Below are 71,210 nucleotides of genomic sequence, written 5' to 3'. Positions count from 1 at the left end.
CATGAGGAAGGTAAACAGAGGGATGGCTGGGTTTGTAATGGAGCTCGGGGTGTAGTGGTGAAACTTGGATCTGGAAGGTGAGCATGCAGGCCTGTTAATAAGTGATGGGATCCATATGTGGTACATAGGTAAGGATATTTAACATAAACCTGCAGTTGGGTTTGGAGAAGGCTGTCCGTTTGGTGGGGGCTAGCTACACAGGCAATTTAAGTGAGTTAAATGGTTAAATGCCCGTCTTGGCGGTGGAAGGGCGTTAGAGGGGGAAGGTACCTTGCCAGAAAGTTGGTTCCTTGGGGGGAGGTCCAAGGTACCTCCAGTAGTCATTTGGGGGGGGGGGGCAGGGAGTAATACTTGTGTGATGGTCGGTATCGCTGTGATCTTCCAGTGGTGATGTTATTTGGGGCCAAGTGGTTTGGGCGGCTACTTGGCAAATGGTCAAATGGTTACAAGCTGGGGGTATCCTTTGGGCTTATGGATGGTTACGGAACAACTTAGTGGGGTACCCTAATTTTGGTTATAGTGTATAATGTTAATAAAGTTGCAACCTGTTTCTACCAACCGTGTGTGTGTTTAATTAAAAATGGGGTGATTGTGGGAGGGTTTAAGGATTCACCCCCCGCCCCCCCAAGGTCGATGTATAGGTAACTCATGATTTCTCCACAGGTGGTAAAATTATCTGTGGGAGGTGATGATTTTGCTGCTGCTCTTTGGCACAGATAGTCTCCAGTATGAGGATAACTTGCTCTTTTTCCTCCACATCGTCTTCTGGTCTGATGACCTCTGCATGCTGCGTCACCTCAATGTTGGAAGACTGAGACTCAGGCTGGGGTGGTGCCAGAATAGGCGTTGGCTCCTATGTACTTGGCTCCTATTTTTATTGTTTTAACAGTACAATCTATGCCTACCAAATGGGGCCACGCCAAAGGTATTAAAAAAAAATACTATACTCCATTATGATACAACTGATTTTATATATAAAGTGTGTGTGTATATATATATATATATATATATATATATATATATATATATATATATATATATATATATATATATATATATAAACAGTATGTATAAAATAAGTGGAAAAGGAAATTGTTATAATTTCTTAGTTTGTGACTAAAAAATGTTTGCTCGTGAATGTTAAGTCATGTCCTTGTTTAATGTTTGCAAACTTTTATATAACTATTTTTAATAATGTGAAGATTTATGCTTGTATATGTAACAGGGTATGTCCCATAGTACCTTTCTTTCCCGCTGTTATATCTGTTATGTAAGTCCTGTTAGCTGCACGCAGTAACAGGTTAAATCTATGGGCTCTTGACCCCTCCTTATGCCCCTCTTGTAAGTGATGGAAGTAAGTTGGTGACTCATGGCCTGTGTAAGGGATAGGTACATTCCATGAGCCCGCACCTTATTGAGTCTTCCAAGTGGGTGTAGCAAAACGTATTCAGTCTGCTTTTCTGCTCCAGTGAAGAGAGGAAGAAAGAGCTGTGAGTCTCTCCTATGGCAGGGATGAGCGTGCTCACTCTCAGTCATTGGACTGAGGGAACATCAGGCTCAGCCACCAAGGCATATAAGACCAAGGCCTGCACCATCTAGAGGAATGGAACCTCAAAGACTCTGCACCACTGTAGGGAGAACTTCAGTGGATGCCTACTATGCGTGATAATAAAGATCCTTGTTCTTCTATACACTCCTGTCTCAGTATCAGTCCTTGGGCAGGAGGGAAAAGAATGCAGTCGCGGGGCCTGATATCCGGATACCCTGGGACCCACTACGACTGGTGGCGCTGAACACCAGAGAAAGAACTACAGAAGAAAAAGCTAAGCCTGTCCAAGTCTCTACTCTACCGCAGACAGCTCAGTATCTCCTGCTCCAAACAGGTATCGCACCACATACAGGTAGCATAGACTGTGTAATCTCCCAGAGGGGGGGGGGTGGGGGGGAACAGTGCTACATATGCTATAATGTTAATGATGCTTCATTCGCTCTCATACTTGGTCACTGAAAGGTGGGCGGTATACCCAAGTCTATGGCACTGGTGATACCAGACAAACATTGGCGAGATGATTGTTCTCACGGTAGGCTCCCCAAGGTGTATTATGTTGTGCCTAGGCCGGTCCACCTCCAGTACCAGCTGCATGCTACTTTTCTTAAGCCATTTTTTAATTTAACAAAATCATTTACTGTCGCCAAATCAATTTTTCTATTCCTCAACATTTCTGAGGACTACTCTGATGCTGTTCACTGCATCAACCACTTCCCACTACAGCTGTCGCTTGGTGTAATTAAATGTTTTCACAAATAATTGGTCATGTTGATCCACGATTTTGAAGACCAGAAGCTCGTTCTCCTCCCGGTGACCTACTGTATACACTACGCATCCTCTCTGTTGCTGCTGTGCCAGTGCTACTTATTCCCTCTCCATGTCCTGACATAGACTCAGACTTCTGGAGGTGAAACTGCTGCCTCCCACGCTCAGCTGTTCTAACCTGTTGTAATGCATTCTCCGCTCCACCAATTCTGCCATCATCCTGCCTTACAATTAATGTACCTGAGCAATCTGAAGCCTCTCCACTCCTCGCTCCCTCCACTACTCCGCTCCTCAAGCACTTCAATCTTCTGCTCCTCAGCCATATAGCAAGCATGGGCAGGTACATGGGTTCGAAATCCGACCTTTGCAAACTTCGAAGTTCAAGTCGAACTTCCAAAAGAACATTCAAATCCAAATGAAGTTTGAATCAATACCTGAGTAATGCTTTGTCACGGTGAGATTATGGCAGGCTGTATAAGTCACACATAAATATATATAACAGATGATATATATTTATCACTGGGTCTGAACTGGGACGAGTCTTAGATATGATAAAGTATATTTATTCCTTTGGATAGGTGAACACACGAATAATACAGTAACAGACAAGAAGTACACTTACGTTGGGGTTGGGGAATGAGAAGTATATAGCATAGCAATTCTCTCGCAATCAGGTAGCCATCAGATAATAAATTGAAGACAAAGGATACAGGGTGAACATCAGTTTATAAACCTTTTGTGCCCTATCCTTAACCTTGAGTACCGTGGATTGGTTTTCAATTAACTCCAGCCAGTGGTTAACGTGGGAACACTTTTTGACCCATGCCCCCCGGCCAGTTGGGATATGCGCAGTAGAGCTCTGGGGTCCCATTTCTATAACCCCTCCTCTATATCAGGAATGCCAGCTAGTCTACCAAATGGAGTACCTGGCAGGAAATCCTTTGTTGTGAGGTGTGAAATGGAACACTTGAAGACTGCTCTGGTTTGAGGAGTCTCCACCCTCATGCAAACAGTGGAGGTGACAAAATCCTTTGAAACATACTCAGGTCCTAGACATGGGGTCGCCTTTCTGGCCATATGCTACTCTGGTATGCAAAGGAATTTCCTCTGAGTTTTACCCCTATCTTGAAATACAGTATGTTGGATAAAACATGAACATATTAAAATATCCGGTTCCTTTGGGTCCAGCAGGTCCAAACTTCCCAGTTCTCAATGCCAGAACTGGGACACCCTAAGGTCCAATTTGCGACCTGCTGCGACCTGGGAAACCGGAGATACACAAATACACTTAAAACCGTTTTACATTTTAATACACAAAACTCCGCTGTAAATCAAATCACGGTTTTTCACTAAATCCCCATTGAAAACAACGGGTTCCGCTGCCATAGACTCTCAATGGCAAACCGCCGCCATTGGCGGCTATGGGAATCCCCGCCACAGACTTTCAATGGGGCGATGCTGCCGTTGAAGTCAATGGGGGTTTTCCGCCGTAGCCGGTCAATGGGGTTTGGCCGCCATTGAAGTCTATGGGAAAAATCCCGAACTTTCAAGGGGGGTCCATACTCTGTCGGGTTGGTCCCAGAGGGTCAAGGATGGTTCTGCAGTGATGCCGGAGCAGTGGCTACAGATACCCCAAACCCGACTCTCTGGACCCTCCAGAACCGGAGCTATGGAATACCAAAGTTCTGCATTTGACACTTAGCCGTTTTCCTGAGCTGTTTCTGCCGCCGCCATTGGAACCTATGGCGCGGCCCGCTCTCCTCGGTTCGACCCTTATCGGGGTCCAGGATACGGGGACCCGGTTGTGGTCGAGTGGGGGGAGGTCTAGGAACTAGGGACAGAAAGAATTTTATTCCTAGGGGCCCTAGAACTGTTTATTCCCACGCCACTTGTCGTTGAACTTGACTTGTAAGTGATCAAAGCTCTCCTATTGAAAATGTATCCGCTTTGCGGTTAAGCGGTTTGGACGGCAGCCAACTTGTTCCTGGAAAGCTCTCTCGAGGGTTTCTCCATTGAAGTCAATGAGCCCATTGACTTTCAATGGGAAACCGCCGCTCTCCCTCTCGGACGCCATCTGCTGGTCTTCTCAGGAACCGGACTCCACAGCAAGATTCACCATTGAGAAGCATTGAGCCCTAATGGCAGCCTATGGGAACCTGCAAAATGGTGCCTGAAAAGGCGTGAAAATTACACAAAGGGCTATAATCACTATACAACTATTAACCCTTGTGCTCCCGGATGGATCCCAGTGTGTGTGGGCTGCAGACCAGATATTAGAATAAAACAGGAAAAAAAAGGGGAATACACATGTACATGTCATTACAGGGGTTAAATCACCGTTCTGGGTCTTAGCTGTAAGGAATCCACTACTGGCTTTGACTATTGCCGTGCAGACCTGTGCAGTTGCAAGCTTCCTCTGGCAATCTATGGCACAGGTGCTGCCTCTCATTGCAGCTTCTGCCCTGTGTTCTTTCATTGGAGGAATTCTCATACACCCTCCTCCTGTGATTGGATCTCCGCCCTTTATATTCTAGGCGTTGGCTCTGAACCAGCGCCGAGCATAACTATTCCTACCTCTATGTTACTGTCTCTGCCACAAACCACCCCAGGCCTCTCTCCTAGCGTTCTTACCTTCCAAGTTCCTGAGTATCCAGAGGCCTGGTCCTGGACGTCTGTGCTGAAGCGTTGTTGCCAGCACTGGCCTGCTGCTATCTCCTTGCAGTGGCCTACCCTGGACGTCTGTGCTGAAGCGTTGATGCCAGCACTGGTAACTGCTGCATTCCCTCCTAGCAGTAGCTACCCTTCCTGTCCTGTGGCCTGCCGCTATTCTCCTGTAGTGGCCTATCCTGGACGTCTGTGCTGAAGCGTTGATGCCAGCACTGGTACTGCTGCATTCCCTACTAGCAGTGGCTACCCTTCCTTTCCTGCGGCCTGCTGCTATCTCCTTGCAGTGGCCTGCCCTGGACGTCTGTGCTGAAGCGTTGATGCCAGCACTGGCCTGCTGCTATTCTCCTGCAGTGGCCTACCCGGGACGTCTGTGCTGAAGCGTGTTGCCAGCACCGGTACCTGCTGCATTCCCTCCTAGCAGTGGCTACCCTTCCTTTCCTGCGGCTTGCTGCGATCCTCTTGCAGTGACCTGCCTTGGACTTCTGCGCTGAAGCGTTGGTTCTTCCCGACGCTGCCCTGCGGTGAACTTCGGCCAGCCTGCTGTCTCCTCCTGCTGAGATCGGCGTCATGGGCCGAGGCCGCTCCTCGCGCAGAAGCCACCCCCGCGCTCACGCTCCTAAGCTGAAGCGGGGCACTCCTGATTTCCTGTTGCCGAACTCCTGCTTCATTAACGACGATGCTGCCTTCTCCAATCCTGACCCTGCGATGTACGACTATGAACTGCGCACTCCGGATCAGTCTGCGTGGACTCAGGTCGGTGATTATATAACCCCACCTCAGCCCCGCGGTCCGGTCCCGGTTTGTGGCGAGCATCGGCGTAACAGTATGCTCGGCCCATTAAAACCGGACCGCGCCGTGGCGGGGGATGGCAATTTACCAACTGAAGTTATGTCCCGGCCTGCGTATCAGTCCCACTATGAAGGCCAGTATTTGTGTGAAGTAATACCCCTGATGGATGAAATGTTTACCTATGAAGGTTTAACCCCTTTGCAAAGACAATGCCGTTGTGATCTCTTTATTAAGGCTTACTGTATCCTGAACTTTAAACAGTCTCTAGCCGAATGTATTCGCTCCCCTGATTCCCCTTTAACCTGGGATAATGTGAACCCTATGGAACTGGCCGACGCCCAAGAGGCAATCTATGCCCTGGCCTCATCACTGGACATTCATCTAGTAGAACAGAGCGCCCTCCTCATGTTGGCCCAGTCTCAAGATACACTCCATGTACTTTCCTCAACACTAGACACTCACATAATAGAACAGGATCCCCTCCTTGCCAGCTATGCTGCTGCTTGGCAGATTCTCTGTGCTGCCAGTCCTGTTACTAAACCTGTGGGGTTACCTCTCTCTCCTAAGAATGGTCAAACCATTTCTCTGTCGCTGCCCGCTAAGGAAGAAGCTGCCACGCTCCCTAATCCTGAGTTAACCTCCCTAAGTTCTGTCCCTGAGGTTATTTCGGTCTTAACCCCTGCTAGTCAGGCTTATGCGTTCCCTACTGTAAATCCCTGCAGTACCCAGGTCAGTGTGTCTTCCCTAGCACCAGAGAATGAATCCTGTTTGCCCTCTTTTCCTAAACCAAAAATTCTAAGCTCTGTTTCCGAGGTTTTTTCTGTATTAACCCCTGCTAGTCTGCTCTGTGAGGTTCCTACTGCTAACCCTAGTATTCCGCAGTCTAATGATAGGTCCCTAGGGCAAGAGGCAGAACCCCCTATGACCCCACTCTCGGAGACTAGCTTCTATTTCTCTGATTCTCAGGTACAGAGTAATTTAACCCTTGGGGTTTTTCCTATGTTAACCCCTGCAGGTCAGCCCTGTGAACCTTCCTTGGTAGATCCCTTTAGTTCGTCAGTCAGGGACACCTCCTTAGCCTCAGAGGATCAACCCCTTTTGTCCTCTGACTCGGCTAAAATTCTCGGGGTTATGCCCCCTGAACTCTCGGCAAATATACTGGCTCCAGTAAAAAGTATTCTGGAGCCGTTTGTTTCTCTAAACCTGTTCGCAGAATCCCTACTCCTAGGTATTTCACTCACCCCGTCTGCCACTCAGAGAGCTGAGACCCCTGCTTCTGAGCATAGACCCCTTTTCGTGGAATCTGTTGTCGTTTCTGATGTCCCAGACACTCTTTCCCAAATACCCACTTCAGAGGCCAGCACAGTCGTGGTTGCCCCACTTGCACTGTCTGAGTTCTCCTTTTCTCAAATCCTAGGGTTTAAAGCGAACAGTACATATTATGCTCCTTTCCAAGTGACCCCTACTGAGATCAGCGTATCTGCTGTTGCTCTCTCAGTACCATTAAAGTTAGGGCCCTTCTTTTTGAAGGATCAGGCTTTCAAGTTTGAGACTCCCTTTATCCCTGACTTTGTAAATCTGCAGTCCCTTCTCACTGTAGTTAAAAGTTCTCCAGCAGCCGCTGAGTTAAGCTTTGCCGCTGTCAAATCTTCTGTTATAGAAGCAACCTTGCCTAGCTTACTTCTGTCTGTCCTATCTGTGATGCCTATCATCTTTACTAAAATTTCTGTTTTGCAAGGTATTTCTCCTATTAAATCTGTGATACCTGCAATTCCTTTAATCAGTTCCAAAACCCCTGTCACTAAGTCTCCCATGGAGTCTGATGCCCTCACTAGGGATTCTCAGGGACCCAATTCTGTAACAAGCAAGATGTCCCTTGTGTCTGTTGGAGAGTTTACCCCAGTTTCTCTCACGGATCATGCCACAGCCTCCGGGATGATTAAAAATGACTTTAAGTCTGGGATGCCCATTCCTGTAATAATACTGTTTCACGCTGATTCGCCCACAGTATTCGGGGTATCCACTACTGACTGTATGTCTACTACCACGAACTCAGGGGTATCGCATTTGGAACGTTCCCTTTTTTCAGAAGATCCCGTCTTTAAAATGGACTTATTTTTCTCTGTGTCTTCCACAATACTTGGGGTACTTGCTATTGACTGTCCTGTCCCAAAACTAGGGTTACCTCTCAAAAAGGTGCCTGGAGCTACCGATGTTAAAGACCCTATGTTTAAAACAGTAACAATTTGCATTGCTTCTCCCACAGTATCATGTGAAACCTGGGTACCTGGGACCTCCACTCCGAAGCCAAGCTCTAGTTCTCTGTCTTCTTTCTCTGTGTTGGAGGCACCCAGCTTTAACCCCAAGACTTTTTTCCCTAAGGTTGATGCACCGCGTAACCGCCTGCCTTGTTTTTTGGATAAAATCTGTTTTCTCACCTTTCAAACAGACTCCTTACTCGCAGGTCTCTGTGCGGTGCCCAAAGTGCCCGTTCTGTATGGCAATTGGCCTCTCCCTAAGACGAAGACACCCTTACTGGACCTCGTCGCTTTACCTGAAGCGTCCGTTCCTGTTCTCTATGGGTCCACTATGGGTATAGACATGCTTATTATGTCCTTCGCCAAGGCCACAATTTCGGATTTGATTCTCTCTAAAGATCACAAACCAAAGGAAGCGGATCCTTCTTCAACTGCCAGTACCATGAGTTGCATACACACTGCTACAGACTCTCGCAAATTGCTTGGGATAGCAACCCTGCTTGGTATCAAAAGTACCGCTGCAATAGTGTGTAGTGAACCCTCCCGCCCCATTCCCTTGCTAACCACCACCCGGAATTCCTTGGAAGCTAAAGACTCTCGCAACTTCCTCCGTGCTGATTTCACCAAAGACATTGCCTTCCCTGAAGGTCCCTCTGCCATTTTTGTCCGACAATCTGTGTTCTGTGTCCCGTACTCTTGGACTATTACTACGCACCGGACACCTGGCTACTGTCCTTCCGATGTTCCCATTCCGGAGCCCTCAGGTCCCATTGTCCATGTACCAAGAACTGCAGTAGCACCGCTGTCTTTCATGGCACTCGCCAATGTACATCTGGATTGTGGACCTAATTCTCGCCGGAGACACTTCAGGAACAACTCAATGTCTCCCAGACCTATGAATGGTCCTGTTCACCCAGGCTTCTCACCCAGTGGTGGGGGTACTGTAAGGAATCCCAACAAACCATGGGCTTTCAACGCCACCTCTCGCCTAAGGAGGTTTAGGAACAATTCCATGTCCCCCAAATCTGTGATGGATCTTGTTCGTCCGGAGGTCTCACCTGAAGGGGGGGGGGTACTGTAAGGAATCCACTACTGGCTTTGACTATTGCCGTGCAGACCTGTGCAGTTGCAAGCTTCCTCTGGCAATCTATGGCACAGGTGCTGCCTCTCATTGCAGCTTCTGCCCTGTGTTCTTTCATTGGAGGAATTCTCACACACCCTCCTCCTGTGATTGGATCTCCGCCCTTTATATTCTAGGCGTTGGCTCTGAACCAGCGCCGAGCATAACTATTCCTACCTCTATGTTACTGTCTCTGCCACAAACCACCCCAGGCCTCTCTCCTAGCGTTCTTACCTTCCAAGTTCCTGAGTATCCAGAGGCCTGGTCCTGGACGTCTGTGCTGAAGCGTTGTTGCCAGCACTGGCCTGCTGCTATCTCCTTGCAGTGGCCTACCCTGGACGTCTGTGCTGAAGCGTTGATGCCAGCACTGGTAACTGCTGCATTCCCTCCTAGCAGTAGCTACCCTTCCTGTCCTGTGGCCTGCCGCTATTCTCCTGTAGTGGCCTATCCTGGACGTCTGTGCTGAAGCGTTGATGCCAGCACTGGTACTGCTGCATTCCCTACTAGCAGTGGCTACCCTTCCTTTCCTGCGGCCTGCTGCTATCTCCTTGCAGTGGCCTGCCCTGGACGTCTGTGCTGAAGCGTTGATGCCAGCACTGGCCTGCTGCTATTCTCCTGCAGTGGCCTACCCGGGACGTCTGTGCTGAAGCGTGTTGCCAGCACCGGTACCTGCTGCATTCCCTCCTAGCAGTGGCTACCCTTCCTTTCCTGCGGCTTGCTGCGATCCTCTTGCAGTGACCTGCCTTGGACTTCTGCGCTGAAGCGTTGGTTCTTCCCGACGCTGCCCTGCGGTGAACTTCGGCCAGCCTGCTGTCTCCTCCTGCTGAGATCGGCGTCATGGGCCGAGGCCGCTCCTCGCGCAGAAGCCACCCCCGCGCTCACGCTCCTAAGCTGAAGCGGGGCACTCCTGATTTCCTGTTGCCGAACTCCTGCTTCATTAACGACGATGCTGCCTTCTCCAATCCTGACCCTGCGATGTACGACTATGAACTGCGCACTCCGGATCAGTCTGCGTGGACTCAGGTCGGTGATTATATAACCCCACCTCAGCCCCGCGGTCCGGTCCCGGTTTGTGGCGAGCATCGGCGTAACATTAGCCCAGTTAACCCTTTGACTCCCGGGGGAGGTCAGGGGATGGCCAAATGGGGTGTAACCCCTTTAATCCCGGGCCACCCCCTTTCTCCCTCTACATGCTTATCCACTGATTTTTTTTAGTTTTTTTTTTAATAAAACTGGGCAAGCTTTTGAATTTGTGAATGGAAAAACTCGCAAACGTTTACCAAAAGTGAGAAGTTTGAAAAAGATTGACCAATTTTTTAATTTATTTGAATTTATTTCAGACTTTTTTTGTACAAATCCAATCAAGTTCCGGATAAAACCAAAACACGGAAAAAATTTTAGAACCAAAACACCAGCAAAGTGCCCTCCCTTAGTTTTATTGGCAGTGGTGCTACTTACAATGGAGTACTGTATGTATCCTGGAGTGGACAATATAACCAAGAGGAGATATTACTGGTAAATCCAGAATCCCCTCTCCGTTTAAATAGAATGCTATATATGTGTAGTCCACGCTCTTGGACAAGATGCAGACTCTGAAAATGGCCATCCTTTTGGAAGCTATTTGAAGGTGGACTGCTTTAGATAATAAACCGAGCAATGAGCATGGAGAGGAGAGTGAGACAGGGGAGAAGGGTCTCCCCTGAGTCATTGCTGTATTGGCTGTCTGTGCAGTGATCCTTGTTCTGACCGATGCAAGCTGCATACGCCATGACATAAGGGATATAGTTCTGCTCATGCACTCCATGCAGAAGATGGGCCATCGGACCCTTGGCAAAGATTGCAACATCTTCTCCACCGTGTGTCTCCTGATCAAGGGGAACTGCTGACTGCGCATGGTAATTGGCATCAGCTGTAGAAAGGAAAAAATAAAAAATGGGAAGGAACGAAGCAAATTGCATGTAAAATAGAATAAACACATTGAGAGGAAAAAAGAGTGAGAAATAAAATATAGAATAGACTATACAGTAGTTACATAGAGAGAAATGCATATTTATATTTATCTGTATGTAAATATATCTATATACTGTTTTAAATATATATATATCACACAACACACGCGTGTGTGTGTGTGTGTGTGTGTGTGTGTGTATATAAACACACACACACACACAGATAGAAAAAAAACTATAGCATAATACCATGCAACACTCATTTCAAAAAGTATCAAATTATTTAAAGTATAAAAATTCCAAACAAAAAACCTAAACCCAGAAATACAACCCACACATGAGTCTTCCGACATTAGAGCAGAACCATAGGACATATACATACTGTACTGTATGTTATACTTAACTTTGTAGGATGCTGTGTTTGCATGGACAAGGGGTGAGATTCTATATGATCAGTTTGGAATCCCTGTTCTATGACCGTAATTAAATCAGAAGAGATATGTGTGCAATGTAGAGATAGCAGCTATCTCATCCTTATCATTTTATTCCACCCTGATGACGGTGGCAGCTCCTAATGAAAACACACAGAGTGGCAGGTGTTCCAACATGCTGATGCTGTAAAAACTCATTCCATTTGCACCAATAATCCTTCTAGCTCTGGGGAATCTATTTCTGCTATGAGACAATATTGTGGTTTCACATTTCTAGCAATTCCAATGCAAACGTAGGGTATATTATTTGACAATTGTTTTACACAGCAATGGATGTTCCACGTATCCACAGAGCTGATTTGGCCTAATTGAACTTACCAGTGTCCACACCTGAAATGTTTTCTCTCCCACCTTGTACTATCTTGTAACCCGGTCCATTTCCATACAGGATGGAGGTGAAGGGCTTACCGTCAATGTCACTGGTGTACGGAGCCAACCCTGAGGGGATGAAGGCAGAGATGTTGAAAAAGATTTAGCACCAGTCACACAAAACATTTAACCTCAAGACATCTTTACACTTAACTTGTCTGTTTGAATTCTCTTTCGGAAACAAATATGTCAATTTTTACCCCCAGAAGGGACAGTCCTTCCTAGAGCAAAAGTAAAGAGGTAGCGATAACATGTTTAATGGGTTAAACTAAGACACCTTTAAAAAAAACTATAACTATTTTAAAATGTTTTTTTTTTTTAAGCTTTCAATCCCATATTAATTAAATGCTTTGGATGGTTTTTACAATCTTGATCTAATCTCTGTAGATGATCAGCCCAGAGGAAGGTACACATGGACCAAAACATTGGTAATTTGAGACATTTCTTCAGATTACTTTAATAAACATGTAATTCCTTGCTTTGAACTGGTGGTGTGTGCCCCTTATCTGGACTGTACTATATACAGTATCTTAATTTTTCAATTTGTTTGTGGGGTCACAGAGAAAAGTGATGCATAGTAATTTTGCACCTGATACAAACAAGGAAAATAATTAATTTAAGGGTATTGAATCTTTTTTGAAATAAGCCAGTTACACTGATTCGTTGTTTACATTTTTCCTTCCCCATTATGTTGGACAGCACCTTTTAAGAGGCAATTCAAGTGGGCAACTTTTTTTAAACATAGGGTTGAAGCAGCTCTCTGGAGCTGTACCCCATTCATTTCAGATCCGGGAACCCCCTGTTTCTGGAGATACTTACCTCCATAGGGGGTGCCGGTAACGGGCCAATAGGAGGCCATAACGTCGTCAGGTTCATCTTCCTACTGGTCCGCGTAACGCGGGAGCTTTACATTTTTCCCGAGATACCGGCACCCCCTTTGAAGGTGTGTCTCTCGGGAAGCAGTGTCCCTGGAGCTGAAATTAATGGGGATCAGCTCTGGAGACCCCCTCATTCAAACCATGTACAAAAATAATAATACAAAAAAAAGGGCGGTTCAATTGCTCTTTTAAGCATTTGAATCAAGCATAAAGAAGCAATCCAAGCGACACTTAAAAAAAAAATTGATTACCTTTATTTGAAACTAGTTACCTAAGATGTCGATCGAATTGTTCTCGCTTAATCGATCAGCACAGATTCTGCTTCCCAGGGTTCACTAAATGGCTGCCTTTCAGTTTCAATCAATCCTTCAGTCAGTGTAACTCAGCAGCTACAATGTATTCTTATATTACTAAGATAACATTATCTATTGTTACAGTTTGCAGCTCAGACTGCTGGGGATATTGGCAACACATTATCAGAAACAGGAAAGTGTTACAAATATGTTGCACTGCTGGGGAGGTGGCCTAATGCCTGCTATAGAAATCAAAGGATTCTCATTATATTAAAACTTATTAAAAATGGCATTAAGAGTTGAACACAAAAATAAATAAATTAGTAAGTATTATCTAATACTACAGAGCTGATTTATTTAAATAAAAAAAAAACACGTGCAGGATATTGCATGGATTACTCCTTTAATATGGTGAGCTTAATACATCACCCATACGTGTTTAAGAGGAATATTCCAGGAAGTCTTTGAAAATAATTACAATAGAACAGTACAATGGACAGGGAAAGGGACAAGAAAAACCAGCCTTAGTTCTTAGAGAGATTGTTATGGCAACTCTTTTAATAATTGATTGCGAGTAAAAACTGGGGCCAAATGTCCCTTCAAAGGACTGTGTATGGTTCTCACTAGCTTCTGTGATATACAAAGATATTTCACTCAATGATACCTACCAAATATAGAGTTGCCCCTGGGAGGGTGGCCTCCATGGGTGAAGACATGGGAGTGGTCAGCAGTGACCACCGTCAGAGTGTCATTCTCTGAAGTTAGATCTCCAGCAAGCCCAATAGCTCTGTCGAACTCCACCGTCTCGTGCAATGCAAGGCTTGCCTTCCCAGCATGATGTCCATGATCTATTCTTCCACCTGGAGTGGGGATACAAAGGGAAACAAGTTTGTGGAGAATGATGAATGGGGTCGGGAGGAGAATTATATTACAGCTCTCTCAGAGAGATATTGCGTATGACGTTGCTCTGTGATGTATAGAGGCGAAGACGTTCCCACCTTCCACCAGCAGGAAAAATCCTTGTGGATTTTTGTTGAGGATCTGAATCGCCACGTGTACCATCTCAGACAGTGAAGGGTCTGTGGAGTTCGTTCTCTGTTGTTCATACAGTAGATGCCCAGGCTCAAAGAGACCTGTGAAAGCAAAACCTCAAACATTGAGCAACAATAATGATTGCCCTTGCATTAGAAATGCATGCTTTGCATTTAGTCATACATTTGTATTGTTGCTATATGTCCATCTTATATCTGTAGGAGAAGGCGGAAGATTTGTATCCCTGAAATCTCAGAAGGTGCAGATATTTATTTACTATACAATTACCCCCGCTACAGCAGATGTAAACACACTATACAATTACCCCCGCTACAGCCAAGTGAAATGCTCCCGATAGAACTGACGGTCCAAAGGAGCTCTCTCACAGGAAGTTTATTTGATTACACTGGCAATGTACTATTACAATACTAGGGACAGCATACCCCAGCTACTTACCTATATCGCACTACTCAGTAGTATACCTAGGGATATTATAACATATATTTGGTAGCTGTCAGGGGTCCCACTCAGAAACCTAATTGACACCTATAAGTTTCTGAAGTGCCAGTATACTACCTTAAGTAGAGAGGTAAAACACATATTAGGTTCAGGTTCTAGTCACTGGACAACCTACCATTGATCCTATATAGTGTTCTACCTAGCTGACATCTCCTATTTTGACCATTTAGGAGTCTCAGCAGTGTCTTATTTTCCAACCGTATATTAACCCTTTAAGTACTAGTGTCAGCTATAGATCTGCATACTTCAGATCTTCAGCTCACACGACAATGTTTGTGTTATATACACTCACGTACACAATATTACAATCACGTTCGTGGTCAGGAGTGGTGCACAACCTATTAGGATTGACTTAAACAATCACAATCTGAGCACCTGGCTGGATCACATATCAGCCCTGTGCAAGGTATTCTGGTATCAGTGCATCTACCAGTACTTATTATACCGTGGCACTATGGTTAAGGCTCTTACTATTCTTCCCTCACACTATCATTCCCTAGGAGATGACTTTATACAAGTGTCACTAGGGCCAGTGAATCTACATAACACTGGACGTTAACACTGACCATATACTATTCTCACTAGGGTTTACTATACCTTTAGATAGAGTCACTTAAGCGCTTGCAATTTATTTAATTCTTGTTTTAAACCCCATTGTTTTAACTAGTTCCTAATAAATCCTGTTTTAAAATTGTCATCATCTCACTAAGTGACAGAGTGCTATATAGGGGTTCTTTTCATCTCTGGTCTTATAGCAAATATTTATTGATAACATATTTTACCAGGACAAAATCAATTGTTACCTCTCGTTTCAAAGTATGTCCTGGGAACAAACGAATATGTAGACAACATTATAAGTTATATTTACAAATATATTGAAAGTATGAAACAGTCAAATGGGCCTATTGACTAACTTCGCCTGGCTGCAATTTTGAGAGACCTAGGTCAATTGTTCTAGAAGTGAAGTGCCTGGTATTACATCTTGCAACCACAAGCAGGCTTCTGGCGACAAATCTAAGGCAATAAGTGCTATGTACTGTAGGGTGCATATGTCCATGAAGCCACTATGTTAAAAACAAAGGTGTGCCCCAAATTAGAGAAAATGCACCCAATTTCTGTGAGAGACCATGTGTCCCTAATATATAATTTAGCATTGATGAAGGGTAAGTGAAGCTCATATTACAGGCCGGCGAGACTTACAGTATGCTCCCTAATGTTACTGGGATTCCTCTCGTACCCATTGTAGGAATCGGTGAGATTTGTATTTCTCTCTGCAGAATGGGTTTACCTATATATCAGGTGTGCCTGATATTCACTCACCCATCAAATAGTCAACATTCTCTGGGTCCAAGTCAATCAACTGATCGCGATTCCAAACATACTGAGAGATCTATAAATAGAGGTGCATATAACATGGTGAGGAACAATGATTCGCAGAAATCCAGAGAAGGGGAGAAATTAAGGAGCGTACAACAATGTTCTGCAAACAATTCAAGCAATAGTGAGATCAAGGAACAATGCTTTGTTTAGCATTACCATTAATTAGATTGATGAAGAAGTAATGTTTTATTGTCTTCTCTAAGAAAGAGAGCACACTGGTCTGTAGAACCGAAAGTGATACAATGATCACTTCATGTTTAAAGGCGGACTGTCTGATGGGGCTCCCCAAGAGCTGCTCCCCTCTGCACAGGACCAGCGTGCTAAGGGTTAACATTTGCTTGTACTTTGTGCAACGTCAACCCCACCCCCTGGAATGTTAATGAGCCAAGAGGACACAAATAACTTTTTGTTCACAGCTGCATTGAAAATCAACCACTCCAACGTTGCCACAAAGGTGGACAGCCTTTGGCGCAGCCAAAGGGTGTGAGCCGTTTGCTGCCATTCACTGATCTTTGGTGATGTTAAAGCTGCTCTATTTCAATCAGAAAATCACAAGCCCTTTATCTCCGTACCCAATTTTCCAACTTTATCTGTCCATGAAATGCCTGTGAATTAACCGTATAACCTCTGTTCTTTTAATGTAACCATGTATTTTTATAACTGTGTGCCCAGGACATACTTGAAAACGAGAGGTAACTCTCAATGTATTACTTCCTGGTAAAACATTTTTTATAAATAAATAAATAAATAAATAAAATATGCAAGTGTTTTACAGCAGGCTCCAGATACTGTACACTGGCGACACAGTTTATTACACTGCGGCCAGATCCGCAAGCCGGGAGATTTCCCGGCTTGCTAGTGGCCGCCCCTCGGCGTGCCGCGCGTCATAGACGCGCGGTCACGCGTCTTCGGGAGCGTGCGCCCCCTGCACGCGCGTCCAGGGGCTCCCCGAGGGAGCCCTGGTGTCCCGCGATCGCGGGACAGCGGCAGGGGGTTCCGGGGGACCCGGCGGACCCGGCAGCGGTAGGGAGAGCGCCCCGATCGGAGGGCGCTCTTCCGCTGCTTCGGCGTGCGCCCGTCACTCTCGGGCGCGCGCCAGGCTGCTGCTGCGGCACAGAACGGGCAAATGCTCGAATAAACTGTGCCGCAGCAGTAACTCTCAATTTCTCAATCATGCAAATGGATCCCTAACATTGCAATGTGATCTTATACCTTTCCAGGAGGTTTTTTCTCTTCCCATATACTGGTCAGGTTCTGTCCATCTTGTCTCGTGCCATTGGACATGGGATCATCAGGGTACTCAACGTCTGGGGTGTCCCATGGATACATGTATTTTCTCCCCCCTCCCAGGATTACCTGAGCCAAGAAGCAGACCAAGCTCAGAAAATACACAGCAAGAACTGCGCTTCAGGGGTTAAACAACACACTACCCAGTTGTGCAACTGTAAATGGTACAACTTGGGGGTATCAAATAGGTTCCACAATTCCAGGGATGTAGCGCCTATGGAAGTGAAAAAGCTCAGGTTTACAATTGTAGCTGTATATAAGATATAAGCATGGGTGGGACTCTGTGTGAGCGCATGCACAAATGTGTGTATGACTATATATGTGTATATCTGTGTTTAGACTTTGTGCATCAGTGTCTTTACATGTGTATTAATGTCCATGGGCGTTATTCATTAAACTGCGATAGTGCTGATTGGGGCACTATCGCACAGAAACTCCTGTTGACCTCACTGGGAGTTTTCCTGCACTAATGCTCCGATCTGCACCATAACAGTTTAATGAATAACCCCCTGTGTGTGTCACCGTCTCATTGGTCTCTATGTATCAAAGCCAAAATGTATATGTATTAATTTAGTTGCCCATTTTCTGGCATGTCTGTGCTGTTCTGTGATATAATAATTTAATGGAGCATGTAGGAGGAACTGAGGGAGGCGTTACATTTTAATATTAGCGCAGGTCTAAGTGTCAGGCTCTGTAGTTAAATCCATAGGGAGAGTCTGGAGTAGTATCTGGGATCAGTGTGCAAGCCGAAAACTTCGTTAAACAGACCGAGGTCGAGGCATGCGGAGAGCAAATTTAGTCAAGCAGGCAGGGGTCAGGGCTGGCGGCAGTAATGGGACGAACTGGAATAAGGGTCAACAACAGGCAGGATAGTAGTATGACAAGCCGGAGACAGTACCAGGTTTTGCATAAAGAAGGAAATAGAACCAGAGAGATTCAGTAGCAGGGGAGCGACACAACCTGCCTCCACAGTAGCAAGTTTGTTATGAAGCAACAGTCTTAGTCCAGGGTGCCTTCTTATAGGCCATGGGGCCTACATGGAATGAAGCAGCCACTGCTCGTGTCCTTACATTACCTCCCTCTCTACACGGAAAGGTGCAGGCTTGTTTCTTTGGGTACAAGACATGCTTAACGCAATCGAATTTCTACTCTCTGGTGAATCTTTAGTTGCGTAGCTACCAAGGAGGAAAGGGCCGGGACTGGAGACCATTCCAGTGCAGAAGGAAGCATTTTTGTGTGGTATGAGAAGTTGGCAAAGAATAGAGTATGGTCAGTGGATGCATTGTAGAATTATTATGAGATTTCCGCGGTTGCTAGAGAAGTAGTCCAGTCAATATGTTGCCGTTCAGATAAAAATATTCAAATTGTTTTAAATGCAAATAGACCCCTTTGTGTACTCTGTGCACATCAGTGTGTATGTATGTTTATCAGTGTGTCTGTATGTTTATCAGTGTGTCTGTATGTTTATCAGTGTGTCTGTATGTTTATCAGTGTGTCTGTATGTTTATCAGTGTGTCTGTATGTTTATCAGTGTGTCTGTATGTTTATCAGTGTGTCTGTATGTTTATCAGTGTGTCTGTATGTTTATCAGTGTGTCTGTATGTTTATCAGTGTGTCTGTATGTTTATCAGTGTGCCTGTATGTTTATCAGTGTGCCTGTATGTTTATCAGTGTGCCTGTATGTTTATCAGTGTGCCTGTATGTTTATCAGTGTGCCTGTATGCTTATCAGTGTGTCTGTATGTTTATCAGTGTGCCTGTATGTTTATCAGTGTGTCTGTATGTTTATCAGTGTGTATGTATGTTTATCAGTGTGTCTGTATGTTTATCAGTGTGTCTGTATGTTTATCAGTGTGTCTGTATGTTTATCAGTGTGCCTGTATGTTTATCAGTGTGTCTGTACGTTTATCAGTGTGCCTGTATGCTTATCAGTGTGCTTGTATGTTTATCAGTGTGCTTGTATGTTTATCAGTGTACAAAAAACAAAAGAACAAGGTGCACAACGCACATAGTGATGTATAGTTTAAAAAGTGACTTTATGATTAAAAGTAAATAGTTCTGCGTACATCAAAGTAAAATAAACAAGCAGTTTACCTATTAAACAACTGCTTGTTTATTTTACTTTGATGTACGCAGAACTATTTACTTTTAATCATAAAGTCACTTTTTAAACTATACATCACTATGTGCGTTGTGCGCCTTGTTCTTTTGTTTTTTGTCTAGTTCCAGGGGTGTCGAGCCACCCCCAAGAAAGGCTGCAGACCCACATCTAGTGTCTTCCTAACTTCCAAGGTCAACAATATTGTTTTTTGTTCACTGTGCACTGTTCACAGGTTGTGTTTTACTAGGTATTAGCTGCGCACTATCACCTATTCTTTTAATGTTTATCAGTCTGCCTGTATGTTTATCAGTCTGCCTGTATGTTTATCAGTGTGTCTGCATGTTTATCAGTGTGCCTGTATGTTTATCAGTCTGCCTGTATGTTTATCAGTGTGCCTGTACATTTATCAGTCTGTCTGTATGTTTATCAGTGTGCCTGTATGTTTATCAGTGTGCCTGTATGTTTATCAGTGTGCCTATATGTTTATCAGTGTGCCTATATGTTTCAGTGTGTATGTATGTTTATCAGTGTGCCTGTATGTTTATCAGTGTGCCTGTATGTTTATCAGTGTGCCTGTATGTTTATCAGTGTGTCTGTGTGTTTATCATTGTGTTTGTATGTTTATCAGTGTGCCTGTATGTTTATCAGTGTGTTTATATTTTTATCAGTGTGCCTGTATGTTTATCAGTGTGCCTGTATGTTTATCAGTGTGCCTTTATGTTTATCAGTGTGTTTGTATTTTTATCAGTGTGCCTGTATGTTTATCAGTGAGCCTGTATGTTTATCAGTGTGTCTATATGTTTATCAGTGTGCCTATATGTTTCAGTGTGTCTGTATGTTTATCAGTGTGCCTGTATGTTTATCAGTGTGTCTGTATGTTTATCAGTGTGCCTGTAAGTTTATCAGTGAGCCTGTATGTTTATCAGTGTGTCTGTATGTTTATCAGTGTGCCTGTATGTTTATCAGTGTGCCTGTATGTTTATCAGTGAGCCTGTATGTTTATCAGTGTGCCTGTATGTTTATCAGTGTGCCTATATGTTTATCAGTGTGCCTATATGTTTCAGTGTGCCTGTGTGTTTATCAGTGTGCCTGTTTGTTTATCAGTGTGTCTGTGTGTTCATCAGTGTGTCTGTGTGTTCATCAGTGTGTCTGTGTGTTTATCAATGTGTCTGTATGTTTATCAGTGTGCCTGTATGTTTATCAGTGTGTTTGTATTTTTATCAGTGTGCCTGTATGTTTATCAGTGTGCCTGTATGTTTATCAGTGTGCCTTTATGTTTATCAGTGTGTTTGTATTTTTATCAGTGTGCCTGTATGTTTATCAGTGAGCCTGTATATTTATCAGTGTGTCTATATGTTTATCAGTGTGCCTATATGTTTCAGTGTGTCTGTATGTTTATCAGTGTGCCTGTATGTTTATCAGTGTGTCTGTATGTTTATCAGTGTGTCTGTGTGTTTTTCAGTGTGTCTGTGTGTTTATCAGTGTGTCTGCGTGTTTATCAGTGTGCCTGTATGTTGTTTATCAGTGTGTCTGTATGTTTATCAGTGTGTGTGTATGTTTATTAGTGTACCTGTATGTTTATCAGTGTGCCTGTGTGTTTATCAGTGTGCCTGTATGTTTATCAGTGTGCCTGTATGTTTATCAGTGTGCCTGTATGTTTATCAGTGTGTCTGTGTGTTTATCAGTGTGTCTGCGTGTTTATCAGTGTGTCTGCGTGTTTATCAGTGTGTCTGCGTGTTTATCAGTGTGCCTGTATGTTGTTTATCAGTGTGTCTGTATGTTTATCAGTGTGTGTGTATGTTTATTAGTGTACCTGTATGTTTATCAGTGTGCCTGTATGTTTATCCGTGTGCCTGTATGTTTATCAGTGTGTCTGTGTGTTTATCAGTGTGTCTGTGTGTTTATCAGTGTGTCTGCGTGTTTATCAGTGTGCCTGTATGTTGTTTATCAGTGTGTCTGTATGTTTATCAGTGTGTGTGTATGTTTATTAGTGTACCTGTATGTTTATCAGTGTGCCTGTGTGTTTATCAGTGTGCCTGTATGTTTATCAGTGTGCCTGTATGTTTATCAGTGTGCCTGTATGTTTATCAGTGTGTCTGTGTGTTTATCAGTGTGTCTGCGTGTTTATCAGTGTGTCTGCGTGTTTATCAGTGTGTCTGCGTGTTTATCAGTGTGCCTGTATGTTTTTTATCAGTGTGTCTGTATGTTTATCAGTGTGTGTGTATGTTTATTAGTGTATGTTTATTAGTGTGTATGTGTATTAGTGTATGTTTATTAGTGTTTATCAGTGTGCCGGTATGTTTATCAGTGTGCCTGTATGTTTATTTTTGTGCCTGTATGTTTATCAGTGTGCCTGTATGTTTATCAGTGTGTCTGTATGTTTATCAGTGTGTCTGTATGTTTATCAGTGTGTCTGTATGTTTATCAGTGTATGTTTATCAGTGTGTCTGTGTGTTTATCAGTGTGTCTGTGTGTTTATCCGTGTGCCTGTATGTTTATCAGTGTGCCTGTATGTTTATCAGTGTGTCTGTATGTTTATCCGTGTGCCTGTGTGTTTATAAGTGTGTCTGTGTGTTTATCAGTGTGTCTGTGTGTTTATCAGTGTGTCTGTATGTTTATCAGTGTGCCTGTATGTTTATCAGTGTGTCTGTGTGTTTATCAGTGTGCCTGTATGTTTATCAGTGTGTCTGCGTGTTTATCAGTGTGTCTGCATGTTTAGCAGTGTGCCTGTATGTTTATCAGTGTGCATGTATGTTTATCAGTGTGTATGTATGTTTATCAGTGTGTCTGTATGTTTATCAGTGTGCCTGTATGTTTATCAGTGTGTCTGTATGTTTATCAGTGTATGTTTATCAGTGTGCCTGTATGTTTATCAGTGTGCCTGTATGTTTATCAGTGTGCCTGTATGTTTATCAGTGTGCCTGTATGTTTATCAGTGTGCCTGTATGTTTATCAGTGTGCCTGTATGTTTATCAGTGTGCCTGTATGTTTATCAGTATGCCTGTATGTTTATCAGTGTGTCTGTATGTTTATCAGTGTGTCTGTATGTTTAGCAGTGTGCCTGTATGTTTATCAGTGTGTCTGTATGTTTATCAGTGTGTCTGTGTGTTTATCAGTGTGTCTGTATGTTTATCAGTGTGCCTGTATGTTTATCAGTATGCCTGTATGTTTATCAGTGTGTCTGTATGTTTAGCAGTGTGCCTGTATGTTTATCAGTGTGCCTGTATGTTTATCAGTGTGTCTGTATGTTTATCAGTGTGTCTGTGTGTTTATCAGTGTGTGTTAGTGATTAGGTAGATATTCTGTAGTAGTGTTAAATAGTATCAGTTGCTGGCTGAATTTACATTAAATTGTGTGGATAACAATATTTGCCCTGCCTGTCTCCCCTTAATTCTATTGGCCATCCAATATGACAGCGAGGTGATTGGCTGTACATAACACACTTACCTCCATATCAGGTATGTTCTCCACCAATTGCCTTGCAATGTCCTTGCATCCCTGGGTGATGGCCTCTGGGGGCATATCTCGGTCTGAGTACCAGTTCCGGTCTGCACTGTGAGCATAGGCAGCAGCAGGAGTAGCGTGGGTAACATGGGTTGTAGTTACAACCCCAACTGACTTCCCTGAAAAGCAAAACAAGTTCCTGCAGTTTAAATCTGCAATGTCTATATTTCCCAGTGTATGACGTAAGCTCTGCAACTGGCTGGTTCTAGCAAATAATCTCATACTGACTAAGCGGAGCAGAACCACAGGACACCTACTGGTGCCAGAAGACACTTTAACATAAATAGGCTGCAAGGTGTGTTCGGGTTTTGAAAGGTGTCCTATTGCCTAGCACCGCGTATGGCCCATTGTAAGAAGCTTCACTGGTACCTCCTCGAAGCAAAGGGGCCGAGAGATAGGGGAAATGTTTCAGATCTAAACTAGTTTGTCCTGTAGCCTTTTGATAAATAATGAACACTGTTTTCATGTCAAACGTCCTAGGCCGCTCAATCAGTGGCTCAGTCGAAGATTGAGTGAGCCACCTGTGCTGAATCAGTGATATCCTACAAACCTGACCTGTTGGTGGCCGTTGAGGACTGGAGTTGCTTACCCCTGACTTAGAGACTGAAGAACAGAAAACCCATACTGTACAAATCATGTTGGGCTCTCCAAAGTGTATGACTCCTGGTCCTTACTGCTCAGAAATCATACACTCTAGTTTGTTGAATCACTGATTAAAAAAAAGGTGATCAGACTCGATTGGTTATTTCTATAGATGAGGGAGCAATTGAAGTGACCATGAAACAAATCAAAAATTCAGGCATGGCAGTGTTCTGCAGATTGTGGCTAATTAAATGTATTTTAAATTAAATAATACGGAGCACAGGGGATCTGGTAATGATCCAAGAAAATTAGTATGATTACCAAATGCAGCATGCTCATTTTCAAGAGGCGTCAAAAACAGAGTTATTATTTTTGTTCCTGGTTTGTTTCTTTGCTCCGGTCATTGTTAGATCGCTGCTGGTTAACCGTTTTTCCTGGCGGTATTCTGACCTGGCTTTGTATTTTTCACTGTTAGAGAAAATTGCAGAGTGAGGCCGCCAAAAATAAAATGAGTTAACTCGTTCTGTTCCTGAGAGGCCTGGATTGACTTGTTTTCTTACGCATTTCCTTTTATTACAGTAATATTACCTGTTATTTACAGCAATGTTTCCTCCAAAGTTATAGAATATATACTTAAGTGAATGCCCAAGCAGTTAAACTTAACCACTTCTCTGCTACAGCTTTGCAACGCATTGCAGACACCCCTGGCAGCAAATAGCATACAATCTATCATGGTATACCACTAATTTACAATCCTATGCAGAAAACATTAATATATTCCCTTTGTTTGCACAGATACATGTGCCCTCCAACAACACTGGCACGGGTGAAGCTCCTCTGGAAATGGTTTACTTCCTGAACCTTTGCTATTTTCCCCTTGCCGAGGGCATTTTATTTAACTAGGACTTGTGCATTCACCCTTCAATTCACCTGCCATGTGCAACATGTATATGGCAAGGTATGTGCTACTCCACTCACCTGCTTCCTTAGCCCACTTGAGGATAGAATCCAGTTCATTGCCCCTGGTTGTATTACAATGGCCTGGCACCGTGGCTGCGCTCACACCCAATGTGCCCATGTTGGTCTTCACCCCACACAGGAAGGCTGTGGCTGTGCCAGCACTGTCAGGTACCTGGGTATCTGTGTTGTATGTCTGTCATGAGTCAAACAGATGAGTTTTACATATGAAATGGAGGGATTTAGCGAGCCCAATATGTGCGTGCTTTGCTGCTGTCAGCAATGTACCTATTATGCATAGCAATTTCTGAGCATGGCCCAAATGGGCTGAGAGGCTTTCAATGCTGGTATCCCCAATGCATACATTGTGTGTGTGTATATATGTGTGTGTGTGTGTGTGTGTGTGTGTGTGTGTGTGTGTGTGTGTGTGTGCGTGTGTGTGTGTGTGTGTATATATATATATATATATATATATATATATATATATATATATATTGACAGATAAAAGACTGTGCCTAAATATCTGGTGTTGAATAGTAATTAATTATAAATAATATATATGAATATAACACCCTTAGTGTGTAAGTGATATTATTGTAAGTGAAAATATATAACAAAGAGATAGATTGAGTGTAACCTAATATTAAATGATTAAATATATATTATATAAACGAAGTCTAACTAGTGATATATAAATATATAATTTGTGACCAAGTGATAAATATATAAGCCTACATTAAGGACTATATAATTAAATTAGAGGGAAAACCTACTAACTATGAGGTGGAACAAATACATATAAATGTACACAAATATAATAAGTGCAAATCAAACCAATATCAAGTCCAAACACCAAAAGGGATGAATGTCCACTGTAAAATGTTCCCAAAACCAATATATAAAATGTTTGTAAATGATTCTTAATGCTGGATCCAGGCAGCCGTCTGTATGGAGCCAACGACTTTCCAATGAATCTGTAGAAAAAAAGAGGAAAGCGCCCGATCCTAGTGCAATAAGTTAAAAAAAAACATTTAATATTCCCAAAAAGCCAACAAATAAAAACTCACAAACAACAGATAATAGAGAGCGTGTTATGAGATAATACTCATGCACCAGTGACTGGATACTCAGCTCCTCTGATCGTATGCCTCGTGATAGTGTCAGTTCCAAACTCCCCTGAGCTTCCGTCCAGCTGGAACTCAGGGAGCCATGCAACCACTGTTGTCGTCCCTCATGAACAATACGCGAGGATGAATGGTGTTGTTTGTGAGTTTTTATTTGTTAGATTTTTGGGAATATTAAATGTTTTTTTTTTAACTTATTGTACTAGGATCGGACGCTTTCTTCTTTTTATATATATACGGATTTATTTGTGCCTGCTTTTTGTTTTCAATACACTTTTTGCATTATATCTTGAGTGCTGTTTTTTGTCTCCTTGTGGGACACCTGATTCACTGTTGATTTTTGTTGAACAAGCACCTGTTACCTTGGAGCCTTTGAAGTGCCTGCTGTTGTATATATATATATATAGCCCAATACAGGGAATATATTAATACAGATGGGATAAGTGCACCGAGACATAAATGCAACATTGGGAGAAAGGAGTCACAAAGGTAAGGAGCATGCTGTAGTTAAGTGATCAGTGGCCATTCTGGGCTGTTTCTGGGATGCTTCAAGCACAGGTGAGTTCTCTGATTTCGAAGTTAGAGAGAGAAGGTGCTTGGCGAATATTGAAAGGGAGGGTGTTCGAGACGTAGGGTTCGGCATATGAGAAGGGTTGTATGTGTGAGAGCTGTAGTGACTTGAGGAGTAGAGAGAAAACAGGTCTGACCATTTCATAGAGGGCAAGTAAGGGTGTAGCTAGAGATTAAAACTGAGATATAAGGAAGGGCAAAAGAGGGGACAGCCTTGAAAGAGAAAATAATTCTGCATTGAATGCATAGTTTAATGAGAGCTAACAGGAGGAGAGAAGCAGAGGCTGAATGAGAGGAGAGTGAGGTTAACCTCAGCAGCGTTTCAAATAGATTGAAGGCCTCAAAGCTGCAAGGCAGTGAGGCCACTAAGGAGGAGGCTGCAGTAGTTCAGACGGGAGAGAATGGGGGCAAGTATTGGCATTTTTGTAGTTGAGAAAACAAGAAAAAGCTGTATATTAGTATACACGATTTTGCCAATAGCATTAAGGTGAAGGGAGAACGAAAGAGAAGAGTCAAATATGACATTTAAGAAACTGGCTTGGGAAACGGAACGGATTTTTGTGTAACTGTGACATAAAATGGCACCATTGGGTTTGATTTAGGTGTGATTATGAGTAGCTCAGTCTTTGACATTGAGTTTAAGGTATCCTGCCATCCATGATGAGAGACAGTAGGAGACTTGGGAGTGTACTCTAGATCTGAGGTTCAGTGTGGATAGATATAGTAGTATGTCACCTGCATACATGTAATACTTGAAGCAAAATGAACTAAGAGGGTCAACAAGGAAGAGTATATACAGAGAAAAGAGGAGAAGTCCCATAACCATGCTTTGAGATTCACCAACAGATATTTCAATAGTGGAAGAAAAGGAGTTACTGTAGCAATAGATACACTAAAGGAACAATTAGAAGTAGGAAGAAAGCCAGGAGAGGGCTTTTGTCCCAAACACCAAGGGAGTGGAATGTGTGACAGAGAAGTGGGTGGTCAACAGTATCAAGAGTTTCAGAAAATAGAATGAAAAGGGAGTATTGTACTTTGTATTCATCAATGTGGAGGTAATTTGCCTCTTAGGTGAGTGCTGTTTTAGTTGCGTGAGCAGATCAGAAACCTGATTGAAAAGGGTCTAGGAGAGCATAGGAGCTGATGAAAGAAAGCATTCAGTAGACCAGAAGAAATGGAAAACATTAATTGTTCACAGGATGTAAATACCGTAAGTAAAACATTACTTTGAGTTTTGGAATCCTTATAAGGAAGGAAATAAAACAGATTAAAAAAAATATTATATATATATAGTTATATATATATATGTGTGTGTGATAAAAAATCACTGGCACTCCAATAGAAATTCAATAATGAATAGGTGCATGGCCCATATATATATAAAAGTATACATTACCGCATAGCAGCAAAAAGGGAGACAGCACTCAGGTGAATCAAAATAAATGTATTAAATACAGCACATAACTCCAACGTTTCGATCCCACAGGGGGATCTTCCTCAGGGTGGTTCCTCAGGGCACCACCCTGAGGAAGATCCCCCTGTGGGATCGAAACGTTGGAGTTATGTGCTGTATTTAATACATTTATTTTCATTCCCCTGAGTGCTGTCTCCCTTTTTGCTGCTATACGGTAATGTATACCTATATATATATATATATATATATATATATATATATATATTTATATATTTATATATTTATATTTGACCTGCTATGTGGGACTGTCTGTTTAAATGGCCACATTAGGCATAGGAGATCATTACACAGGGAGTATGTAGAAAAACAAAGGATTTAAATATAAATCATCATGCTACAGCTTGAGAAAAGCCCTCCTGAGGATCAAAACTATAGACAAGCTATATGTATGATGATTTAGAATAAAATCCTTTGTTGTCCTACATGCTTATTGTGTGGTCTCCTATGACTATTATAGGCAGTGGAGTGTTTAAAACATTTAAGAGTTGCAGCCCAAGGTATAAGTAGCGCTTGCAATGCAGAGACTACAAGCACTTGGCTGCTAATAGTCAGCTCATTACTAACAGGTCTGCAGATACAAAAGAGACCAGCAATAGCTCACACTGTGGAAAACAAAAGAACAGATCCTGCATTCCTACCAATTTGGGCTAAAATATACTAGTGTCATGTTTAGATTTAGAACCCAAGTCTGTGTAACAAAGGAGTCATTTGGTTGCATTTGGTTCCTATCCTATCACTGCCTGATTTGTCACCCTGTGACAGCAATGAACTCAAAATAAAAGGATTAAGGCACGTGGGCTCCTGGACAATACAAAACAGACTCAGGAGTGAAGGTGACGCCCCGAGACTTGGCATCGTCAGGTACCACAACATCAAGGTGGTGATTGTTAACAGCCTAATCCTCAGGCAGTTGGCTGGTGGCCAAGGATGAGGAATTAGCACTCTTCTGCACTAATGCACCTAGCTCATTTTCATCTGAGATTAGCAAAGAGCCCATCAGATGTAAATTTGAAAAGCATCTCTTTACTGGAGGGGTGCACATGCCTATGTGTGCTTATCTGGACATGCACATATAAACCATGTGTACAGCAAAACAGCAAAGGAATGGAGCAAGGAACATTCAACAACAAAATTAATTAATTCTAATGAATTGAAGTAATGGGTGCAAGTGTGGAAAAACCTAGACCAACTAACAAAGATATAAAAGAAGTCACTGGTGTGCGGTGCGTTCTTTGCTTTCTTTCATATAAAACATGTGGCCTTGACTCACACATGTACAGTATTGGTACAAACACACACAAGCATCAGTACACATAAGCAATGCTGCCCCGAGTATCTCTAAACCTGCCAAATACATACATATGCAAACTTTATATATGCACAGAGCATGGCGGCAGGGATGGTCGAAGGGTCTTACTTTGGATAGGGCCACATAGGGGAATTTATCCATCTCCAGCTGTGTTTCTTCTCCAAGCTGTCCAGCCATCTGCCCCTTAAGGATACGGGCAGCAGTAACAGTGGAGATTCCCATACCTGCAGACATCGCAGAGGGTTAGCATATAATAAGTCCTCACTACATCTGAAGTCCTCGCAACTACTTCTCGTAAGGGATAAAGCCAATTTAACAATATTATAGAGTGTGCAAATTATGACAATAACCTGCAGTTCATCCTGGGTTATTCTATATGGTTTGGAGGTATTTGGTTATTGTTAGGCCAGCTCCTGATATTTGTAAAGATAAATTGATCATTAGACAAAAGAGGAGAGCCAATAAGGAACTGGTGATGAATGGGTTTCCAGGCCAGTCCTGTCCTAAACTCTTTAAGCCAATCAATAATGGAGGAGCCAGCAACCTTCTGAAACACAAAGAATTGCTGCTTTATCTGTTACTGAAGGGGTTAATCTAGATCTACTTGCAACATTTCAAAAGCTGCATATAGAATGTATTGAGCGACAGACCAAGACAATATATGTACCGTAGAGTGATTATATCATTATATCAAAGCGCAAGGGTGTGGCCAACTCCAGTCCTCAATGGCCACCAACAGGTCAGGTTGTAAGGATATCTCTGCTTCAGCACAGGTGGCACAATCAGTGGCTCAGCCATTCCGACTGAGCCACTGATTGAGCCACCTGTGCTGAAGCAGGGATATCCCTAATACCTGGCCTGTTGGTGGCTCTTGAGGATTGGAGTTGGCCACCCCTGTCATTGTGTTGAAATACTTTCTCAGAAAGGCTGACATTTAGTGGACACTTCAATAAAAATGGTCAGACTTAATGTTAAATTGTTCAATTGAAATTAGCTGACTTTTACTATGAAGTTGTTCTACCTCCGGCATCATATAATTTGGGGGAGTTGCTATGCAGAGTAGCTGGAGGAGTTTCTTAAATGCTTGCAAACATATACCTATTATTTTCATTGAGATTTGGTTGGGAAATGCAGGATATCTCCAGATATCTTCAAGGAGAACTAGAACAATTCAACATTTTACAATGAATTGTGAGGTAATCCTCCTCATCCATGGGGACAGTTTGCTAGTACGGTTACTTGACATAGATATGATGATGGGAAGCAGCATGTTTTGTGCGTCTTGTATTACACTTTCTCCATTGTTGCACATCAGGAAAACCATCCAGTTGTGAACCAGCATAAACGTGACTATGATCCTTGAGTCAAATGTTAGCAACTTTATCAACAAGGAATATCCATGAACGCCAACCTCCTGACTGACAGCACTGTGGCATTGTAGCAGGAAATTCCTGTAACAAGGGCCCTACACTTGTTTACTGCTTTGGCAGAGTTCTAATTGCTGATCCCCTACCCTGTCTCTTTGGAAGAAAGCCAGGGAGGAGAAAGTATCTCCCAAAGTTGCTCCACTCCTCCCTTGATGTCAGACATGCCTTAAGGACAGGGAGGTGAAACAACACACATTTTTTACGTGATGCAGTTTATGCAGAGCAATATGCTAAAGTGCAGAATAATCTAGATAAGCCGGATGCGTCAGTCACCCAGATGGACATGTTTAGTAGGAATTTTAAGTAACGATGTCCTCTCGATCTTACGCAACCAAACAGATGCAAACTGGATTTCTCAAGATAAATCGGTGGTAACCCAAAAGTGGTCCTGTCACATGAATGCAAATATTCCACTGCAGGTTTGTATAACACAGAGGCCTTTCAAGAGTGGTCTTGAAGACCAGTTACACTTACTCCTGAGTAACAAAGCTGAGGGATATTTATGGCATGCTCTTTGCTAGTCCGCATGTATTCTCTTTAGGACCAATAGGAACTTTATAATCATCATCATCCGTTATCCTAATTCATCATCATCTTCATTTATTTTTTAATTGTATTGTATTGTAAGTAAAAAAACGCCTCTAAAGGTGGAACCGTAATACTTTACAGTCAGTTTAAGAACAAACTTACATTATAACCTATTTCATGTTATATATAAATCATGAAAAATGGGTGTAGGCTTAAGGGAACAATTGGAATAAGGGGAAGTTTAGGTTTTGTTCTAATCTTAATCTGCTAATATTTATATTAATGCGAGGGACCTTTTAATACATAGATAATATCGCCCTTGCATTCAACTGCTTGTTTGGAAGGTGACGAAAGATCCAATCACTTACCGTCTCCAAGGAATATGATGAGGTTTGTTGCTGTTTTGGTGTTTAGTTCCTGCAGCGCCAGAGCGCGTCTCAGGGTCTGCATTGCCTGGTCCCTCCAGTACTGAGGGTTCTTCTCTTTATCTATAATACACAAAAGCCGTGACATGGCAAGAGGGACAAGGTGACATAGGCAAAGGTAGGTAGAAGAGAGAAGGAGCACAGCTCAAAGCATCCAAAATGCGAAAATAAGGGCAACTCCAAACATGGGAAAAAATATATATTAACCTTTAATGATCAGCTCGGCAATAGTATAGGAACACGCACCAACGCGTTTCATCCCGGAGGACTTTCTCAAGGTATCACTTCATTACAATGACACACGGCCAAGAGGATCCTACAGTACGTAGCACTGAATCTATCCTTCCTACCACAAGGTGACAAAGATATGAGGGAGAAATTATCTTACCTTTCCCATGACAAGATGACATCATTTAGTGGTGCAGTGGATAGTGGAACTAATGTGCTAGTCTGACTTTATTTCTCCTTACAATGTGACATAGTGACACTGAGATATCAAGGGATCTATGTGGCAATAATTGTCTTTGCTATCCTCAGAGCCAGATTTCCCAATAGGCCCACCAGGCCCTGAATTTTAGGGGCCCCGGCCTCTCCTTGTATTTCTTGCATTGCTGAAAACATGAATATGAAATCCCTCTGTTGCTCTTGCCTTCCCCACATTCGGGCGCTAGACACGTGCGCCGCCAGAAAATTAGCAGCGGCGGCTTGTTGAACTAAAATGATCATTTTGTATTTTTGTTAAAAAAAAATTTTTAAAGAGAGAATTCCGTTGCCAGATTGTTAAAAATCCAAAGGGATTACATGGTATCTACGCTACAAAAGATTCACCAGAGTTTAACAATTTAATTGCGTCAAGCAAAAAACAGATACAAGAAGTTTGCGGATGCCCGCTCCTGTGTGGCAACTGGATGATCGGGTGTGGCTGACCACACGGGACGTACTTTTAAACAAAAAAACCAGCAAAGAAGTTTGCTCCTAAATTTATACGGCCATTCCCTGTCATTCAGATAATGAACCCTGTGGCCTTTTATCTCCAGTTACCGGCTACCTGGAAGATACACCCAGTATTTCATCTATCCTTGTTAAAACCCCCCATTGTAAAGACCTTTCCTAATAGAGTCCAAGCCCCCCGACCTCCATTCTCACTCTCTCCCCCGGATTTTTAACAATTTGGCAACAGAGTTCTCTCTCTCTATAAAAAAATACAAATCCAAATGGCAGGTTGTCTTTTTTCAAACTGATCTGTGGGTCTAAGGCTGGGGCCATAGAGGGGTGAGGAGTTCCGAGCCGCGCTGACGCTGAGCCTCGCCTGCTGAAATCTGCGCGATTTCATGCCCATGCAGGCGAGCCAGCGGGCGTGATCAGAGGTGGGGGGAGACTGAGGGAGGCGGGTCAGTGACGTAGCTGGGCCAATCGCCCGCGACGCACCGACGTCTACGTCACAGCGCCGACGTCACGGCACCGTGACGTTGACGCAGCTCCACGCTGATTGGATGTTTTCAGCCGACAGCGCGCTGAAAACAGCTTGGCTGTCGGCTGAAAACTCCAGCGCCTCCGCACGCCTGCGGACGCTCGCGTGATCCCCCTCTCAAGGCATCCTCATTGAGGATGAAGGGGCTCAGCGCGGAGCGTCCGCACGGCTCAGCGCGGCCTGTCCTTATATGGACTCGGCCTAAGGCGTGAGATTTTCCATGGGGGGTGGTGGGCACGGCAGTTACAGAGTCCCTGCATTCTTCAATTAAATTCCCGGGGACCGCGCAAGGCCTCTGCAACTTCCCTTACCTTGGCTTCCAGCAACACATGGCAATGTGATGTCACATGAGCCTGCGGCGTCATTTGACGCCAGAGTCAAGGTAAGGGGTGCGAGTAGGGGGGAAGGGGCAGCATGTAGGGGGGCAGAGGGGGAAAAGTTTGCGCACCCCTGGTCTAAGGCAGTAATGCACAAAGTGGGAGGGCTCGCTTCGTGGGGCACGGGGGTTTACAGAGGCCCCGCGTGCTTCCCGAAGTCATTTAAATTAATGCCAGGGGAGCTGAAGAGCTTCTGTAAACCTTACGTACCTTGATTCAGATACTCCTGGTGATGCGTCGCCATGGCAACATGACGTCAGGACATCTGAGTCAAGGTTAGAGGGGGGGGGGGGAAGGAGAGGGAGAAAGCCAGCAAGGGGGCGCAGGGGGAAAAGATTGCGCCCCCCAGGTCTAATGAACCGGCTAATCCGAGGCAGATCCAAATAAAAAAATGTCAGCCACCTCTACTTGTTGACATAATACAGTGACATCAATTTAGCTAACATCAGTTGATTGTCTACATTGTGCTTCTTATAAAGTGTTAATCTACATAACAGTCGTACAAGTGTGCACATTATCATGGGGATTGAGTGGGAAATATACAAGGTATGATGAAAAATTCTCACTCTCTCACTCACATTTAGCGTAAATTACTTTGGCAGAGGAACAGAGTGATGTATTGCAGAATATTGCAGAGGGAGAAGCGTAGAGTTAGAAATAGCTGTGCATTAAATAGTGACACAGGAGCTTAGTGGAATATATTGTTGCACCTACTGTAACAAGCAAGAGAGATTAGTACATAGCCGCAAGTCCACTGGTGAAGTTGCAAATAGATAGAAACTGAGTTTGGGATTATTGGACATTATAATGGGAGAGATGCAGAGTGATAGTTATGCACATTGTAATAAAAAAAGGGGAATAGAATAAGAGATAGTCGTGCACCTGATAACGAGCCAAGAGGGCAAAGAACGTTGAATTTGCAGCAGCATTCAATCGGAACCCCTTCAGTGTACATCTGCGTCGCCCCAAAGGCGGGCAGCCTTTGGCGCAGCTAAAAGGTGTGAGCCATTTGCTGATGTTAAAGCTGCTCTCTTTCAATATGAAACTCACCCGCCGTTTTATCCCCTGTACCCAAGTTTCCAACTCTATCTGTCCATGAAATATCTGTGAATTGACTGTATAACCTCTGTTCTTTGAATGTAACCATGTATTGTTATAACTCTGTGCCCAGGACATACTTGAAAACGAGAGGTAACTCGCAATGTATTATTTCCTGGTAACACATTTTTATAAATAAATAAATAATCCAGTAATGTAACCATGTATTTGTCATTATAATTCTGTGCCCAGGACATACTTGAAAACGAGAGGTAACTTTCAACGTATTACTTCTTCGTTAAACATTTTTATAAATAAATAAATAATGAGACAGGAGCCAGGTCACATAACTGCATAGGTGCTTAGTTTAGGAAGAGATGAGCAGAGTAAGAGGTAACTGTGTTAACTCTTAGAAATGTAAGCATTAATCAGATAGTAATCTATTCTTTGTACACAGACCTGTAAATATTCACAGTGCTGTACTGTATATCAAATAGGAAAAGCACAGTGTGTTTATACACAGAAAAGTTTACAAATATATTTCTGTTTCTGCGCCCATTAGGAGAGACACTCATTTTCTTAACATTATACTGATCTGATACTCCAGCCACGCACGCCTGCAATGCTTCGCAATGCTTCGCAATGTGTCACAGGAACTCTAGCAGTGAAAAGGTTCATTGTCGCCATTCAAAAATCCCATGTTAACCCCTTCTCTAAACACCAGTACTTAAATAAATCAGCCGTGTACCTGGGAATGTGACAGACTGTGACAACTCAACCATTACCAGAAGTATTAACCAGTGCAGCATCATCCTCTCCAAGGTTTCTGCACACAGGATATTCTTGGTTGTTTGTGCGGTGGAGGTACAGCAGGAAATAGCAGCCACAGGACAGGGGAAGAGTCAGGTGTGAGCGATTCTGTGCCTCTGATCTCTCTGCCAGTGTCACAGTAGTTGCTTTTAGCCAGCCTCTGCCCTCAAACCTGGCACACTGTGGATTCAAGATACAGGGCACATGGACTTTGTATGTGGCTGGCACCTTCATGTTTATTCTACTTTTCCTAAAATTGCAACACAGCATACCTGGGTGACACCTACAGTAGAGAGCAACGAGACAAGATCCCTGCTCTGTCACCCTACCTGTTTCCTAAACCCCCCCTGAAAATAAAACCTGTATTATTATGCAATGTGCATTGTCTTTTCTAGTTTCAGTTTCTGCATACTGCTTGATGGGGTGGGAATGTTGGGGTTGAAACAATATACCACAAAATGTGGAATAGAGAAAAAAAATTCTACATCAAAAATGTATCTGTTTTGGAGACATTTTTAACTTTCGCTCCAACAAATATTTTCTCATTCCAATGTGTCAATTGAAAATGAAGAGACGTTTCTAATTTTCCTCGCACATTATGATACAAACGTTTGTGAATCCCTTACAATTTTCCCATTTCACATATTTCAAATCTAAAATGTTATTAGATCTTAATCTAAGTCGTCATAATAGACCAATATAACCTGATCAAACAAATTACACAAAAACATGAAACTTTTCAACATTTATTTATCCACAAATGATTCAATATTTAATATCCATGTGTGAAAAAGTATGTGATAATTTAGATTCAGTACCTAGTTGCACCCCCTTGAGCAGCAATGACTTCCACTAAGCGTTTCCTGTAATTGCTGGTCAGTCTTTCACATCGGTTTTGAGGAATTTGTTCCATTCCTCCTTACAGAACTTCACCTCAGTGACATTTGAGGACTTCCTTGCATGGACAGCTCACTTCAGGTCCTACAACAACATTTCGATGGGGTTTAGGTCCAGAATTTAAGTAGGCCATTCTAAAATGAGGAATTTCTTCTTCTGCAGCCATTCTTTTGTAGATGTGCCTGTATATTTAGGCTCATGGTCTTGCTGCATGACCCACTTTCACTTAAGCTCACGAATGGATGGCCTGACATTCTCCTCTAAAATCTTCTGATACAATGCAGAATTCATAGTTGTGTTAATGATGGAAGCCATCCAGGACCTGAAGCAGCTAAGCAGCCCCAAACCATCACACTCCCACCCCCATGCTTGACGGTTGGGATGAGGTTCTTCTGTTCGAACACAGTGTTTGGTTTTCGCCAAACAACATTTCTCCTTGATGCCAAAAAGTTCCACCTTTGACTCGTCTGTCTAGGGAATATTGTTCCAGAAGTCTTGTGGATCATCTATGTGCTCTTTGGCGAACTTCAGACGGGCAGCTTTTTAGAAAGCAGTGGTTTACTCCAGGCTATCCTTCCATGATTACTATTCTTGTTCAGTCTTTTACTGATAGTTGAGTCATGAATACTCACATTAGAAAAGGTGACAGTGGCCTGCAGATCCTTGAATGTTACTCTGGGGTTCTTTGTGAAAACTTGGATGACTTGCCGGTTTGTTCTTGGAGAGCTTTTGGTAGGACGACCGCTCCTGGGTAGAGTGACTGTGGTCTTGAAATTTCTCTATTTGTAGACTGTCTCAGTGAATTGGTGGAGCCCCAAATCCTTAGAAATTGTTTTGTAACCCTTTCTTGACTGATGACTATCAATAACTGCTTTTCTTAGGTTTTCATAGATTTATTTTGATCGTGCCATGACGTGTTTCCACCATCCTCACAAAGTTCCTGATCTTAATATAGGATGGAACCTCCCAACACTCACATCTGAAGATTTACCTAATTATTTAAACACCTGATTCTAATGATCACATTTAATTTGTGAAGTGAAATTAGTGTAAAGCGCTAGGTATAGCATAAACAGTGCTGAAAAACCGTGCTGAAGAACATTCAAAGTGCACTTGAATTAACAAATCAAAGTCCATTGACCATAATGAAATCCATGAGCTGCATAAAAAGTCGACTGATTTTCTTGGGAAATCAGAAATTGAACTAAGCTGGAAAAATGACTCTTACGGTGCTTGACTAATTTGGATAATGTCACAGAATTAAGTGTGTGAATTCAAACTCAACGTCAGCTGGCAATCAGGGAAATCCGCTCTGCTGTGGGATTCTTCTCTGTGGGCGTTGCACATGATAGGGAATAGACAAAAGTGCAGACATATGTGTATTACTACAAAATACACTGTATAGGTTGAAATTGTACTGCAAGTGCTGTACGATTAATATGGGAAAGGGACTATACATAGGAACTTCCTTCGGAGGATTGCCAAAAATAAGGGACTCCCTGACAGGACCAAACAATGTAGTAATTTTTCCATCTTAATCCCATTTAATTTAGCTAATAAAACCAGGGTTACACTTCCTTTTACACATACCCTGACTCTTAGTTACTCATTGTTTGTCTAATTCATACATCATTTTGTTAATATAAACCTTATTGGCTATTTAAAAAAGACTGGGTTTGATTCAAGAAGGTAATCATGGAAAAACTATGGAATTTCCATCATTATCATTGAGGTTCACAAACTTTTTCTCGCCACTGTAGTTTTCAAATGTAGGCATGTCTGCTCTACAAAGTTCTCCTATTCCTAAGTGTTCCTATGTAATGTGATGGGAGGCACAACCCTAAATCTGCCTTCTTTCCTCCCTCTTTGCTGCCACTTCAACACCAACGACCACAATGGGGTCACATCAAGCTGAGAAAGTTCCAAAAAGAAATAATATATCAGAGGAAGTAAGAATCAATTTATATTCAATAATACCCAAATACATTAACAACTCACAATAATCTGTAATGTGTCGAATTATTTCCCATCCGTTCTCATTGAGAGACATTTAATTCTAGAACTGGACCTCCACGGTCTGTTACACGCACGTCGCCATTTCTCTCTCAACCCTTTCCATGCAGGGTCCTTTATGGATTGTTTTTGGCTGTGATCTGCTCTGCACTCGTCTCTACACGTGGTTGTCCAAACACAATGGATGATACAGGTGCCCAAACGGGAAGAAACCACTGCTAGACCTCAATGCATTTTGCTTGCCGCTTCATCAATGTGTATAAATGACTGTGGCTCTAAACCGCTCTCACAGAGGACTGATAGAAAATAATCTGACACATTACTGATAAATGGGAGTCTCACAGACTGCTGGGTTGAGTTGGGCGAATCTGCCCAAATCCATTTCCCAGATTTTCGCTGATGTTACCCCCATAATCTGTTTCGAGGTGTAAAATCCGCAAACAGATTTGGATGATTTAATCCGCGCGGAGTCGTCAAAATATGCCATTGGATACAACCCGTGGACGGATTTGTAGAATCCAACAATCTGTTGGAGATTTCTTAAAAATCCGCCAACGGGTTGCTGGATCCGCGGATTGGATTCTACCAATCCGTTTGTGGAATTTGCGGAGTGTAAAAATAATAATAAAATCCGCAAAACACGAATCGCCCTTTTTGACGTTGATCCGCTGAAATCCACGGACCAGAGGAACAGGCTGATTCAACTATCCCCCCCCCCCAAAAAAAAATATGCCCATCTCTACTGCTGAGCTGGAGCCCAGTTACTAAATAGGCTAACAAGAGTCGATAGACAGGAAAGGTCAGCGGCAGGCAGATAGCAGTGGTCAGTGGACAGGCAATGGTCAGATGCAGACAGGTAGTGTAATAGGTCCGGGAAAGGGTCGAGCAACGGAGAAACAGCAGAACACAATGTGTCAGCGAGAGTGATCACAGAGAAACAACCTCAATAATCAGGCAACCCTGAACAGGAGAGGGAGGTCTTATAAAAGCCTGGCTGGTGATGGGGAACATGTGCCGGTCAAGAGGCAATAAGCAGTGTCAGAAGGATCCCTATAGAACAGCCCAAATAATCCACAATCCTGGAGGCAGACAGTCCGTAACCCAGCTGCAGAGTGCAGAGACCAGGGTTCAGGACCCACCAAGGGCAACCCTGATAGTGATATTGTATTTGGGTACTTTTTAAAAGAAATTGATTCTTATACTTCCTCTTCTGTGAACTTTCTTTTTGGAGCAATGTCTGCACTAAAGATGGGCCAATTTGGTGAAATTCAGTTCAAAATGGAAAAAATTGAAAGAAATGCGGACATGGTGCAAATTTGTTCTTCTGGCAAACTCTTGCCTATGAGCAAAAGTTCTCCATGCAAACTAGGACATTTTCATGTGCAAGCAAGTGTTCGCTGTGCGAATGTGTGAACGTTTGTCATTTTTCACATAACCGTTGCACATTGAAGCAACACTCCTAGCTGCTCATTCTTTTTAAAGTCTGTGAGGATCCCTAGAGATCCAATATACCGGCACAGCACAAGAGATAATCACATAAACGTGGTTTATTGGGTCCAAAATGCACACATATGCCCGACGTTTCGGTCCCCGATGGGATTAACTTTTGTGCTGTGCCGGTATATTGGATCTCTAGGGATCCTCACAGACTTTAACTATTTACCCTTTACCGTGCACCACACTTGACTCTGCTGAGACTTTTCTTTCAGTGTGTGCTGCCATTCTCTCAATATACCTACACACTATTTTTAATATATATATATATATATATATATATATATATATTACAGTGTTTGAACCAGAGGCCCTACTGATTACCTACCCAGCGCTTTCCAGCTCTAGGGACCACCCGGCTTTCCACATACAGTTTTCAGCGCCGGGGTGGGTGTCTCCTCTCCATTGCGGGGAAACAGTTTCCTACTGGATGGACCGCCAGTGCCATCTTTACAAAAACCAAGAAGTGGGCCGGTGTGGAAAACTGCAACTCCCGGGTGTCATGGGTCCAGCATAGTAATAAACATTATTTAAAATCTGCACGGAATTGCCCTGTAATGTTCACATGTCCTTTTTCACTCAGTGTTCTTCGTTTAAGCACTATTATATGTAATAATACTACAACTTCTGTAAGTTTTCCCAACTTACCCACTTAGATTGTAAGCTCTTTGGGGCAGGGACTCCTTTTCCTAATGTTACTTTTATGTCCGAAGCGCTTAGTCCCATTATGTGTTCTATTATTATATGTTATATTATTATGCCACGTGTATTACTGCTGTGAACGCTGCTAACATAGATGGCGCTATATAAATAGAGATATACAGAAATACATAATTTAACTAAGGTTGTGAGCATTATATATATATATATGTCATTGGACAGAAACTAAAGCTCTCGTTATATTTCACTTGGGCCAGGCAATTATAGGATTTTTTGTTAATGAGATATGGACATCAGGTCATTTAGGAAATTCAGAAGGGACCTCTTAGCTTGGCTGCACTATGTAAATGAAAAGACAGAATTGACAATCACAATAGGGAAACTAGCACATGTGAAGCTATTGTGTCAACATGCGGTTGTAAAAGGGATTGCAACGCACGGTTTTGACTGGAGGAACTCAGGAGCGGCTCAGTGAGTAAAGACACTAACTCTGTAAACAATGGCACTGACTTTGAGTCACCTGTTCACTTCCCAGCTGCCAGCTCCTTGTGACCTTTGGCAAGTTACTTTATCCATATGTGTAAGGAGAGGGAAGGGGCGGGGAGGTAATAACGCTCTTGCTACAGTCAAATGTGGTTGGAAGTTACTTTATCTCCCAAAATCCTAGATTGTTAGCTCATCTGGGCAGGGACTGTGTCTGCAAAGATCCTATGTACCGTGCGCAATCTTGTAATTGTAGAGCGCTTTGAGTCTTATATATATAAAAAAAGTTTTTTATTTTATAACACATAATTTAGTGCACGTTTTTGACGCCATCGTGTGGTAAATATAAGAACTGCATGGCAAATTTACAGAACCCAGAATGAGTTCCTTCCTACAGTACTGCATATAGCAACACCTGCAACCACATATAATAATTTTACTCAGGGTGTGTACAATGTCCGCACTGTATACTGTGTGTGTGTGTGTATATATATAATAATATATAATAATATATATAATAATGATCTGCTGCGCTCACCTGGGTACGTGGCTATGTGACTTGGGAGATTGATATGTTAATACATGTGATGAAATTGCTGTAGGGATAGATAACCAAAATGACAGACTACAAAAAAACACAAACACAGACTAATAGACAAACAGACCGGGGGATACAGCTAGGGAACAATGATAAAAATATTGTTAAAAAATGTGTGTGAAAACAGAAATAGGTAGAAAAGAGATAGAATAGAAAGCCCCACAACACTCCCTAAAGCAGATGGAGTCGGAATCAATGCTGATGGGACGCGCTGCCAGACTTCAGAAATTCCACTTCCTTTTTCACACTGCAACACAAGAAAACAGCGCGGCTCCCATAGTGTAATTCTGTAAATAATTTTAATATAGGCCCAATGCCCAGATTACGGCCACTGACTATATCAAAGTAAAAACAAGCGAGGATCTCAGTAAATCACGAACTTCACCCGTTACTCCGTCACGAACGCCGGGTCCACGTGTGATGATACCGCTGAACCTCCGCCACGGAGCCAGGAGTGTGCGTCCACACTGGTTGACTTCCTGGTTGAAGTCTCGCGATATCAGTCCCGGAGGTATGTAACTTCCAGCATACAGTGCACCATGTCCAAGTGGTCCCGGGAAGATATTAGTAGATATCTTTAGTGCTAGCAACGTGCTTGGAGTGTAATATGTGAGTCCACCACACTCCGGGACTGATATTGCGAGACTTCAACCAGGAAGTTAACCAGTGTGGACGCACACTCCTGGCTCCGTGGCAGAGGTTCAGCTGTATCATTACACATGGACCCGGCATTCGTGACGGAGTAACGGGTGATGTTCGTGATTTACTGAGATCCTCGCTTGTTTTTACTTTGATATTGTAAGTGGCCGTAATCTGGGCATTGGACCTATATTAAAATTATTTACAGAATTATACTATGGGAGCCGTGCTGTTTTCTTGTGTTGCAATATATATACAGTATATAGTAGGAGAGGAAAGATGCCCCAAACAAAAGCACTCTAGTATACCAGTTCAAAGTACAAAATACATGATATCTTTATTAAACAACTGTCACAGAACAAGGATAAAAGAAAGCAAACAGTGATTAAAACAAGGCATGGATCCCCTGTGCGTACAGAACTAAGCATATATCCTCCAACAGTAATATCCAAATCAGACAGAGTATCACTCTAGTGTACCTAACAAGGTGAGTAATAAATGCAGACAGGAGTACAAGCAAACGTGATGGTAACCAAGATCTAATCACACAAAATCAAAGCATATATTCCCAATAACATCTATGGGAAAGTCTCAAGTGACACAATGCAGGGTAATATGATAAGACCAAGGATAAAAGACACAACACTTTGCCAAAAGCTAATTTATTTATTTATAAAATATTTTACCAGGAAGTAATACATTGAGAGTTACCTCTCGTTTTCAAGTATGTCATGGGCACAGAGTAAAACAAATAGTAAATGGTTACAAGTATAGTTACATAAATGAACAGGGTATACATTATATACAAGACATTGCGTGCACAGTTAAAGAAAATATATATTATGGGCATATGAAACAGTTACAGACCAGGTTAAAATGTGAGACAGCCTTAGATTTGAAAGAATTTAAACTGGTGGTGGATGTGAGAGTCTCTGGTAGGTCTAATAGTCATACATCACCGGTGTAGGCACACAGCAGGATCATGGAAGGAGCATAGAGCAAAAGTTCAGATCATTAGTACGTGTCCCTAGAGGGGGACAAACCAGGGGGTCCTGCCTACTGCACCTGCTCCTACGCGTTTCGGCCAAGAGCCTTCTACTGGGAGTGGTGAGGTAGGCAGGGTAACAAGCATGCTTAAAAAGGGAATGTAATTATGCCCGTGAATGTGAACACCTGATTACAATGATCCAAATACATAATGCACAGGTGATGTACCAAGGTGTGTATGGTAAGTGTACTCACTGCGAGGAACTATGACGCATCATAGTGAGGGATCCAATAGTGTGGTATTATCGCAGGTGCACCCTCCCTCTCAAGAGAGGGCAGTACTGGCGACTTATCCTCACATGGTAGAGTGCGCATGCGCGTGACGTCATCGCCAATCGCCCTCCAACAGGCAATGGGCTCTATGGGGAGTCTATATGGTGGGCGTGCCTAACGGAAGGGCACAGGAGGGAACTACTGGCAGTCTAAAATACTCAGGCGTCACTGCGCATGACCAAAGCGCGATCAGAAATGGTCCCACATCTGACCGAGACTCTGCTCCGGATCAATGCTAGGCATATGTGCGAGTCACAGAGTACACTACACTGCACACGCGTGCCATACCGAGAGGGGATTTCATACAGCAAACTGACGTCCATGCGCGACGCGCATGCGCAATAAACCGACTGTATTCCTATCTAAGGCAGTGGTGGTACATAAAAATGCATATAGCAGCCAGTACATATAAAGCCAGTATACATATGAACATAGCAGAAGCTAGTTGCTCAGCTGTTAACCTCTCACTCTGTGGAGGGTCCCAACTTAATCAACAAAGAAACGAGCATAGTTGCCAGCCCAGTGGAAAGAGAGTGCAGTGCAACAAGGCACATCAAAATATGTGATAAAACGTGAAGAGTATATATAGATATCGCATGACACAAGTCTGAGGGATACATATACAGTTCTCCTCTTATTAAATGATGTCTCAAGCGTCATCACAAAAAAATGTCTCATAAAGCACATCGATTATATACTTATGGGAATTCATTTGTAGGGAGAGAAGAAAGATAAACAAATAAACATGTCATCATAGAAGTACGGTAGGAATGTGGCAGAAATAACATCACAGATATATATGGACATGGTTATTGATTCAAAAGTTGGTCTCAGCTATTATGCTTGTAAAGACTAGTTACTTGAAAGTCATGCAGGATAATTCCGGCTATAAAAGAGATCCATTAGGAATGTCCAAGGTGTTTCAGGGTAAGACTTGGTGTAATGTTTTCATGAAGTAGTCAACATAAGCACTGAAATAAATGACGATGAGTCCCTCCGGGATAACATCACACAAACGGAGTAGATAGGTCCAGTAGTTTGAAGTCCTAGGATAGTACATGGGTATATTCCTGTCTTCTGCCGGAATGATTATGGACAAACCCAGGACCCTGTGGGTGGACAAGGAAAGGGAGAAGGGGAGAGAGAAGGTGTATGAGATTCTCATCATACTGCACAAGTTACTTATCTCTATTTATCCCAAGCTAGCCGCTGGAGTGTAATAGGTACATCTAGGTGTGTTGCTGGATGTGAATGAAGGACCTACAAAAACATAGAGAAGCCCAGGTAGTCATTAAGACCATGTGGAATCATAGAGTCCATCTGGACAATCCACCTGGACTCTCTACGCAGAAGCGCCTTCTCCAAATCGCCACCTCTCATCCCCAAACTCACTCTTTCTATCGCAAACGCTTGTAAAAGATTAAAATCAGACTCATGCACCAGACGGAAATGTCTAGCCACCGAGGTAATTTTCTTAAAGTTGTGTACTGTAGGTCTCTCGAAGCATTTTTGATATTCCTCACATGCTCGAGGACTCTGAACCTGAATTCTCGTGTTGTCATGCCTATGTAAGGGAGACCACAGGGACAGGTGATGCAATAGATAACACCCTTGGATTTGCACCCAAGGTGATCTTTGATTTTAAAGGTGCGTTTGTTAGAAAGGTCACCAAACACATTCGTCTGGCGCATGTATCTGCAAGCAGAGCAGTTTTTGCATTTGACCACAATGATGGTTTGCGCGCCACACAATTCTATCTGTCTATGCAGAACGTCTCCACTGGACTCATGCACTTTATCCTGAAACTATTGAGGTTTATCCTCACACACAACTACTTTATTCTCAGGAACAGGTACTATCTGCAGAGGAGAGGTACTGCGATGGGTGCAACATGTGCACCCCTCTATGCCAACCTCTTCCTGGGTTGGTGGGAGAGGGAGGTTGTGTTCTCTGAGCAGAATACTGGCTTTACCCAGCATGTGTCGCTGTGGCTGAGGTACATCGACAATATCCTTATCCTCTGGCAGGGCACTGCCACGGGGTTTAGGGATTTCGTCGATGCCCTCAATCACAACGACATGAACATTAAACTCACCTTCAATTGCAGCCAAATACAAGTGGAATTTCTAGATCTACACATTATTCTGGGGCCGGATGGCATTCTACATACGGATATTTTCTGTAAATAAACGGCCTCAAATTCCATACTACATGCCACCAGTTTTCACCCGGAACATCAAATTAAGGACATCCCTAAGAGTGAATTTCTGTGCCTTAAGCGCAATGTGTCCACTGAGAAAGGCTTTATAGAAAGGGCAGGGGAGATGAGAGAGAGATTCCACCAGAGAGGATATAGCCATCGGTGTGTAGAGAGGGGCTATAAAAATGCACTTAATACCCCAAGAGAGACTCTATTGTGTCCAAAAGCCAAAACCACCTCAGATCACAAAATTAGATTCATAGGTACACATAACAAACAGTGGCCCTTATTACGCCAAACACTTCAAAAGCATTGGAATATCCTCAGGACAGACCCTGATCTCAAAAGGGTACTGGGCGACAGGGTCACTATGACTAGTCGCAAGTTCCCTAATCTTAGGGACAAACTGGTGACTAGCCACTTTGTCCCTACCACTCATGACACCTTCCTTTCGACTGCAAGGAAGGAGGGGTTTTTCAAATGCAAAAACTGCTCTGCTTGCAGATACATGCGCCAGACGGATGTGTTTGGTGACCTTTCTAACAAACGCACCTTTAAAATCAAAGATCACCTTGGGTGCAAATCCAAGGGTGTTATCTATTGCATCACCTGTCCCTGTGGTCTCCCTTACATAGGCATGACAACACGAGAAAACAGGTTCAGAGTCCTCGAGCATGTGAGGAATATCAAAAATGCTTCGAGAGACCTACAAAACTTTAAGAAAATTACCTCGGTGGCTAGACATTTCCGTCTGGTGCATGAGTCTGATTTTAATCTTTTACAAGCGTTTGCGATAGAAAGAGTGAGTTTGGGGATGAGGGGTGGTGATTTGGAGAAGGCGCTTCTGCGTAGAGAGTCCAGGTGGATTGTCCAGATGGACTCTATGATTCCACATGGTCTTAATGACTACCTGGGTTTCTTTATGTTTTTGTAGGTCCTTCATTCACATCCAGCAACACACCTAGATGTACCTATTACACTCCAGCGGCTAGCTTGGGATAAATAGAGATAAGTAACTTGTGCAGTATGATGAGAATCTCATACACCTTCTCTCTCCCCTTCTCCCTTTCCTTTGTCCACCCACATGGTCCTGGGTTTGTCCATAATCATTCCGGCAGATAAATGGATCTCTTTTAGAGCCGGAATTATCCTGCATGACTTTCAAGTAACTAGTCTTTACAAGCATAATAGCTGAGACCAACTTTTGAATCAATAACCATGTCCATATATATCTGTGATGTTATTTCTGCCACATTCCTACCGTACTTCTATGATGACATGTTTATTTGTTTATCTTTCTGCTCTCCCTACAAATGAATTCCCATAAGTATATAATCGATGTGCTTTATGAGACAATTTTTTGTGATGACGCTTGAGACATCATTTAATAAGAGGAGAACTGTATATGTATCCCTCAGACTTGTGTCATGCGATATCTATATATACTCTTCACGTTTTATCACATATTTTGATGTGCCTTGTTGCACTGCACTCTCTTTCCACTGGGCTGGCAACTATGCTCATTTCTTTGTTGATTAAGTTGGGACCCTCCACAGAGGGAGAGGTTAACAGCTGAGCAACTAGCTTCTGCTATGTTCATATGTACACTGGCTTTATATGTACTGGCTGCTATATGCATTTTTATGTACCACCACTGCCTTAGATAGGAATACAGTCGGTTTATTTGCTGTATGAAATCCCCTCTCGGTATGGCACGCGTGTGCAGTGTAGTGTACTCTGTGACTCGCACATATGCCTAGCGTTGATCCGGAGCAGAGTCTCGGTCAGATGTGGGACCATTTCTGATCGCGCTTTGGTCATGCGCAGTGATGCCTGAGTATTTTAGAATGCCAGTAGTTCCCTCCTGTGCCCTTCCGTAGGCACGTCCACCATATAGACTCACCATAGAGCCCATTGCCTGTTGGAGGGCGATTGGCGATGACGTCACACGCATGCGCACTCTACCATGTGAGGATAAGTCGCCAGTACTGCCCTCTCTTGAGAGGGAGGGCGCACCTGCGATAATACCACACTATTGGATCCCTCACTATGATGCATCATAGTTCCTCGCAGTGAGTACACTTACCATACACACCTTGGTACATCACCTGTGCATTATGTATTTGGATCATTGTAATCAGGTGTTCACATTCACGGGCATAATTACATTCCCTTTTTAAGCATGCTTGTTACCCTGCCTACCTCAATACTCCCAGTAGAAGGCTCTTGGCCGAAACGCGTAGGAGCAGGTGCAGTAGGCAGGACCCCCTGGTTTGTCCCCCTCTAGGGACACGTACTAATGATCTGAACTTTTGCTCTATGCTCCTTCCATGATCCTGCTGTGTGCCTACACCGGTGATGTATGACTATTAGCTTTTGGCAAAGTGTTGTGTCTTTTATCCTTGGTCTTATCATATTACCCTGCATTGTGTCACTTGAGACTTTCCCATAGATGTTATTGGGAATATATGCTTTGATTTTGTGTGATTAGATCTTGGTTACCATCACTTTTGCTTGTACTCCTGTCTGCATTTATTACTCACCTTGTTAGGTACACTAGAGTGATACTCTGTCTGATTTGGATATTACTGTTGGAGGATATATGCTTAGTTCTGTACGCACAGGGGATCCATGCCTTGTTTTAATCACTCTTTGCTTTCTTTTATCCTTGTTCTGTGACAGTTGTTTAATAAAGATATCATGTATTTTGTATCTTTAAACTGGTATACTAGAGTGCTTTTGTTTGGGGCTTCATTCCTCTCCAATTCTATTATTGGCCCTCCTAGCACCACCGATTTATCACTGCATATTGATTCAATAGTCGGTATTTAGTTACCTTGATACTTCTTGCGGATGCGGGGTCCGCTCTTTCTCTTATCATATATATATATATATATATATATATATATATATATATATATATATATATATATATATATATATATTATTTACATTTGTATATATATATATTTTTTTTTTAAATAATATAAAATCAAATATAAAAAATATATTGAAAATATGGTCTGCTTTCCGCCTACGGTAGCAGGTCTACCCTGTGGACTAGACTGCCTCCCGGGAGGTCCCTTTCAGGTTCAATGTGCTGGACAGGATAGCTGGACAGGCGCCTGGAGACAAGTGAATAATTCGGACACAATGTATCGTTCTCACTCACTGGTCTGCTTTAATGGGCACATGCATCAGTTCTTATAGCCCTTTCGGGTTGTTGTCACATAGTTACAATTCATTCAGGTTGCCAAGTTGCCATGTACACTTAACAGAAGTCAGTTGTCCTTAACAATGCCATATTCCTTTCAGTTACCCCCCAGCCCAGCTATCGTTGCTATAGTTATCCTTAACAAAGCTATTTTCTGTCAGCTAACCCCAAGTTGCAGTGGCTATCATACATTGCTGATAGGACAGTTTGAATATTTCAGGATTCTGGTCAAACAGGATATATGGGGCTTGATCTCAGCAGGGAGCAACTGTATTAGAAGTGACTTCTGGTCTGTGTTAAAACAGAGTTCCCATACTTTTTCCCTACAGCTATACACATTGTACCTGAGCTGACAAAAATGGAGCATATATTCTTAAACATATAAACATAGGACCCCTACCAAAATATACATTAACAATTCCCTCCTTTTGTCATAACATGACAACATTGCAAAAAAGGAGGAGCACATTGTTAAGACAGTTGAGGTAGCCAACGGTGTTTCTCTAATAAAACCTAGCACACATAAATTTGTACATCACAACTAGCGCATTATGACAACTAAAGGATTTCTGAGAATTCGTGTGGGCTAATTTCTACTGGGAGCGATTGCACAAACATCCTTGCACGCATCTTTCATTCTGCATTTACTCAGAATGGCAAAACAGACAAAATGGCTGCCATGGTCAAAATGGTTGGCTTCCGTTTCTTTCCGTGTGGTTGACTCACGCCCCTGTGTGACCTCCCCACCTTCCTCATATCCAATCTTCTCAGTTCCCCCATACCCTTAAGAGGCAGTCTAATTAAAGAACAATTAACCATTTAATTGTCCTGCTGGACCCAGCAGTTATCCAATTGTGCATGACTTTATTCCTTTTCGGCCAACATATCAGCCCAGTTGATTTCTTCTTCGGTCTCTTCTTCTGGGGGACTGCCAACATCTTCATCACCGAAAAGAGACATAGCGTTGGTGGGGGGATTGCAGCGTACTTCTGGACCAAATTTTTGCTGTACTTAACACATACATAGAGAGCAATGAGTAGGACAGACACACATACAAAAACATCCGCTAGCTTCGCTTTCAGAGAACCAATCCAACCACCAAGTCCCAATGGATACCCTCCCTCATCTCTACCTTTAAACGCTGGAACCACTCGTCCTAAATAACATAACCTGGTCTGGTTGCAGGATCCTCTATCTATCCTTCTAACACAAAATCAATAACTTCCCTAGGGCAAACTCATATTTATACACCCTTCATAACAAATTTCTCATATACAGTATGGTTCTACAAGTGTCATAACATATTGTCATTTAAGGGGTTAAATATAACTCGTGTTCTTGGGGTGCAACCTATTGGGTGTGGATAATACATAGGGTTACATTGCACATAAAATATGGGTTTTGTTTACCAGGATTCCATTATATAACAAAAGAGTGTGCATATATACTATACACAGACAATAAAAACAAAATAAAAATTACTAAACAAAATATACCTGTTACTACCCTATCATCTTTGTGTGTACACTACTTACACAAACCTAATAGAATATACATTATAATTAAAATAATAAAACCTGTAAAGAAAAAAGGATTATAAAAAAAAATGTTCAAAGTTCATATGTTGAGGCCCGGACTTTTGCCTGTGTCTTTCTCCTCCGTTGGTTATTGGCGGGGATTAAAACATACATTTTGTATTCTGTAGCAGCTGTATCTTTTGGCTTTTCCACCTTGGCTATAGTTTAACTTGAAGCAACTGTGGGTGGTGCTGGGATAAGTTGCACGTGCGTAACGTGGATCCAGGAAGAGACCTCTGCCACTTTATTTGCTTTAATGGTAGTAGTAGTAGGGTCTTTTCATCTGGGATGAAAAACGTTCTTGCGTAGGGAATGCATGACCATTAACCCGTCTCGAGTAGGTGCACTTTAAACTTTGACCTTTGCCTAGAGACTCAGAAAATATATTAGTTGCTACTAATTGTTTTATTACCAATAACATAGTCTCTAATTATTTCCTTAAAACTACTGATAGTCATAAATCATCCTATAAGTATCTCATAGGGAGATAATTTATACCTAAGAATAAATTCCTGTATCAATTTCCTTACCACTGTCTTAGCGTCCGCATATAGACAGGAGTAGAACTTAACCAAACCTATCTAATAATCTAATACGATCTATCTGTAGATTACTTCAAATACCACACTGTTCCCATAAATCCTATACTGCCTTCACAAATGCTGGGGCTCACTAATCAATTATCTTTCCCTCCTTTTCACATATAATGCATGTGCTATGTGAACAGTATTTAACATTAAAATGAGGCAGGAGATCTAAGTTAAATAAAACTCATGTTTGGAACAAAACTTATTTACACACAAACAGAACACAGAACACAGACACAAAACAAACAGAATTTCACACAATAGACCTGACTCCTTTGGGTATAAAATTTGCATTAAAAAAAAACAAAACCTCAAAACCTTTACTGATTATAAATATAATCTGCTTTAGTCTTTTGACAGAAACCTTTAAAACACAAAATAATGTCTGGTTTGCTGAGAGAACAACCTATAGAATAAGAAATTGACAGATTTAAATTTGGAGAGAAAAATGGTTAAAAATGTATAAAATATTAAATATATAATCAACTTTGCAGAAAAGTAATTCCATTGAAAACTTTACATTAGTCCAATTTAAAACTGTATTTCTCCGACTCCAGGCATACAGCAAGCTGAGAACTTTCTGGGCATCTGAAACAAGGCAATGCAAAACCGTTTGATCCTGCCTGCAAACTATATTAATAAAAATATCCTTCTCTCTCCCTATATTATAACTACCCTTTTAAAACCAATTTGAAAATACTGAGCTTCTACAGTAGTTAACTTTCATGTCTGGAACGTGTCCTGCCCGTTATTTCTGTGTCACGTATTCACCTAATTCTGTCCATGGAAATTCAGGGGGAAAGAATGTCAATCTGTTTAAGGAAACAAATCGCCTGGCCAGTACGATAAAAATCCTTATTTATTTTTTTAGTGACCGGACTGATTACAAAAAAATGGTTAAAATCAATTGATTTTCTCAAATTGTGTCCTTTCTTTCTCCTCCTCTCTTTCCATGGACAACCAAACTCTCCCTGCCCAGTATTAATATGTATTGTAGTGGGGGTGTACACTTTTAAAAATTAAACTTTCAACGCAAGCAATTAATTATATTCTTATTTTAGAAACATTTGCAAGTTCCAGGGTAGTAATATATAATAAACCGTCATTCCTATTATTCAACTCGCATAAGACTTTCACACAGGTAGAATTCACTCAGGTTCTACAAGCATACAGGGATTACTCAAACAATCAATGTTTTTACCATAGTTATACATGAAAATCTAATACAACATTTTGAAACAAAGAAACCTATACCTATTAGACTGTAGATATGTTCTTAATGCAAGTCAATATGCACTCATACTCGGTTAATCTGGCATAAATAATTTGGGTTGCATGTCTTAATTTTAGATTGAAAAAATTATATATATATTTTTTTGCTTTTATCGCTCCTAGGAGCTCTGCCTGACTTTCTAACATTTACTAATAACATTTAACAAAACAAAACCATCTCCTTGCTTACAACTTCTCCTACCATTCTTGGATCAGACTTTCCTTCGCCTAATTTTATTACCCTAAAAATATGCTTTTACTTTTTTTTTTTTTAGAACTTTGCAGTTTAACCTACATTTTTGCTGAAGGAAAAAAAAAAACTAAATGCCATTTAATTCTTATTCCTACAAAAACCTAATTTAATAATAATATACTTTTCTAGTCTTATTCTTGTAATTAATCTGAAAACTTTTATAATATACATTAATTACTTTAAAACTAATTGAAAACAATTTTAGAATTCTATTGTAACAAACATATTATGTTAACTCGCTTAGCTGCTCACTTTCCTGTGTAACATTCAATGAAAAAAAGGTGGGGGTTTCTGCAACTGTGGGCTGCATACAATTACAAGGAGGGACAGAGCTGACTTTTACATTTTAAATTCAGTCCCTCATTTCCCTTCCTTAATCTCTACCCTTTTTGGTTCTATCATTCTTTACTTTTGTTAACAGATTTATTTCTTAAACACTTTCTGAGTCTTTTCCTTAGCTTCTCAGCTCATTTGCATTCTCTACCACAGTAGAAATTTCTGACAATCTTTTATGCTCCCAACCAATACACACAGTCTCTACTTGCTTCCCAATTTCTGCATGTAAACCTTTCACATATACTGCCACTATAAGTGGTCTTGCGTTCGTCTCTACTTCCTCAATACCTCCATATGCCTTGATCATTTACAATAATCTATTGGCAACTTCACTTGCTGTTACACCTTTATTCAGTCAATTTGTCAATGTAAATGCCCCAATAATGACATTTTAAAAACTTTTTTTTTTTTTTTTTAAACCTAACATTGTTATTGTTAGTCTTATACTTTATCTTGCCCATATTACTTCTGGACATGTTACTTGTTTGTCTTCACTATTATCTTATAAAGAAAACTTATCTTAACAACGGGCAATAATCCTAACACAATATAACACTTTATCTAAATGTCCGTGATATAGGGAACCAACAGTCAGGCAAAAATACAGTTCCTCTTATCCTCTTGACCATTCTTCCCATTACCCATTATCGCAACACACTTATAGTATATATATATATATATATCTCCTTATAACTTTAAATACTTATAAGCCAGCAAAACAATAAAAGCCAATACTTATGCACTTTAAAATTTTAAACAAAAATCAGCTTCCACAGTCACATTGAACTCATATATATCACAAATAATATTATTCACATCCGGGACTCTAACCCACGATGTATTCTACGAGACTTTAACTCGTAGTTATTCTACCCTTGCCTTAGTCCACCAGACTATATAAATTGGGTATCTTTTGATAGGGAGACACCCGGGCGTGATACGGATAACAATATATCTCGTACTTACCCGGATGGTGCCCTATCCCACTTCTGACACCAGATGAAAATATGGTCTGCTTTCCGCCTACGGTAGCAGGTCTACCCTGTGGACTAGACTGCCTCCCGGGAGGTCCCTTTCAGGTTCAATGTGCTGGACAGGATAGCTGGACAGACGCCTGGAGACAAGTGAATAATTCGGACACAAGGTATCGTTCTCACTCACTGGTCTGCTTTAATGGGCACATGCATCAGTTCTTATAGCCCTTTCGGGTTGTTGTCACATAGTTACAATTCATTCAGGTTGCCAAGTTGCCATGTACACTTAACAGAAGTCAGTTGTCCTTAACAATGCCATATTCCTTTCAGTTACCCCCCAGCCCAGCTATCGTTGCTATAGTTATCCTTAACAAAGCTATTTTCTGTCAGCTAACCCCAAGTTGCAGTGGCTATCGTACATTGCTGATAGGACAGTTTGAATATTTCAGGATTCTGGTCAAACAGGATATATGGGGCTTGATCTCAGCAGGGAGCAACTGTATTAGAAGTGACTTCTGGTCTGTGTTAAAACAGAGTTCCCATACTTTTTCCCTACAGCTATACACATTGTACCTGAGCTGACAAAAATGGAGCATATATTCTTAAACATATAAACATAGGACCCCTACCAAAATATACATTAACATATATATTATAAATTAATTTTGAACACTCATCCTGGCAATGTTTGTAAATATTGTACTCATTATTTATTTATAAAATGTTTTACCAGGAAGTAATACATGGAGAGTTACCTCTTGTTTTCAAGTATGTCCTGTGCACAGAGTTATAATTACAAATACATGGTTACATTAGGTGAACAGGGCTATATATTCTGTATAAAGACATTTGCATGAACAGTTTAATATATTTTATCTTTTATGCATATGAAACAGTTACAGATCAGATTAAATTGTGAGACAGCCTTAGATTTGAAAGAACTTAAACTGGTGGTGGATGTGAGAGTCTCCGGTAGGTTGTTCCAGTTTTGGGGTGCATGGTAAGAGAAGGAGGAGCGATCCCAATGATTGAGCCATTGATTGAGCCACCTGTTGTTGGCACATGGGGGCTGGAGTTGAGGACCCGTCCTCTAGTATGACAGATGAGAACACTTGATGAAAAATAAACTATTAACTTTATCTGTGAAGGACCTTAATGCTTATCCCCTAAAAGGTAGTGCAACCTAAAATGAATCTACATTTCTCAAGGACCAACACAGATACTAGAACTTTGAGCTCCAAAATGGGAATGAAAAAAATAAGGAAGATGACGGTTGCCTTTCTCTATTATTTTAAACCTAAAATAATACATTGAGATTGAGCAGATTGAGACATCTTTTGGTTTAGCCTTTTTACTTGCTCCTGATAAGCATTTCTTGTCCATCATCTCTTGTTTTTTTAAGTACAGCGAGTACAACCAGTCTGGCAAAGATGGGTTAAGCAGCTATATTGCTAGACTGGGTGTGCGGAGAGGAGGCTAGTTGGCTTGTAATTTCATACACTCTAATGAAAGGTTTGTAAAGCAGAAGTAGTTACTGTAAATTGATTTGCAAAGCTGACACATAGTCTAACGCCTTTCCTGGCAGAAGGGCCATCCAGCCATTGCAAAGGATTGTAGTAAAGGAGATAAAACATGGCTCACCCACGGCATAGACCAGTATCTTCCCTGCTGAGTCTCTCATTCAAACATCTGTTTAAATAGCACAGATTATCGTAATTAGGGAAATGAGAGCCTGGTCACAGTGCAGAAGCAGAGCCAACATGGGGCAACGTGCAGCACAGTAAGCTTGGTGTTCTCCTGATTCCAATAAAGGCATTTTCAACCTGCAACTCTTAGCATTAAAGTATTAATATGTTTTGGGGTCTATGTGTAACCCTCCCTGCCCAGATTGTAGGGCGATTACATCGGTGTACAGTGTTTGGCTACTCAGCATGGGTTACCTTTACTCAGGGTGCTGGATGCAGGTGGCTGGGCGATGAGTTAGCAAGGGTGAAAATAATGGTCGCCAGAAACTTTTGTGGTACAGCATTAGTCTTATTCACGTCCCCAGGCACGGGGACATATCACACACATACAACAACGTTGTGATATTTTTCTTGTGGTCATTCATGAATATTTTTCTTCCTTATGTGCCTTCTATTAACACTCAGAGGGAGGTGTACCTGCTTGGTTACTTATGTAATAGGTATTCCCCCACCCAATCGCAAATAGGGTCTCCTAGGGGAAATGCTACTCTGGTTACAAGGCATAATAGTGTGGCGCACCTGCTGGCTTACAGGACTCCTGAGTCTCCCGCTTGATGGTATTATGGGGAAGGTCGGGACAGGCTTCTGGGGACATACCCAGTACGTACTCACGGTGACTGTGCCTCCATCTATTGCAGGCCCCAGGATATAAGGTGGAATCCCTGGAATAGAACGTCCCACTCAGGGATGAGAGATTCCAGTCTCACAACCGCTTCTTTGTAATCAGGAACACTTTATTTCCTCTGCAGCACACTGTACAGCATACACAGTCACAGCAGTACTTCTCAGGAGTTCTCCCTCAGGATGACCCTGGCCCTTCACTACCAGTCAGGGCCCTGGAAGCAGGCCTAGCTCTTCCACTACCCCCTATCAGAGTAGTGGGAAAAGTCTACCAGCCTCTCCCAGGGGGAGGGCCTCAAGCCTGCCAGGTCCCTCACAGCTCGGTTAGGTAAGACTCAGCTCCTCTCAGGGTAGGAGCAACTGACTCAATATAGGAAATGCAGATCATTAAGACAGATACAACAAGAGTCCGCCCCTGTCCCTTATTGGACGCAGGCCTGACTGCACTGCTTTCTCTGCCTCACTGATCTGCAGTGAGTGGGGAGAAACCATCTTAACTCCTGGCAAACCTGCCCTTACCAGGGATTATTGCACAGAAGGAGGACAGAATAATAGCCCAAACCTACCAGGGCTATACTTGGAATTGGACCTGTCCCCCAGGTGCAGGTGAACAATGTACCCCTTTTTCTGTAATTGCCACTTCCACACAGGCTGAAAAGAATACGCATACAAATCTGCAGATAGAGACCATCCGCTGACACCCAGGAAGCTCTATCTGGAGCCCTCTGTGGCGTGTCATTTCCCCCTCGGTGGGACCTGCTGGATTCCGTTAGCCATCTTCTGGGATCCTAACTTAAAGGCACTGACCCTATCTACAACATAATAAATAAAAGGGGCCCGGTCTGTTTTATTACTTTATGGATATATTCCTATCTACTCTCCCCGAGGCCCCTCTCCTCTTGTCCTCCAGGAACCTGACTTCTCCCAAATCTTCGTCCTATCCTAAATACTCCATGGTGACATCAGGATCCCTATGGCAACACAGGGTTGGGTCAAGCATACACTACTGACCTGCAAGTAACCCTTTAGGAGGAGGGTTACATATATATTAAGAAAGTGATCTCTGCTGATGCATCTGAGTTTTAAAAAAAAAGCATTTTAGTCTGCCTGAAACGCAACATATTTATTAAGAGTATTTCAAGGGTTGTACAATTCACCAAGAAGCCAATAAAAGTAATGCAAGACCCACGTTTTTTAATACATAGACCTGCGCCAATATACAAATGTAACGCAGCCATAAACTTCTCCCACCTGCTCCATCATCCCACATCTCGTTGCAGATATAGCCGAAAATAGCCAACTATGATTACTACACAGACAAAGCCGGGTGCAGGTACTTTTCAGCTCAATTTGCATTGAAATAAAAACTTGACTGTTATATTTGGGCGTTGATACATTTGAGTCCCGAGTACATATTATGCCCTGCTTGCCTCAGCTTGATAGCAAGGCAGTGTCAGTACTGCGTAGTTAGGAAGTATCACATTCTGTGTCTGCATTGTCCATCATTCTATTCTTATTTTCTTGGCCAGAAAAACTCCCCGGGCTAAAGCTCTGCATCAAATCTAAGAAACTTCATTACCATGATTTTTACATTTGACACAGCTGCAAGCAGAAATGAAAGGATAATTACTATGCAGCAAAGCATTCCTATTTTTTTGTTGTTTGCATTAATACATAATCCTGTTGAGTTTCATTAACCCCTTTTGTTGCCGGGGGCAGCTGCAAACCATTAATTTACACATGCCTTTTGCGATGAAAGGGTTAACCCAATGGCAACTTCCTCCACACCTCCCCCCCCCCCCCCTCATCAGATCCAGGAGTTTTATCAAAGAGAACGAAATCCGCTGGCAGCCTCAGAAAGCGTAATTCAATTTTATACATTCGTCAGGGTTGGTACAGTTCAGGGAGATAGCAGAAAATAAGTCAGCTGGCAAAATAATTAGGGGAGGTGAGATGTGAAATGAACTTGGAACAACAAGAGATGATGGGACGGAGAGGTTACTGGCAACCAAGGTTTCTGGACCAGCTTATGAAAGATCCCCCTTTGCCGTGACAGATATGGGTGAGGGCCACATCCTTGCACCCCCCACCCCCCACCCCCCCCCCCCCTGAGAGGAATTCATCTCTATTCAAATGAACGGGCCCCAAATCTTCTCCACAACAGGGAAGATGTCTTTGACAGCATAGTGAAAAGGGACCTTGATTTCCTCAAGTCTCATATCTTTTTCTTTCATTCTATCCCCCTATCTCCCATGCAATGCCTGACCTAGTGACATATAGCTTAATGCATGATTAACAATGCATCCACTTCCATTTGATTGAGCTGAGGTTATTGCTCATTAATACACTTCTTGCTCCATTGGATAGAGCGGATCTCGCTCTTCTTTTTGCTGCCAGTTCTTATCTTGTACAGTTTGCTGGCCGATTTAAGCCGCGCCCATACTGCGCACGGCGCTAACAAAAGGCAGCACCTCAATGAGGCAGGCCATAGAGCGTGCGATGGCGCGCGGTGAAGCGCAACGGCGCGGCAGATTTTTCGCGAGACAAAAAGTTTTGTTTTATTTATTTTTTCCCTCGTGACGTGCGGGCGAACCTCTCACGTGATGTCACGGCCACGCCTCCCCGTCACTGTGGATCACAAGCCACAGATTGCTCGGCCGACAGGCGCGCGTGACGCTCCGTTCGCGCCCACTATATATACGGCCTTATGGGTTGTTTCGCTCTCTTACTTTCCGTCTTCTGTCTCTCACTCTCAGTCTTGTACTATTTTGCACTCTCATTCTCTTTCTACCTGCCTTTCTTTTCTCTCCGAGCCTGTCTTGCTCTTCCTCGCTGCCTCTCTCCTTCTGTTTCACACTCTCCTTTATACATATGGAGGAATTGTCATCCTGTGTGTGTAGGGAGGGGGCATACGTCACTGCTGCCTACACTGCATGATTTACATTCAATCCGCGGGCTGCTTCTTACATGACAACTTAATTACACATTTGAAATTATCTGTATTGAGTCTTTGACAGACGGGACTCACGATGCACAGTGCTGGGCCGTGTTCTTTACAGGAATATGACAGCGAGTTGGAAAGAGCTTAGCACAAAGAGACAAAGCATTTGGGGGGAGAAAAAGCGATCAAGGCAAAGAGAAAAACCTATGCTACGATATCTCCAAACCTGAATAACAATAGCATGTTCTTGTATAGCGCTGCTAGTTTTACGTGGCGCTTTACAGATACATTTTGCAGGCACAGGTCCCTGCCCCGTGGAGCTTACAATCTATGTTTTTGGTGCCTGAGGCACAGGGAGATAAAGTGACTTTCCCAAGGTCACAAGGAGCCAACGCTGAGAATTGAACCAGGCTCCCCTGCTTCAAACTCTCAATGCCAGTCAGTGTCTTTACTCACTGAGCCACTCCCTCTTATCAGGTTGAATTTCTGAACATAGTTGTGTAGAAAGCCAGTGCATCAGAAAAAACAAGTCCTGTTTGGCATAATAAACTGAGGTTTAGGATAAACTCCTTCAATGTAAGCATATAGCATAACGAAGCCCTAATAGGGTTAGGGGACTAGTACCTAATGCCAGCGGCACCATAAATAAATAGTACAGACCAACGTCCCATATATGTGGGGTCTAATAAAGTTTAGTGCATTGATGTGACACATCTAATAGGTGCTGCTTTCTGATTGGTCATGATCAGTGCTGTATTATAAATTGGGGCTTTTGGGGTTATTCTGTACACCTTGATAAAGGGCATTTTTGCCTGAAACTAGTTGGTGGACCCCTGCTGTGGCCTAGGGGGGACCCTTTTGTCCACTTTTTATGTAATAAATCTATTTTTTGTTGCTTAAAACCGTGAGCCTCCTTCTGTTACTTTGGGCAGTGCACTGCCTTATTTTTCTACTTGAATTTCTGAACATAAGCTGAAAATATATAATATAATGTTCTCCCTGTTAAAAGTTTCCTTATCAATGATCATAATGAAAGTCACTTAAACAATAAAAGATCTTCATCTTTATTCTGCAAAGTCTCGGTATGAAGTTGTCCTGGATAATTCAGTGACTGGATTGAGAAATTCAGAGTCGGGAAAACTCCTTATGGGGTTTTTATCTTCACTGACGGGGGCATTCGCCGCATTTTCTTAAACTTCGGAAATGGCTTCGCGGAAACCGGCCAAACTGGGAAAGTTGCTGCTTGTTTGGGAAGGTTGATGTGAAAACAAAGCAATCCCCTGTGGGGCGATCTGAATATCTGGTTAAGACAGAGGCTCCGTGGGATTCTTGAGAATTTTGCCATTTTCACAACTTTTTCACAACTCAGGTTGTGAATTTCGCAAGTGTTCCAGTTTCACCAAAGTAAAACCATCTGAAGTAACGCAGCAGCAGCCTGTCTTATTTGTGTTAATAAGGTTTTTCCTTATTTTTGATTGTTCACGTTTCACTACATTGTTATATATCTAGTATTCAAGTATATATCAAGTATATGACTTGTATTTCACTAGTTACTCAAGTGTTTTATATTTATTTATATATTCATATTTACATGGTTGAAGGGTTTATTTTATTTTCACTGATTATATTTATACACAATCAGATTATTTCACTTTATTTTTTACCAATGTAGACCAATGAGATGCACATCTCTAGATAGAGTACCAGCTCTCACACTTTGGTATGTATCAGACATAGATCCAATGAAAATCTTTGCTCCTAATGCATTAAGAAAATACTTTTACCCCTATTGTCTTCCAATCAGAGTGTCAGTTCTTTGGGTCAAGGATGTCTTTCTGTTCACCTTTTATGGTTAGTGCTGCTTTCTTCTTTTTAATAACTAGAGATGTGCGAAAGGATCCAAAAAGCACTCGCGCCATTTTTCCGCATCTTTTTTCCAATTTTGCCAGGCCTCAAAGGGCTAATAATGTAATGAAATTAGTCTTAGACTTTGCCAGATTTCAGTGACGTATCGCCAGACAGCGAGCGAAACATGGCGTGTGTGCCTTATGCCTTATGCTGGCCGCGATGAAACACATTGCAGCAATGTGTGTGGCCAGCGTGAGCGAGCACCCGTGCATGCACGGCGCATAGCTGCTTGCTGAAGCAAGCAAAATTGAGGGCGAACCAGGTCCGTGACATCATGGCCGCCCGCCCCGAACTGGCCCCCTCGTGCGCGCACCTAGCCGGCCACAAAGGGAGCATGACGTCACTGTGCATGAGTGCCAGCGCGCCCGCTCCCTTAGGCTGCGCTTATAGTCCTTGCTACGGCTACGCGACGGCGTGACGTCATCCGTCGCCATTGTACCAATGATTTTTGCTTACAGTGTTAGAAACAAGAGAGGGCGACCTTGGGCGGGGGCGTGGTCGTGAGCGGTTTGCCCTCATTGGCTGAACCGCTCACGTGTCCGCTGATGTCACGCTGCGGTTGCTGAAAAATCCATTTTCATTGACTTCCAGCGATCGCGACCAAGCCGTTGCGTCGCTCCTACTATAGGTGCACGCGATGCATTCAATACACTTGTTTTGACATGACGTCGCGACGCCATCGCTGGGACTATAAGCGCGGCATTAGTTACGGTTTCAGCATTGACTGATCTAGCGATTTTAGAGACTGAGAAAATTAGCACATTAAATGATATTGCAATGCACATTGACTTGGTTCTTGGAAAATTGTTTGCGCACTCTAAGGCCTGGATTATAGTCCACGCTGGCGTGCGTACGCATGTGTTCAGTCGCCTCTCACCCGAGCGATGTGTGAATATTCGATGGAGTAGATGGGGAGGAGTGGCGGACGCGTCACGAGGCTGGCTCGCCATGATTGGCCGACCTGCTCACGTGACGCGGCCGTCGCTTGAAAAAACAACATTTGTTGTCTTTTCAAAACACGTTCCCGCCATCGCGCTCTGTCGTGCGCGCCACTAGGGACGGCCACATAGACATTCATCTATTTGTTCCTGTTGCGTGAGCACCGTAGCACAGACTATAATCCCAGCCTAACTGTGTTCCAACTATTTTGTGGCTCAAAATGGGAATATTCGCCTGGTTCGTATGCTTGGCGAAAAGTTTTGCACATCTCTGTTAATAAGTAGCAGTTGTTGTGAAGGAAGCACACAGGAATCAAAACTGCAACATGCTGGCTCTGTTTTTAATCTATAAGGAGGGCCGGTACAAACATGATGACGTTTCCAGGCCCAAGCGCCCTTTCCTCAGACTCTACACCTGGTGTATTCCTGCAGAGGAAGCTTTCTACAGTTTTGATTCCTGTGTGCTTCCTTCACAGCAACTCCTACTTGTATACCTTTGGATCTGGCTTTCAGACACGGGATTAGCGGAGGTTGAGCACCAGTGAGAGAATACCCTGTTAGATTATTTATAAGTAGCGGTGTGCCACTTGTCTATATTATCCGCTATCTCTGTTAATAATCATGCATTGTACTGTAGGCTGATTCTCTAAAGCTCTATGTACATATTTGATATAAAAATACCAGTTATTCATACACACTCCATGTGCTGCAGGTGTCTGTATTACATGTATTTAGTATTTAGTTCACTGTCCTGTGCATGATAGAAGGGAGTTCTGGCGAGAGTACCGGCGATGCAGAGTGTCAACTCTGCTAGGACATTTTCCTGACGCCGAGAGGACACTGTTATTCCACCGCTTGTTATCACCTAGCTTTTCGTAAGTAGGGTTTTGATTTTTACCACCACCGGATGACCAGCTGCTCTTCATTGCCATTCTGCGGTCTTTTATGACAGAGTTCATTTTATAATACATTTTATTTTGAGTTTGTTCACTAGGTATCTTTGTGTATATGTTGTACAGTGTAGACTGACTTTACCCAGCAGTTATACGCTATGATTTGTATTTGTTTTCTTTTTTCTCGTTTCATGGCCTGTCAAGCATTTGTGCAGATTCACTGAGGATCACAGGACTTACCATTTTGAACGTTTGGGGCCAGGTTATTTTTTGCTATGTGTTCTGATTCTGTCTGTACTAGACAGTAGGTACTAGGCAGCCTACCTTTATGTAAAGGGGTTTTGTATTATAACAGATTAGTTATCTATACTTTAGCGCTTTAGTCACAATTATTTTTCCACATGTATTTAGTACATCACTTTCACTGCCATATAGATGCATTAGTCATACACTGAAATAGCTTGTTAGACCTCAGGGGAAAAAAGTAATGCTATGACAACAGAGAAGAGGAAAGTTGTTTTAAAAGAACCATCCCTACTCCAATACTAAGCACTTAATTTTTAATAAGTATGTAACACCCCCCACCCGCCCCCTCTGCATGTTACGTGTGTATCTGGCTCTGATTAGCTCACCTGCTGTAGTCCAGGAAGCCTGAGTCTCCGCGGATGGTGGTGGGAGTAGCAACGGGACAGGCTGGTAGTTCTTCGGTGCAGCGCCTCCATCCTGCAGGGATCTGCCAGAGGCAGAGAGTAGTCCCGTACAGGAACCCCTTCTCAGTAACCACAAAGAAGCCAGGGGCAGTTCAGCTTTTATTCGGCAGGCCAGACTGGATTCCATCTCGTGCAAGGGAAGTACTGTATGCACCTGGCAGTCATGGAACATCTTCCCTCGCATCTTGCATGTGGTCACTTCCCCGACTAGGCCCCCCCAGGGGCTTGAGGCCCCTGCAGCTAGTCGTTACCCCTTACCCCCTGATGGGGTAAAGCAGACACCGCCTCACTCTCCTGGGAGCAGGCTACATCCTGGAAATCCTCACTACATTTTGGTAGGAAGCATCTTTCATACCTGGGGAGGGGTTAGCAACCCTGCCCCAAAACTGGGCAGGTTTAGGTGATGGACAGGCCTCACACCATTGTGCCTGTGACCCTGTTAACACCCCCCCCCCCAATCTCCCAGGCATGATACTTCCAATTGCCACTAGCCTGCACCTGGCTATGGCAACAAATTAAATGGTGTGATAACAGACTCACATCCTGGCCCATGTGAAAGGGATTTAATCCTAACACTGCCTGCACTTACCAAGATTTATATGCTAGGGCCGGGAAACACATAGCCAGGGGCATTATATTCTGTATCTGTATGTCAATCTGTTTATGTCATTGATGTACCCCTACGGTACCGCGCTGCGGAATATGTTGGTGCTTTACAAATAAACGATAATAATAAGGGTGCAGAACGCTGGCCTGAGAGGCTGATGCCATGTGAGATCTGGCAAAGTTTTTAATGCAAATATAAAAACTACTGTATTTAACTAAACCGAATTAAACCTGCCCCTGTAACGGAATGGACCAGTGACAATATATAATCCAATACCTTTCTGGAATATGCAGCTGAACTCCTTTGTTATTAGACAAAATGTAGCATTCCACTAATAAATTACAAGACAATTTGGGAGGAGCGCAGGGTTTGTGTATTAGTTTTCCATCAATAATAAAAATGAATGAAACAGAGACTCAGAATATGATGCATTTCAATGTTATTTGTGTGTCTCTTTGCATTTACCTAAATCCTAGTGACTCTCACAGATTTGCATGCATTTCTGAGTGCATCTTTTAAAGATAAATGCATCTCATAGTATCACATTAAAGCCAAGATTGCCAGGAAACGATGACCCCGAGGCTTCTTACAAACAGGGACGTATTACTATAACCCTTCCACAATCGGGCCTGCCAGCAGCAGAATGCACCATGCATTTCCTGGCAGGGCCTGGCTCTCAGCTGGCAGCTTGGCTCTGTGCTAGTGCCTAGAACTGTGTATAATACGCCTTTCAAAGTGTAAATAAGCTCAGAGTGGGAGACGAAACTTCATTTGCTCTCAGCATTAAAAACAAATGTTCCATCTCACTAATGCTTGGAGGCCACTTACTGCCCCCTCTCATTACAGAATAAAGCAGAGAAATGGCAGCTGCTTCTGTGCTGATCGGTCGGTATGTTTTGGATAATATTTACAGATCAGAGGCTGCGACGGCATGACAAAGTAGTGGGACTGTGCTACATCGCAGCAGAGCGCTATTCTTGTAAACATACTGACAAAGCTCTTCAGTCACCATTTTAAATTGGAACAGAATTGAAGAAGGACCTTTGTTACAGAACTTCAGTTTTCCAGAAAAAAAATTAAACATTTCTAGTCCATGTGTACAACCTTATTCCATTCGATACAAGGTATCGCGGGTTAGTACACCCGGGCCTATATATAGCTACTGAAAATATTAGCAAAACCAACTGCTAACATGGGCATGAGAACTGTCTGATTACAATGAACAGATTTGTCTTCTGTACCTCTCAAGGGTTAATTGACCCGTGTCTGGACAGAGTTTAATTGTGATCAGGTGAGTTATTAGGCCTTTTTATTTAGAGTCAGACTGGAGGAAGCTGCACTGCAATGGGGGTTGGCAGCATACCTATAATGTGGCCCATTTCAAGTGGCATATAATATGAGTAATACTGGAGTTGATCAGAAGAGGAACGAGAAAGGAGAACAGCACACGCATTGCCCTTGAATTCCGGCATTTCATGTATGCTACACTTTCTGTTCTAAACCCTTGGAGCCTCCTCTCCATCACTTTTTACAAGGCTACTATTGTAGGTTCCCCTCTGATGAAGTGAGATTTGAGTCGCGAAACGCGTTAGGTGTTGTGCTGTGGAGGCACTTTCATAGAAGCAGTTTGGTTGCTACAGCAATGTTTAGCAGGCTCCTGGAGCGACACCCTTGCTGACGTCATGTGAGGATTCGCCGTTCTGCTGCTCCCGCCCCTTTAACCCTCATTCACCCATTGGAATACCATGGCATTCAAGAAGGGTGAACCTGGCGGTGGTAATTACACGCGGCGCGCGTGCGTACATCAACGATACATAACACATGATACATAAAGCTTGCCCCCCTGCAGACGCACTTACCAGAACTCCCTCCTATTGTCTCTGTACATTCTCCCTACCTACCAGTTAGACTGTAAGCTCCTCGGAGCAGGGACTCCTCTTTCTTAATGTTACTTTTATGTCTGAAGCACTTATTCCCATGATCTGTGTGTGATCACATGTATTACTACTGTGAAGCGCTATGTACATTAATGGCACTATATAAATAAACAGGAAAAAAGGGATCCAACGCTCTACGGTTTTGATTATAATGCTAATTTATTTGTGCCACACAAGGTTTCGACCTAAATAGGTCTTTCTCAAGTGAGTCACTTGAGAAAGACCTATTTAGGTCAAAACATTGTGTGACACAAATAAATTAGCATTATAATCAAAACCGTAGAGCGTTGGATCCCCTTTTTCCTGAGTATTGCCCTGGAATTAGGTAGCCACGGATGCAGAGATGCAGAGCACAGCAGAGAAACAGGACTCCATGGGACAGCAGCGGTATGGTAAAAAAGATACTTTATTCACACATCATGGTGCAGACAGGGATGGGTGCAAGAAACCTCCGTCTCTTACGCGTTTCACGCCTGTGCGGCGCTTCGTCAGAGAGTACAGGTAGGTGTGCCTCATTCCTCCTCTTATGGGGATGCCAATTATCTAAATTTGCAGTCAGCCGTGGTGATCGAAACCGGAAGTGACGTGGCCGTGTTACTAAACCGGAAGTGACGTTGCGCAACTCTGCGCGAGACAGTCTTAATTTACAAGCTGTCTCCGTAGTTGTAGTAATGAATACGTCATCTCAATACTGGAGACAACAAGAGGGAGGGCCAATTATCAAGATTTACAATAGGCCGTCATGATCGAAAAACCGGAAGTGACGCGGCCGTGCTTCTAAACCGGAAGTGACGTGTCGCATCTATGCGCGAGACAGTCTTTGTTTACAAGCTGTCTGGGTAGTCATGGCACTACACACGTCATCTCAATACCGGAGATGATAGGGGGGAGGGAAAAGATTAGTATGTGAGGGGGAATATGGCACAAATACCCTGCTAAACAGTCATTTAAGCTAAGTAAAGCAAGGTACGTTAAAAACAATTATGTATATACAATAACCTATCAGAGGACATCTAGAGAGCCATATTGCGTAGATAGACATGTCAATTCATGAACATACTGAATATGTATGTAATGGATCAATTAATAGAACAAGACCAAGGACACAAGATATACTAATCAGATAAAGAAATATGTATACACAACAACAGGACTATGGAAACCATTTTTTGTAGAGAGTATATCAATTTTCAATCTTGATTAAATAACTAAATAAAGAAATATATAAATCTTATAATGTGTATATATAGTTTTCATAATTATTGTAAGAAATGTTTCAACTCCCAATCAGTATTTATACCCCCAGGTGATAATGACCCGAGGGTATAAATCCAAAACATTTCTCTTTGATTGAGAATCCCTTCTCTATTTCCTCCCCTAGTATGTTTGGGGATGTGTTCCAGGGCATTAAATGGAAATGTTTCAATGGAACCATGTGGACAGTCATGAAAATGTATACATCTACGCAATATGGCTCTCTAGATGTCCTCTGATATATCTTGTGTCCTTGGTCTTGTTCTATTAATTGATCCATTACATAGATATTCAGTATGTTCATGAATTGACATGTCTATCTACGCAATATGGCTCTCTAGATGTCCTCTGATAGGTTATTGTATATACATAATTGTTTTTAACATACCTTGCTTTACTTAGCTTAAATGACTGTTTAGCAGGGTATTTGTGCCATATTCCCCCTCACATACTAATCTTTTCCCTCCCCCATATCATCTCCGGTATTGAGATGACGTGTGTAGTGCCATGACTACCCAGACAGCTTGTAAACAAAGACTGTCTCGCGCATAGATGCGACACGTCACTTCCGGTTTAGAAGCACGGCCGCGTCACTTCCGGTTTTTCGATCATGACGGCCTATTGTAAATCTTGATAATTGGCCCTCCCTCTTGTTGTCTCCAGTATTGAGATGACGTATTCATTACTACAACTACGGAGACAGCTTGTAAATTAAGACTGTCTCGCGCAGAGTTGCGCAACGTCACTTCCGGTTTAGTAACACGGCCACGTCACTTCCGGTTTCGATCACCACGGCTGACTGCAAATTTAGATAATTGGCATCCCCATAAGAGGAGGAATGAGGCACACCTACCTGTACTCTCTGACGAAGCGCCGCACAGGCGTGAAACGCGTAAGAGACGGAGGTTTCTTGCACCCATCCCTGTCTGCACCATGATGTGTGAATAAAGTATCTTTTTTACCATACCGCTGCTGTCCCATGGAGTCCTGTTTCTCTGCTGTGCTCTGCATCTCTGCATCCGTGGCTACCTGATCTTCTACTCAACTCCACAGAAGCACGCATTTCGGAAGGCATTACGGGCATGGTTCACGTGAGTCACTGTACTTTACCACTGTACTTTGAGGTATATTATTGGTGTCCATAGGCGTTTTTTCAGACCTAGTCCTTATTGGGAGTGAGGGGATGGGGCTTATATATCTCCATTCACCAACACTCACCAGGACATTATACATAGGTCTTAGTTATATGCCCACCTATATACCTTACTTACTCACCTACATACCATTAACCCAGCCTATTATCCTTCTTCAATCAAGAAATTACTGAATGATTATATGTTGAACATCCAAGGTCATTAGAGCACTACAATATCATTGAACTATGTTCTTTTACCTTGCCCTGGAATTACTCTGACAGGTACTCCTTGAACCAGCAGCACCGGTAAACTGTATGTATTTTAATTTTTATTGTGGTGTGCAGCATACTCCTTTATTTACAGCTACAGTATATAAATAAAGACATACAATACAATACAATACAACGATCTGCAACTCTATACTCCAAGATCCGGCAAGTACCTCATTTACGCTGTCTTCTGTTACCCTGATCCGGCCTTCACGACTATCCTACACTCTAGACGTGTTCTCGCGGTTGTGGTTGGCGTTCTATACAATTCCCTACCTCATCCCCGCGGTCGCGCCTCATTTGTGGCGAGCTACGCGTTACACATCATCAAGGTGCGACCAAGCACTCTCACATGTGAGCATCGACCGATGGAGACGCTGGGAGAAGCTCCATGGAGCTGTCTGAGGAGGCTGAGAACATTGACACAGCAAGGAGCAGCGAGATCACAGGACGCCCAGGATTACAGTAGCTGGAGTATTTAAAGAACTTCCATCTAGTGAGTGTAATCAGACCTTTTAAACTTTTTCACAATAATAAAACAATACTGTGCCATGTGGAGGTGTTTTTGCCCTTTCGGTTCAACGTTTTGGTTGAACTAAGCAACGTTTATCAAGATGAGGGCTGTTAAAAGGTACCACAACCCACAACAATTCTGCACAGATATACATTGCTGTGCACGTATATACAGTGCTTTGCACAGATACCCATTGTTCTACGAAGTACACAGATACACCATGATTTGCACATATACACATTGTTTTTCTGCACTGATACACAAAGCTTTACACACATATATCATATTGTGCACATACAGTATACACACTCATAGTTCTGCACAGACACACAGTGCTTTACACATATACACATTGCTCTGCATCAATATATACTGCGGTGCGCTGCAGACCCTCCAGCAGTAAAAGTGCACATGAATCTTTATTTCAGTAGCAGAGCTAAAACACACAAAGAGCTGCATCTCTATAGCAACACGGGGCTCGTCAGTTGAGCTTTAACTTGCGGTCATCACTTTCTTTGCTTTAAGCAGCAGAAGCATTATCTTATATTTGTAAGAACATGAAGTCTAAGTGTAAAAACACTAACTGCAGTCACCCAGTCCAGCTGGAGCGTGACCTGTGGCATCCTCTGCTATTCCAGCCGTGACCCATGTCTGTCTCTGGAGTTAAAGCTGTAGACCCACTTACTCACCTATTTAAGTGGCAGAGAAGCTAATAATAATAATAATAATACATATTTGTTTTTCTGACAGTGCTGGACATGGAATTTATTGGTGCATATGGAGGTAAAGAGACTTGCCTCTTGAAGGGCGGTGGTATTATTTAATTTGCTGACAGCATTAAGCGCACATGTTTAATTTAACTTACGACTGGAATACATTTTCTGCCTCCTCCTCCTGTTACATATCAGAGCAGAGAACTAACAGTTATGAATGGGCCACCCTACTGAAGACCATGACACGAGAGGCAATATAATCCCTGAATCAAAGGTCATTGTGTCAGTGTCCCAGCAGCTTTGGCCTGATAAGGCAAAAGTCCCATGGGAAACCTTCCATTAACATTTGTACTGAGTGGAAGTATGAAGTCACTACAGGTTGACTAACGGGATGACGGTGGATGTGCCCATTGGTGTCACTGCTGCACTTTAACAAAGCAGAGTTTTGAATGTGTTTCTTGAGCACAGGTGCACACAATATGATAAGGGTATATACAGTAGTACAGTAGTTATACAATAGTAGTGAATGCAGCACTGCATGACAAATACAATACTGTATAACAATCTAATTTTAGTTTTCTAATTCACAGAGAAATAAAGGGTGTCACCCAAGGGTGCTGGACCACATTACAGTATATAGCAAGATTTATTTATTTTAAAGCATGAAGGATCCATTCAGTTGAATAAGCATGTTAAGCGTCCTGGGATTCATTACAGATGCAATACACAGGTAGACATTGCAGTAGCTAAATCAGCAACTACAGATGACAATACTAGTTGGCTAGAACTGCAGTGTTCAACTCTCTGATACTGCAAAGGGTTCTGAGCGCACAGATACAACTACAACATATATGTGAGACCAAAAACAGAATACAACTACTAATAGTCAGGAGTTGTGGAAACTCCATATAGAGGGGCACTCAAGGTTGTCAGCAAAAAAATATAACAAAAGAAGTTGTACTTTGTTTTTGGTCACATGTTTCTTACTCCTGGGTGCACCGTCTCACTGATGAGGCGTGGTTGTTCCGCTGTTACTAATTGGTGGTAGTGCTTTTCCCTGACACCCTTTTTCTCTAGTAACATATATGTGAGATCTGGCATGAGCTGAAATTCAAGAACGGTCAGTTTCTTTATTGCTGGTGGAGGATGTGAAGTGGTAAGTGCTCAGTTATGTCCAAATAAGTAAATTACGCAGGGAATTACGTCACTTTTTCTGGAAGATTGCGCAAGAAGAAATGCAAATTGTATAGAGACAAGAGGTAACCGTTCTATTTTAGCAAACGTATTGCAGTGATTGGTGCTATACAGCTACTAAGATGTACAAATGGACTTTGCTGCTCTTTGGTCCTGTGTTCATCACTGTGTGCTTTGGGTATTAGCAATAGAAAGAGAAAGGAATTACAGCACATAATGCACATATTATAATGTGATCTATCCAATTCTGCAGATCGCGGTGTTATTTTTT

The 71,210-nt window shown here is 42.6% G+C and overlaps 1 protein-coding gene across 7 annotated transcripts; it reads right to left on the bottom strand.

Moving 5' to 3' along the window:
• Window positions 1-10,477: 10,477 nt before the first annotated feature.
• Window positions 10,478-35,170, bottom strand: LOC142497702 (alkaline phosphatase-like). Of its 7 annotated transcripts, none has more exons than XM_075605869.1 (11): window positions 35,018-35,144; window positions 31,290-31,409; window positions 29,075-29,190; window positions 24,511-24,685; window positions 22,894-23,069; window positions 17,272-17,415; window positions 16,000-16,069; window positions 14,127-14,261; window positions 13,797-13,988; window positions 11,907-12,026; window positions 10,478-11,057 (listed from the first exon to the last, which is right to left on the bottom strand). In XM_075605869.1, the coding sequence occupies exons 2-11, from the start codon at window positions 31,369-31,371 to the stop codon at window positions 10,786-10,788; spliced, it is 1,482 nt and encodes a 493-aa protein (XP_075461984.1). In that variant the 5' UTR covers window positions 31,372-31,409; window positions 35,018-35,144; the 3' UTR covers window positions 10,478-10,785. The 7 variants fall into 7 exon arrangements, 5 of the variants coding, with proteins under 5 accessions (XP_075461984.1, XP_075461983.1, XP_075461982.1 ...); XM_075605868.1 differs by lacking the exon at window positions 35,018-35,144 and adding an exon at window positions 31,554-31,660 and having other exon boundaries at window positions 10,479-11,057; XM_075605867.1 differs by having other exon boundaries at window positions 10,480-11,057; window positions 34,981-35,170.
• Between the last annotated feature and the right edge of the window lie 36,040 nt (window positions 35,171-71,210).

The sequence above is a fragment of the Ascaphus truei genome, chromosome 6 (assembly GCF_040206685.1).
Source record: "Ascaphus truei isolate aAscTru1 chromosome 6, aAscTru1.hap1, whole genome shotgun sequence".
Taxonomy (NCBI): domain Eukaryota; kingdom Metazoa; phylum Chordata; class Amphibia; order Anura; family Ascaphidae; genus Ascaphus; species Ascaphus truei.
This window is presented reverse-complemented; position numbering and strand designations above follow the sequence as displayed.

Excerpts from the sequence above, each read along its gene's own strand:
- LOC142497702 (XM_075605867.1), bottom strand. The coding sequence starts at position 35,044 with ATGATGCTGCACTGGTTAATACTTCTGGTAATGGTTGAGTTGTCACAG. Across the intron at positions 16,070-17,271 it reads AGAAAAAACCTCCTGGAAAG|ATCTCTCAGTATGTTTGGAA; the intron begins GTATAAGATCAC and ends CTCTATTTATAG. Across the intron at positions 13,989-14,126 it reads ATTTTTCCTGCTGGTGGAAG|GTGGAAGAATAGATCATGGA; the intron begins GTGGGAACGTCT and ends TCCCCACTCCAG.